This window comes from Vanellus vanellus (genome assembly GCF_965231255.1).
Source record: "Vanellus vanellus genome assembly, chromosome: 1".
NCBI lineage: Eukaryota > Metazoa > Chordata > Aves > Charadriiformes > Charadriidae > Vanellus > Vanellus vanellus.
This window is the reverse complement of record NC_138905.1, coordinates 33,852,250-33,923,815: the sequence shown is the minus strand read 5'-3', so window position 1 is coordinate 33,923,815 and position 71,566 is coordinate 33,852,250. Positions and strand designations below refer to the sequence as shown.

The 71,566-nt window shown below is 39.5% G+C and overlaps 3 protein-coding genes across 5 annotated transcripts; 2 read left to right on the top strand and 1 right to left on the bottom strand.

The window, feature by feature from the left end:
• The first annotated feature begins 16,943 nt into the window (after positions 1-16,943).
• On the top strand, positions 16,944-33,286 carry TWF1 (twinfilin actin binding protein 1). The gene is made up of 9 exons (XM_082479595.1): positions 16,944-17,003; positions 20,260-20,337; positions 22,820-22,998; positions 24,270-24,365; positions 26,432-26,536; positions 30,176-30,301; positions 30,494-30,644; positions 31,074-31,195; positions 32,899-33,286. Exons 1-9 carry the CDS (start codon positions 16,979-16,981, stop codon positions 33,067-33,069), a joined length of 1,053 nt encoding a protein of 350 aa, XP_082335721.1. The 5' UTR covers positions 16,944-16,978; the 3' UTR covers positions 33,070-33,286.
• A 6,716-nt stretch (positions 33,287-40,002) lies between these two features.
• Positions 40,003-53,541, bottom strand: IRAK4 (interleukin 1 receptor associated kinase 4). Of its 3 annotated transcripts, none has more exons than XM_082497327.1 (11): positions 53,527-53,541; positions 51,820-51,965; positions 51,322-51,510; positions 49,529-49,689; positions 48,768-48,832; positions 48,348-48,462; positions 46,182-46,291; positions 43,401-43,584; positions 42,504-42,566; positions 41,021-41,179; positions 40,003-40,929 (listed from the first exon to the last, which is right to left on the bottom strand). In XM_082497327.1, exons 2-11 carry the CDS (start codon positions 51,941-51,943, stop codon positions 40,897-40,899), a joined length of 1,203 nt encoding a protein of 400 aa, XP_082353453.1. In that variant the 5' UTR covers positions 51,944-51,965; positions 53,527-53,541; the 3' UTR covers positions 40,003-40,896. The 3 variants fall into 3 exon arrangements, with proteins under 3 accessions (XP_082353453.1, XP_082353451.1, XP_082353452.1); XM_082497325.1 differs by lacking the exon at positions 53,527-53,541 and adding an exon at positions 53,057-53,222; XM_082497326.1 differs by lacking the exons at positions 41,021-41,179; positions 53,527-53,541 and adding an exon at positions 53,057-53,222.
• A 601-nt stretch (positions 53,542-54,142) lies between these two features.
• On the top strand, positions 54,143-66,692 carry PUS7L (pseudouridine synthase 7 like). The gene is made up of 8 exons (XM_082498724.1): positions 54,143-55,075; positions 55,763-55,922; positions 57,968-58,163; positions 59,813-59,911; positions 61,438-61,519; positions 62,986-63,263; positions 64,986-65,039; positions 65,668-66,692. Exons 1-8 carry the CDS (start codon positions 54,181-54,183, stop codon positions 65,989-65,991), a joined length of 2,088 nt encoding a protein of 695 aa, XP_082354850.1. The 5' UTR covers positions 54,143-54,180; the 3' UTR covers positions 65,992-66,692.
• The last annotated feature ends 4,874 nt before the right edge of the window (positions 66,693-71,566 follow it).

The following is a 71,566-nucleotide window of genomic DNA, read 5'->3' as shown; positions in this document are numbered from 1 at the left end:
TCAGTTGTTTGCCATTTGATTTCTTTTTCTTTTATTCACAACAAATTAGTTGTTTCATCCTGTTGAACCACTTTGCATGCACAAAGATACAAGGCCTTTGTATTGTGGAACACCGCAATTATTCAAGGGACACAGAGTGTAGGAAGAAAAGAGAAAAAAAAAAAAAAAAGACTAATAATATTGCTTGTTTATTCCAGCACAATCCTTGAAGAATACAGTGTACTTAACTGAACAGTACAGATTTTTGCAAATGTCATATGCCCTGCAGGTAAAAAAAAAAAAAAAAAAAAAAAACCCCACACCAAAAAACCAAACCAAATTCACAGCAAAAGACCTAAAAATACCTATCAATTACTCATCCCTTCTTGGACTTCTGACTAAGTAGCACTTTGCAAACTTACAAACGCCTTGAATTACAATGTCTCTTTACGTAGTCTTTTCAAAATTAACTCTAAAATCCGATTTACTTTTGTAAAATTACAAGAAGTTCTGCACTCATTAAATCAAAATGATAAAAGAACTCTTAGCAGATTCAGACAACACATTCAGTAAATAATAAAAATGAATAATGTTCCATTATGCATAAATTACATACGAAAAAGCAAAAAAATACCCCAACAATCCACATTCGAGAGTTAAAAAGTTGGCACAAGGAAGTGTCAGCCCTTTGAAAACTTTATGAATAAAGTGATTTAAAGCAAGGATCATTGACCCAGCAGCCTAACAAGATACCACTTTAGGAAGATTAAACCGCCTTCAGAGCCAGAAGGATGCCCGAAGCGATTTTATGTTCTCCTTTCTTCCTGCTAACGGGCAGAAAAGTTTTGATATTTCCTAACGTGTATGAACCATCTTAAAGCCCGAATGTGGCTGGAGATGATAAACAACTCCGTGTCCTGACATTTTTGGCAGCAGTCGGGTACCCCAGCGTTATCAGGCACCCAACTGAAGTCGCGGCTTCCTAGGAAGCGTTTATAGCATAAGCAGCCAATATTTGCAATAGCAGAAGAGCTAAATCGCTAATAAAACGCCTGCTCTTGACTACCTCAACGCCAAAAAAACGAGGGTGCCGGCAAAGCCCCGCACCACGCGCCCATCGCAACCTGTTAAAGCCGCCCATTTCCCCCTGCTCCCCCCCCCCCATCCCCGCACCGGGGGCGCACACCTGGGGACCCGCGGACGCGTTACCCCGCGCAGCTGCGGCCGCCGCCGGGGCACGGGACCACGGGCCCCCGGGGCCGCTCGCCTCACTCACCGCCAACGGGGGATCCGGCGCCGCGGGCGCGGTGCTGTATGCGGCGCGGCTCCGCGCCTGCCGCGGTGCGGCTCTCGGCAGCGGGCGGCCCCGCTCCGCGCCGGCAGCCGCCGCCGCTCCCCCGCCTTCCTCCCCAACCCAACCCTCCCCCGCAGCTGCCCGCCGCCGGCAGGGCCCCCCCTCAGCCCCTCGGTCGCTGACAGCGGCGCTGGTGCTGCCGCGGCGTCCCGCCCCCCCCGGCGGCCGCGGGGAGGGAGCGGCGGCGGCGGTGCCCCTCCTCTCCTCTCTGCTCCGCTCCGCTCCCCGGGTGCGGGCGGGCGGCGGGGGAGGGAGCGCGGCCGCGCCGGCCCCCGGCAGTGCCGCAGCCGCGGTGGCAAGCGGGCGGCGCCGCTGCGGCAGGGTCCCGCCGCCCGTGGCGGTCCCCCAGCCGGTCCCTGTCGTGTCGTGTCCCCCCTCCCCCCCGGAGCCTGCCAGCAAGGAGCCGAAACGTGCGCGTTATTCCCGCGGGTGTCTTTATTCCCGCTGGAAAATGGTGGCCTGGGAGCCACGGGGGCTTATCCAACCAAAGGAGGTGAGCGAAGCGGGAGCGACACTCAATTCCCACCGGTCAGACTTCAGTATTAAGTAAATCAGCTGTAGAAAATTGCAAGTATGGGAAATAACGGGGTCAAATCTGGAGACGTGTTATCCCGAAGCAAAAGCCCTGGGTTGGCAATAACAGCCAGCTCACTCGGGCAGATTTAGTAAAACCCTCATGTTTGGGAGGGGAGGGAGGTCTGTACCCATTTTGCTCAGAGGGGAGGGGGCTATCATGAGCCCACGGGGCCTGTCTCCAGGGGCGGACACAGCCGATATTGTCACTGCGTTGGGCAAAATGCCTCTGTGCAGCCTGACAGAGTTGTTGACATTGCACTTCAGCCGAATTGTCAACCAAAGGCTTTTTATGTGGGATGTGGTCCCTAGTGCCGGTGTGCTGGTATTGCTGACATCCCAGGAAAACGGTTACAGGATGCTCTCAGCATTGCATTATGACTGGGTCTTAGTGCAGACGTACTCGGTCTGCTCATTGCTGAAGATGGGTAAAACCAACTCGAAGTTGATAGACACAGCCTCAATGTATTGTCGTTGAAAGTCACGTAACTCCATTGGAACAGGAAACTGAAATATGGCATCAAACTTAAAATCTGTATATACATTGGGCTGCTTCAGGCCAAGGTAGGGAGGAATATGGCTGAGTTCCACTGAGGAATGTAGAAAGGTCTTTAGGTAAGGCGTGTTGTGAAAGACCAGCACAACCAGAACAAGCACCAGAGGCAAGACTTGTGAATCCCTTCTGTGCTTACAGCAATATAATTTTATGTATTTTTGTAAATAAACAGAAATGTATTGAAGGTATCTGACAGAATCACCGCATTACTTTCCTCAGTAGAATAAACTATGAGATTCACAACTTTAGGCAGAAAGATGCAACAATCAATATTTAACACTAACCCCCCTCAAGCTATAGTAAACAGAAATTTAAAATATTCAGAGACAAAAAATCTTCATGTGCAACGAGAGAATACAGCGTACAGCACTGTCTGTTCATGCAACAGTTCTGTGTGCACTGCCACACTGGCAGAACTCAGTCTCCTTCTGTTCAACAAATGAGAATCCACAGAGAAGGAGGCAGCACCCACCACAAAAGAGATCACACTATTCATGCACCTACACACTAAAAAAAAATTCTCTTTAGCTCAGACAGAAACTAACGCTGCAACTACAGAGAGTTCATGAACATTTTTTTCAGGTAATAAATCAGCAAGCAAGTTTTTAAGCCACTAAATCAAGTGAAAATCATCCCCTTTTCTATTAAAGCAACCAGAAGCTTCCCCAAAACTCATGTTGCAATTGCTTTCTTAGAGCAAGCCAATATTTTTCCAAAAAGTGTGATATATATAAAAAAAAGCTGGACTACTCCTATTCCTTTTTTTTTTAACCAAGCAATCAAGGTTTAGTTGATGGAATACATACCTGCATAGCAACAATTAGCAAATAATCTAAGCAGACAAGAGTAATCAGGCCCACTCACTAAAAAACCGGAATTGCCAACAACAGAAGAATATAAACAAACTCTTATCTACGAAATTGTCAGCAAGTGAACAGGCTAGCAGTAAAACCAGTAAGCTGAACCTAAAAGGCAGGTTGAATCGGGACAATGAGTCATCTTGATATGCTAGTTTCGATACTTGTGAAAGAAACTATTTTACCAGCACTCCTACTACAAAATAGCGCTTGTGTAAAGGCTATCATTACACTCAGTTTCCAGCAGAGAGCTGAGAGTATTGACCTAACTGTATATGTATCTTACTGCAGTATCAATTTCTGTAGAGTCATTTTACACTCAAATATGAGGCATCAGCCTTCTCCATATTGGTCTGTAACTGGAAAGTTCTCTTACAAGACTCTACTGTTTCAGACAACTCTGTCTGGTACAGGAACACGCGCTGAGCTACAGCATGTTCCAAAATAATGACGCTGTACTAAGAGACAGGTTTCTTTGCTTTTTTATGCCAAAGCAAAAGTGCTAGTTTTGTCAGTGCTGCAGATCCAAACTCAAAAGACTTGCAGAATCACTCTATTCAAAAACAAAATAAAAAGAAAATGCAATTCATTATGAAATCCTGTGTATCCAGGACTGAAAGGTAATTCTGGAGATGGAAAAAAATGCTACAGCTTCATCTGAGAAAGCTCTCTGATATCCCATGTTATCTATACAGGCTACGGGCTTGGCTGCCTCATCTATAAAACTGTGGGTCACTTAACACCCATGAAATGTCACAGTGTTACATCATAGCTGAGATTGGAAGGGACCTCTGGAGATCCTCTAGTCCAGCCCTCTGCTCAGAGCAGGCTTGGGTCCAGTTGGGTTTTGAGTATCTCCAAGGCTGGAGACTCCACAGCCTCTCTGGGCAACCTGTTCCAATGCTCAACCACCCTCACAGTAAAAAGTTCTTCTCGTAAGTTAAATAGAACTTCCTGTATTTCAGTTTGTGCCCATTGCCTCTCGTCCATTCACTGAACAGCACTGAGAAGAGTCTGGCTTCATCTTTACTCCTCCCATCAGGCTTTAAGATACTCTCCCTTGAGCCTCCTCAAGGTTAAACAGTCCTAGCTCACAGCCTGTCCTCCCACTCCTTTCATCTGTGGTTGCACAAATGCCTCTTCCCTGGCTTGCTGCTTGGAAAAAGTACTTCATTCCCTCAAAACTCCATTACTCAGGGATTGTGCTTCTAATGTATTTTTCTTCCATCCCACTGTTGTGTGTTGACCCTGGCCAGCAGGTAAGCACCCACGCAGCTGCTAGCTCACTCCTCCTGCCTCCTTCTCCAGCAGGACAGCAGGAGAATAGGAGAAAAAAGAGAGAAAACTCGTGGGTCAAGATAAAGATGGGTTAATAAGTGAAGAAAAAAAAAGTGAGAATTAATAAAATGTAGTAAGTGGGGATTAAAAAAAAAAAAAAGATGCTAATGCAATCACTCACCAAGGCCCACCAGCAGATCGATCAATGCCTGGCCAATCTCCCACAGCCAGCTTTGAAGCCCACCCCACGGTTTTCTTCTACCCGGTTTTATTGCTGAGCATGATGTTACATGGCATGGAGTGTCCCTTTGGTTAGTTTGGGTCAGCTGTCCCAGCTGTGTCTCCTCCCAACTTCTTGTCTACCCCCAGCCTACTTGCCCGCAGGAGTGTAGGCAGAGTGGGAAAGAGAGACAGCCTTGATCCTGTGGTGCAAGAACTGCTCAGCAATAGCCAAAACACTGCAGTGTTTTGCACGCTGTTTTAGCCACAAACCCAAAACACAGCACAATATCGCTTCTATGAAAAAAGTTAATCTCGGTCGAGATCCAGTGCACCTGCAGAAAACATCCTTGGAACAAAAGACTTCCCACTTTGAAAATTTGCAGTCACAGTTATGGCAATCTGTCTCTTAACACTTAACATCTATACCACTTAACATCTATTATCGGCATACCCAAATTGTTTCGGGAAGGGAAGGGAAGGGAAGGGAAGGGAAGGGAAGGGAAGGGAAGGGAAGGGAAGGGAAGGGAAGGGACTAAAACATGAAACCAAAGGGAAAAATAAAACAGAAACTGACAACAGTGTATAACTAAAGAGTTTAATTTAAGAACTTAGAAGAAAAAGGTAAAAATATATCCCATAGAAAGTAAGAACATTAAGTTAATTAAAGACAATGACATTGCAAATACTAGTACTGCTTTACTATTAGATGTAAATACCAGAATTGTCTAAAAGAATGTGGAACAGCAGAAATGTTTCTATTGCATAACTGGAAAACATAAACAGTGCTTTCACATTATGTAACAATGAAATACTTTCCATTAAATCAATAATATGAAAGGATAGTAAACAGCAGCAACTTAAATTAAAAGTTTATTTTTAAATGGCAGGTCCAGGAATTACTAGGAAAATAAATAAAAGATGTGATAGGCAGCAATGTTAATAATTATATTTGTTTCCCAACAACTTTGAAATGCTGAGGAAATTTCCTAGAACTAGAAGAAAGTTAATGTTGTAACAATATTTAAAGGGTAAGTAGGCTGACTTACTTAATTACAGGCTTCTCAGGCTGACAGCAAGCATGGGCAACAAGATGGGAAAGGCAGGTTCAGGTGTCAATTATTGAAAGAAGTGAAGGGGAGAAGAAGCGGAATAACCACATGGAAGATGGTAGTGCAGGCTGTGCAGCCATGCCATCCCTCCCCCCCCGCCCACACGTACTTTAAGTCAAAGTAGTCACCAGCAGTGGTGATTTTGGCCCAATTAGTGCCTCTGTTTCTGCAGGAGCCACCAACAATAATATGAGCTGACAGAACGCACTCTTTGAAAAACTGTTCTGATGTCACTTTAGGATATAATGCATTTGTTTGGTTAGGTCAGTACCGAGACATAGATATATATGTACCTGAACTCCTCAAGGTATTTATGTGATCACATACCTACTGACATTTCAATGAAAGAATGAGAATGACAAAATCAACATGATATGCAATACACAGGTGAACTAATAGGCTTCCAATTAATGAAAAAGGGCCTTATTTCTGGTTCTATTTAACATTTTTCATCAATGAAACAAGAAAGAGATTGCAAATTACCTAAAATGAGGGAAACTAAAAATAATGACAAAAGGACACATTTCTGACACTAAACCTTCTGACACTAAAGACTCTGACTTGTTGGGTACAACCTAAAACATTTCAAACCAAATGTAAATGTGAATATATACTATAAGGCAGAAAAAAAAAGAAAAAAAAAAGAGCTCGGATATAGATTTTAACAAACACAAATGATGCAATGATGCTCTAGCTAAAAATGTTAGTGGAATCTGGGGATCTAGGTGATTAATATGTACTTTTTGATCCTTGTTAAGCAAATTTTAGTTTTCCAAGATGAAGTGAAGGGATATTTTCATCATTGTTGATAGGTTAAATCAGAAAAATAAAATTTTGAGCAGAATTTAATATATATATACAATTTTGCGATACCAGCGGCACTTGAGACAAAAAGCAGTTGGAGAACCAGAACTTTAAGTCACCTTTTACATACTGTGAAACAGAACTTCAGTCCTGGAGTCAAATGTTATAGACCTTATAAAGGCTAAAGCTGAAGCTGTACTGGAAGTTTTGAAGATGATAGTCAGATGACAAAATTTACACTTGAACGAAGTGCTTACTTCTGTTCATCCACACCAAATTTACTCCAAGCAAGCATGATTCTACTTCAGATAATCTGTACTGCTTTCAGACAGACAGCACACACCTAGCCTAGATCACCAAAATCACCAAAGAACCATCTAGTGACATGAATTTACACCACTAATTAAATACCTTTTAAGTGCATCTGCTGGCCATATGGATGCTTTCAACTAATAGAGCAACTACATGTGTCTTCTGTACTAGGAAAAGAAAGGAATAATCAGCTTGCAGCTACTTTGATGGTTGCATATACAGAATTAGAGAAAACACAAATTAAGAAAAAGTGGAATCTGAGTTCAGCCTTCCACAGACACTGCTTAACCACACTGTCCAAGTTTATTGCAATGGTAAAAGAAGACTTCAGGAAGGTAGAATTACAGCTGGAAGACAAAATGTCATAAAAATGGTAAGTGGTAACACAACATCTCTGAGAAGAGAAAATATGCTGTAATGTTGCTGAACTCCAGTAAGAAAAATATAACATCACATTTTGTTTAGTATGGGCTTTATCTTCTTTTTATATAAGCAGACCTCAGATTACTATATGACAGGAAAATATTTTAAGCTTTGTTGGTTATTCAATACTAAAGAAATATGTGATTAAAAATAATAAGGGCTAATTTCTTAACCTCATGAAAAAACACAGGAAGAAAAAAGTTGTGTTTTCAACTATTGTATCTCATGATGTTCTTCCACAGTGCAATGAACAACTGTACTCTGTATAACTACAGTATAACAGCACATTGCCTCTGTAAAAAAAAAGTCTGAAGGCTTTACTGCATTGTAATATAAATTCTCTGTGTCTTGAGCCTATTTCTATTAGAACAAAAATAGGTGTAGCATGACATAAAAATTTTGCATCTTGACAAAACTACTGCTTATAAACTCAAGCACAGTGTGATAACTCAAACAACTAAATGACTTTATTTTCAAATCTCTGCATACCTAAAATTGGAGTACGTTACCTAATAAAATAAAAGGAGCCTGAGACCTGATCATGCACTCTCATATACAACTGACTGGATTGGGGGAACAGAAACACAGCCAGGGCAGGGAGTACTGTGAGGCACTGGCTGCTGTGTTGCGTGTCTTGATAGAGGCTATGGCAAACTGGACACTGCACTCGTATAATTGAGGAGCAAATCTGTCCCTGCTGAAGCAAACACACGCAGGTGTCTTGCGCAAAGCATGGCTTGTCCAAGCAGTGCATCAAACCCCAGGAATACAAGTGAGCTACGCTTGCTAACAGCTTCAATGTAGCACTTGGTGAATCAGAACTATAATATCACCAAAAATAATCAAATGTTCCAATATTAAACATGAGTGAGCTAATCATAGTCTGAAGATAATTAATAAGAGAAGCATATACACGCTGCTATGCCTAGACAGCGGGATTTATGCTGTCAGATTTTTAATTCTGGACAAGTAAAGAGAATAACAAGCTTTGTGACCTTTCTTTAAAGCTTCTTCTCATCGTATATAGGGATATGCAGTATCTATTATGCAAATGGACATTTTTCAATAGCCAAAGAATAGCCTGTGACAAATGCCTGTTATTTTTAGCTCACACTAGTGCACTGTGAAAAAGCATAGTTATGCAAAAAAAAATTACAGTGATAAATGTAATAATTTATTTAGCAGCTGAAAATCCATTGAAAATGGACAGGCACTTTGAGTAAGTGCCCAAGAGAACAAGTAAGAATGTACAGTGCGGTCAAAATGTCCTTTGTTTGTTTATTGAATTTCCTTTCATTTATAAGAACAGCAATGAGTGCACTGTAGAATCTTTTGGAACTAAAATGAAGTACTGGAGACCTTCAGCTTATGCTGAGACATAGCATACATAGGGGTTTGTGTGTGCCTGTGAGGGTCTTATTCTGATGGAAACTAAGTGCAAGGAGCTGAGCACTAAGAGAGCAGTCTTAAATGCTAGGAGGGAACAACACAACTACTTCAGGTTTCACTGCAAGTCTTTCTCGTACCTTTATTCCACATTTCTGTCTATTTAAACAGTAAGCATTGCAGAGTAAGGATCTATGGTAGAGACTGTCACATCTCAGAATGCTTTCTGCAAACAATTAGTAGTAAAATCCCTATTTGGCCTCATGGAACCTGTTTGGAATAGAACTTCCCATGTTTTCTTGCTACTATTTTTCAGTAGTAATTTATGGGCAGAAACTGGGTGTCACCAAGACACCCAGAGACAGAAAAGCTTGTCTGACTGAATTCCTTTCCCTCAAGTGGGACCCCACGAGTAGGAGGAATCCTTTGTCCCACGCCCTCCCATTCTTTCACCCCAGCCTCAACATCTCTCAGAAGGTCTTAGCTGTCCTCAGGATGCCTACATCAAGGGTGGAATTATCTAACAACAGTTTGAACCTTTTCTTAATTTCTTTGGAAATTTGAATAAGACTGTAAAACAGCAATGAGAAGCATACAAGGAACTATTAGAGGGAACCTTATATTTGGTGGATAAGGAATTGGTTGGATGGTCATATCCAGAGCGTAGTGGTCAATGGCTTAATGTCTGGAAGGAGATCAGTGACAAGTGGTGTCCCTCAGGGGTCCATATTGGGACCAGTACTGTTCAATATCTTAATCAATGACATAGTGGGATCAAGTGCACCCTCAACAAGTTCCATCCAGAGGGACCTGGACAAGCTCGAGAAGTGGGCCCACGTGAACCTCTCATGAGGTTCAACAAGGCCAAGTGCAGGGTCCTGCACCTGGGTCAGGGCAACCCTCGGTATCAATACAGGCTGGGGGATGAAGGGATTGAGAGCAGCCTTGCCAAGAAGGATTTGGGGGTACCACTGGATGAAAAGCTGGGCATGAATCTACAATGTGCACTTGCAGCCCAGAAAGCCAATCGTATCCTGGGCTGCATCAAGAGAAGCATGGTCAGCAGGTCGAGGGAGGTGATTCTGCATCTCTGCTCTGCTCTGGTGAGATCCCACCTGCAGTACTGTGTCCAGCTCTGGAGTCCCCAACATAGCTCTGGAGTCCCCAACATAAGAAGGACATGGACCTGTTGGAGCATGTCCAGGGGAGGGCCACAAAAATGATCAGAGGGGTGGAATACCTCTCCTGTGAGGACAGGCTGAGAGAGTTAGGGATGCTCAGCCTGGAGAAAAGGCGGCTTCTTGCAGCTTTTCAATACTTAAAGGGGCCTTGTAAGAAAAATGGGGACAGACTTTTTAGCAGGGCCTGTAGCAACAGGACAAGGAGTAATGGTTCTAAACTGAAAGAGGGCAGATTCAGACTAGATATAAGGAAGAAATTTTTTATGCTGAGGGTGGTGAAACACTGGCACAGGTTGTCCAGAAAGGTGGTAGATGCCGCATCCTTGGAAACATTCTAGATCTGGTTGGACGGGGCTCTGAGCAACCTGATCTAGTTGAAGATGCCCCTGCTCATTGCAGGGGTGTTGGGCTAGATGGCCTTTAAAGGTCCCTTCCAACCTAAACTATTTGATGATTCTATTACATCTAATATGTTCACAGCCATATGTGCCATGGAGAAACAGGCAGGAGCCTGGGATTTCAGGAAGGATAGGCAAAATGTCAAAGAAAATATAAGACAAAAGACTGAAATTTTCAAATATTGATACTCCAAGGCTCCAAGGTAAACAGTCTTAGCAAGTCCCAGAGGCTCCAATTAAGAGAGGAAGTGACTTAGGACTTTGTGTCATCAACACAGAATGGAAACAATGGCTTGGCCAGAGTTGCATTTGCTTCATCTGGCATTAGTTTGTACTAACTGTACTTAATCAAGAGAGGAACCGCCATCTCTGTAGTGATGGAAAACCAGATAAACAACTGCACATAATCAGCATAGTGCTGGTGTTTCAGCTGAGAGTATTTCGCAATGACTTAGGGCACTCATCGAAAGTAAGTATTAAAAGAAAGTGGAAATAGGTATGAAAGGAATGTTGCTCAGCATCTCTCTTTTGCATTCACCAGGAAAATTACTGGATCCATGCTAGTGCTGCACAAGTGTATCATCTGCCATTAAAAGCAGTTCACATGCTCCCTACTAGTAGAGTCTTGTCTGTACCAAAATCAGTAAGGGAATTCTTAATTATTTCAGTAGGGTCATGATATGCTCCATGTAATGTTAGGAAAAAAAGAAGTATAATCTCTAAATTTTGTAATATGCATTTACACCTAATCGTTGTATCAGCCTTGTTATTATTTTTTAAATTTTTGTATTAACAGAAATATTTGAGTGAGGAAATCTGTGAGAAAATGACTACTTTCCAGAGTACTCAAAACCACCTACCAGCTCATTAGATCATGCAAACTTTGAATACTGCTCTATGCTCAGACATGACTACTAGCCAGACAAGCCACCCATCTGCACGAGGTAATTACCAGTCTTGGCAGATAAGATCTACTCTAAATCTAGACAGCATTGTTTTTGGTGGCTCTCTGCCAGGACTGACTAGCTTTCTGAAAGGGGTCCTTCTACAGTCACCATGGGCTGGGCTGTCAGTATGATCATCCAAATGGGACTGAAACAGCCCCATGCACATTTTCTTTCTCACCAAGAAATAGCCAGCAAATCTAATGGAGTGGCAGACTGAGTAGCCCTAATTGACACAAAAACGTGAAAGGAGAGGCTGCTGAAAGACACCAAATGCACCCATTCTCTTAAAAAAGGATATTGGAACATTTTTTTCTAGATTGAGATCCAGAGGAAGGTTTTACATGAACAGAAACAGCAGGTCATGTTTGCCTTGTAGTTTTTTTCCAATACAGGATGTTCATTTTTGAATATAAACATTATTTAAGTGGAGCTTCTTAGTGGCAAGAAGACTCCATTCATGTTGAAATAATAACACGGCTTCAGTTACTGCTTTGTTATCATCTTTGATCTGGGCTACAGCAATGTAATACACCTTGCTATAAATAATTAGTACACCTCTTTAGCCGCTTACCCTACTGGAGCAGATCATGTCCTGCTTCTGTCATCTGTGCAGTCTGCCCCTAGAATCCAGCTAAATTTAAAAACTTGGTATTTATAGTCAGGCATATGATGGTCTGGGAAAGAGACACACATGCACTAACTTAGTCCTGATAACTTCAAATGGAAATTGTGACTTACAAATCTATTCCAAAGGCCTAAGGGAGCTGTTCAGGTCTTTACAAAGTTTTTCTTGCTTTGTTTGACCCGAGAATCTCTTTGAACATCATGCAAGATGATTCCTAAAAAGCTCTTGTGCACTCTACATACAAGTAAACTTCTTGGAACGTCATCAATAACTGACATAACAAACATTGGTTTTAAACAATTAAAATATTTTTTCCCACTGGAAAGAGATAAAATGCAAAATCGAGAACTGCGGAGATACCAGTCGTACTGTTTAACGCACTTCAGAAATGCATTCAACTAACACACCATGGAGGCAGAACAGAAAATCCGAAAAGAGTGGCCGAAAGGGTGACTGGATCACAAATCATTCTGCACAACAATTTTGCAGTGGTATTTACATGTTTGTTAACCGCTACTATTAGGGCAAGTATATGAAACAACAAAAAACATTTGAGAAACTTTGTAATTTAGAAATCACTGAGAGCATGAAACAATTTGACCATCATATTGTCTGTTATGCTGTGCATAGAGAATGTAGAGATGCCATCTCTAGTGTCTATCTACAGATTTACCAGATCAGAATAAGGGCTAGAAATGGACAAAAACATTAACAAACCATATTCAGAATCAACTCCTTAATAATGTCTGGAAGCACTTAACAAAACAGAAAGATGTAAGAAATATGGGAATTCCAACCAGATCTGCTTTGTTCAGTTTATTTCACAGGACATTTACTTTACTTTTTAGCATACTAAAACACGACAAGAATCAGTTGTCTACAACTTTTAGAATAGCAAAACCTATTGCTGCAAATTGGTTTTCATCTAGGGCAGTGGCTAGGAAAACCCCAGTACCTCAAACCTGGCTATCTACTACATTGTAATTCAGTTTAAAATACTTGTCTATCTAGCACGTTCCTGGCCACCCACAGATAATGCCTACTGTGTCAGCTGTTTAAGCAGCCAGAAAGAAAAGCCCCTCAGATTATGAATATTAAGAGACAGGAGTTAAATTGTTTATTTGCTCATTTATGACAAATGAACAGAAATACCTCAGAGCATAAAGAAATTAAGAGATGTATTCATAAAGCTATAAACACTTACTCATGAGCGTAAAGCGAGAGCTGTCCACGCTGTAACAAAAAACACTTGCTATAATGGCAAGAGAGCAACGAGTTCTTATAGCGATACTTCTTAGTAGCAGACTATCCATAAGCTCTAGCCATCACAAAGAAATACCTTTCTAGTTGACTTGAACACAGTGTGTTGGTTGATTAGAGCTACATATACGGAGGCTTACAAAGAGGTAATACTGGCATGCTCAGAAATCAAAGTCTATTTTTCTAGGAACACCTTTCACATATATCCTCAAAGTTATAAGCAAACCTGACTGTAGGAGTGGTCTTTGTTTAGCTACCTATAAGAATGGACGTTACTGGAATCAGAGAGATGAAGAAATGAAGTTTTCACATATTTCTGAAGGAAGTAGTTGATATTCATTCTTACTCTATATGGAGAGAAGTGCATCTTGCTGATGGACTAATTCTCTAATACTATAATTATCTTATGAAAATATAGTTATTTTTTAAGAACATGCTGATGGGGGAAAAGAATAATCTAAGCTGAAGCTGTGAAGAGTGTCAGGATAGAGATCTACAGGCAATGGAGCTCCATAGCAAGAAAAGGAAGTTGTAATATTGCCCAGTAAAAACGTTTTCATGCTTCAGCTGTTGGAAATGTGTTTAGTGTTTGAAGTGTCACCTCAAGATAGGTACGGACTGCAGTATAAAAACTGTTTGTAAAAAAAAATACGTGCATTTCCATTGTCAGGTAGACAAATATAGTCAATCCTGGAAGAGGCCTTCCAGGCAACATCACAACAGGAGAAAATGTTTGCACACCATTATGAAACTATGAACGCAGTTAACAGAGGATCCCATAGAGATTATAACCACAGCATTTAATAAAACAGCATAAGTGAATAGAGCATTGTTAAATCAATGAAGAAGTAAATGTATAGGGAAAGACAATAAAGACACTGAAAATTAAAAAAAGACCCATAAGTCACATAGAAAATGCTGTACCAAAGTCTATTAAAAATATTTCCTTTTTTAAAATGTCATTTATTATTCAGTTAAAAGAATCTTATTAAAATTTGGGAAACTGCAATATGCTGTGTCTACCAAAACAATCACAGCCTTAATTAGATACAAAACCTAATGTATACTGGAAAACAATAATTCAAGTACAGGGAAGAAAATATAACTAATAAAAAGAAAAAACTTAATGCATATGCTAACAAATAAACCTTCCTATTCTTATCCTGACACTCTTATGATTTGGCTAAGAGTTTAATAATCAAAAACATTTTATGAATACTAAAGCACACCAAAAAGTTTAGGCATCTTCAATAGACATAAAATCTGTACTTGCTTGTGCTTGTTTCTGTGCAACGTCTCTTTGTCAAACATCAGACACTGTAATATAGGAATGTATTTGTGATACTGAGATTTTTAAAAAATACTTTAGACTTTCAGCTTGTCTTTTTGCCAAAAAGGTGCTATGAAATGCCTATTTTGATATGAAGCGGATGTTAAGATCCCACTTCTGTACTTCAGAGCCCTCTGACAGATTGGTGGGAGTCGATGTGATGTGACATCAGATAGCCAAGGTGATCTCAATATGGTGACAGACTCTGATATTTCCAGCCTAAGTGTGGGTTTCCATTGAAAGCACAGTTCCACAGTCTTAGCTACGCATACTTGTTACCACATTGTACCAATAGTAGTGCTGCTGGGGACACATAACTGGATCAATGAACTGATCTGTCTTTTCAGGACATCTGTCTATGAAGGAAAACTTCCTTTTCCCTCATAAATTTTCAGGCAAATCCATCTTTTACAAAAACTAACACCGACGCAGTGCAGGAACCAAGAACATAGGACTCGTGGCAGGCTTCAGATCAAATGATATAAAGTAATTGTGATAGCACCACATCTTTGCTTGCCACTCTGGCTGGATCTCTAGTACTCCTTTCCTCTTGGAAAAGCTCTTCTCCAACAGTTGCTTTCTTTTTTTATAACCTCTGTGTTCCCAGAGGCTTACAATAGGGGAATTAGAAGTACCTGGGAGGCACCTCTGGTCTCTCATTTCTTGGTTTCACATGAAGTCTTTTCCCTGTCTCTCTCAGCCTCCTTGCTAGAAGACAAACTGCAGCTGCTCTGGTTCTCCGACCACTGCAATCCTCACAATTAGTCCCAGCTCACCAGCTGGTGATGTGTCTCCATAGTGACTTTGTGTTTGCCGGACTATCATTACACAGCACAGCTCACATACTACAGTTACAGTGCTATTTCACATTTCCCAAATAGGACACTAAATCCCTCACCCAATGTCTTTAAACTGGGGATCTGACAAAGCACAGACACCCACATCTATCAACACAGCTGACTCCAGAAATTCCTGAGCTGCAGCACTCTGGAGGCTAGGAAGGTGAGCCAGGGATGGATTACCACGTGCTTGCATTACTCTTCTATTCTAGCCTGGTCCACTGGGCTAGGTATTTGGTATGCCCTGTTACAGCACTTCTTATGTTCTCAGGTTGTATAGCGACCCATAAAACGCCTGCTAACTCCTGGGAATCTGAAGGAATCATCAGCATTGGGACATTACATTAAGTCCCTGCAGCCCTGTTACGTCTACAATTGCCTGTGCACATTTCACCTGTGGAGTCAAATCCAGACCACAGCACAGATTAAAACTGCTGACTACAGGACACAGAAGCCATTTTTAAAGAAGAGATAGTAGCTGTCTTTTTGTTATTAAGAGGACAGTGCTTCTCAACCTGTACACAGATATGCCTGTGAAAGACAGCTAGCAAAAGCAAACCTACCTTCACAGCATGGTTACATTCATGATGCAGGACTCCACTGGGAACTTTAAAAGTTTAGGGAAACTATCAACACATGTTGAAAAAGTGTAAAAGCCTTTGGCTGTGTTGTTAGGCCGCTTCACTGAGGAGCAGGTACAGCCTTTCTCTGCCTGGATCCATGCCTTGCCAACGCAGACGAGCGCCTGAACCGCCAGATCCAGGCTGAAAGAGAAGAAATTGTCACTATTTCTGCTCGTGCAGTGCCACCCAGTAGCAAATAACGCAAAATTAACAGAGAAAGACTGCCTTGTCAGGGGCAAGGGCTTTGAGCTGAAAGAGCCATGGTTCTGGGCTCTGTCCCCTGATTTCAGGTGGACTGTTTAAGGCAAAATTCACAGTACAGAGAAGCGGCCCAGTGTCCCACCTTGTGGGTCCTTCCCCGCTGTCCCCACGCGAGAGTGGGAGGTCTCCACGACGGACTCCTGGGGGTCGACTGAATTCACCTCAGTTATTTGTCAAGTACTTCGGCCAACAGGCAACCCCCGTGGGGCACTTGTGCCGGTCTGCCGGCGCGGGGGGGGGGAAGGCGGCGGCGGCGGCGGCGGCTGGCAGGCGCAGGGCCGGCGAGAGGCCCTGCCCCGCTACAGGTGGCACCACAGGCTCTGAGGCGGCAGGTGGTGGGGGCGACAGGACAGGGCAGGAACGGACAACGCTGCACCCCGGCCGCGTTTTAAAGCACCCGGAGGAGCCCTCCGGGGGCGCCGAGGCGGGGATCGGGCACAGGGTGAGGCGGTGGGGAGCTCTGCCGTAGGGGGCAGCACCGCGGCGGCTGCTGCCCGCCGCTGAGGGGGGGCCCGGGCCGGTGGGGCCCGGAAGGCGCCGCGCTCCCTCCCGGCCGCTGAGTGGCGGCGGCGCGTCACGTGTGCGCGGCCGGGCCGGGCCGGTGCGGGGCGGGAGGCGGCGGCAGAACTGCACTGCCCCGGGAGCGGCGCGGCGGTGCGACATGTCCCACCAGACCGGTATCCAAGGTACCCGCCCTCCCTTGCCTCCGCGGTGTCCACCTGCCCCCTCACGACAACCCCCTCCTCTCCCCCTGCCAGCCGGGCGGAGCGCCTTTCCCCGCGGGTCGTGTGGGGGCGCGAGGCGGGGGGGCGACCGTTGTGGCCGTTTAACGGGCCGGTCCCGGCGGGATTTTCTCCGCTGCCGGGCTCTTTGTTCGCTGCTGGAGGAGCCCGTCCTTTCCGCCGCGGGATGGCGGGGGGAGGCGAGCTGAGCGCGGGGGGGGGGGGGGAGGGGGTGAAAAGTGCTGCTGGCATTGGCCCCGGGGCGGCCGCTGCTCCTCTGGGTCCGGACCCAGCGCTTGATTCCCCCCGGTTAGGCGAAGGCGCTTGCAGGGTTTCTCCGCACGGCTGACCGAGCCTGAGAGGAGCGGCAGGCAGCCCGCCGGAGAAAACTGTTCCCTGCAGAAATGGAGAGGAGGGGCTTCCCCCCTTCCCCCTTGGCTCAGGTGGCTTCCCGGAGCGCAGGTTGTCCTGCGGCGGCGGGGGGAGCGGTGAGGTGGGAGCCGGGGCTGGAGGAGGAGGGGGGGGGGGCCTGGGCACCTCCCGCAGCTGTCGGCCCTCCCCTGGCTTTTTGGGGAAGCTGTGGCCTGGCCGCGGTTTGGGATGGCTCGGACAGCGCGGGGAATGCCGAGGGTGGCTGCCGGGCCCGTCGCGGCGGGAGCCCTCAGGAGAACCGGGAGCCCCGGAGGAGGAAGCCCACTAAAAAGCCCATCGCTGGAAGCCACAAAGGAGAAAAGTGTGGGGGAACCCTTCCCCCCCGCCATGTTTCCAGGCCTTGGGGGATGCGAGGAGCAACTCGAAAAAGACAACGTATTGTTTTTCAGTATTACCAGGCTTCCCCCCCCCCGAATCACGGAATGGCTAAGCAGGGATTATACTGCAGGATTAGGGGGGGGGGGGGGGGGGGCAGGTTTTACTGTCTCGATTTCTGCAATCTGCTTGTTCGATGACTAGTACCGTGTACTTTGCCTGCTCTCCCATATTTATTGTTGAAGGTGACTTTTGTCCCAGCCACAGCAGCTCTTAACTGCTCTTCTATTCCCTTTTTTGTCCATTGGCTGCATCTGGTCTGCACCCTTTGCCTTTCTTCTTTTCCTTCCCCTGCATGCCAATCTTTGCTCTGTTTTGCTGTTTCTGGTTTTAAGTTCTTCAACCCTTCTCAGGCTAGAGGTGCATCTGGGATAGTTTTTTTCCCAGGCTGGGGAAAATGTTGCAGTGGCTCTTCATTCTCTAGTTCTCTCTCCTGGCAATGCTGGAGGGAGGAGCAGAAGAATATCCTGTTGCTTACCTCAAGCAAAAAGAGTGGCTAAACCTCTTCTGCTGCTCTCCTTCATGTCTTTGAGAATCTTTTGTCCTCTGAGGAGAGCTGCAGACAACTCAGCAGCTTTTCTGCACGGTTCCTGCCTCAGCAGGCACTAATCAGGGGTCCTGTTTGCAGCAAAGCATCCCTTGTTGTGCCATTGCTGGCTTTAGCTACAAACAGGCTACTGTCACTCATAAACAATTGCAAGATTTGGCAGCATGGGCTGCTCTTTTCTGGAAACAGAAATGAAGTCATGGGGACAGTGATATGTACCAGGCAGTTGCTAAAAGGACTGGACTTTCAAACAGCCAGTGCAGATAAATAGTGTAGGAAGTCACAGAATGCATTGAGCTGCTGGAAAATACACTAGAATATGCTCACAGTCTTCTAAATAATTTAAAAATAATATTCCCTGTAAAATATTTGTGAAATAAACCCAAAGTTTAGTTCTGTAGGTCTCTGCTGGGTAAAGTTGAAGTAGATTTTTTCATATCACTCTGTGAATTTTAAAACCTTTATGAGGAAAAAAAGCATAGATCACTTGATGGTTATATGGTTTCTTAATGTCTCAAAATGTTACTTCAGCAGCTGTCACAGTTCTGGTAATAGTGCAGGGACTGCTGTATTTTGGTCTTGTTTTGGTGTGTAGGGTTGAAATGAGAAAATAAAGAACAAAAAGATAATAGACAAGAAGAGGTCCTGGGAGAACCGAAAGACCTAGAAAGTGGTGCAATGTTTGCATGCTGAATGGAATGGTGAGGACCAGCAGAGACAATGAGAAAAGCTGGCAGCAAACTACAGTGAGGATCTGCACTGGTTAGTGGGAAGATGCTAACCAGGATGAAGCTGGGGTTGGACTGGTACCCCAAGGCAGTTCAGTTTAACACCTCCTTTCCCTCCCACGCCGTTTTGGAATTTCAGAGTGGGCGTGGGCATCACTTCAATGGGCATAAACTTAAAATGTTTTGAGTATGGGCAGTAATGTTGCTGGATACCATCTGACCATCTGTTCAGTTGGCCTCAACCTGACTATAAATAATCCTTTTTATTTGTTTCCTGGTTTGATGTTTGTTTTGCTGGTGCTATGCTGTGGGATTACTTAAAGGCCCAGCTTGCAATAAATGTTCTTGAATGAACGCTCTACCACCCCCTGTCTACGGTATAATTAAACTGATTTGCACTCAGATTATTTAGCAGAGCAGTTGAGATAAGAATGATCACATCACTCAAGCACAGTTCTTCAGTGTGCTTAGGAAAGCGAGTCTGTCATGTTTGCGGTGTAATACCAGTGTGAATTATGGACGTTTTAAAATATTTTTTATTACTTCTTTGTAAATTCATTGTAAAGCTATCTTGTTGTGATAGGTTGGGGTTTGAACAGGCAGGAGCTGCCACAGGATACATATAAGGAGATAAGGGGATACGAAAGATGAGCTAATGAGTGGCAGCTTTCACTGGTACTCTTCAGAGAGGTGTCCTCAGGAAAGACTGGCACTTTTGCCAGACAAGCTCTAACATTTTCCTGGCAGGTGTAAAGTTTCTGTCTGAAAGTTTGTACTAAGCCTGCAGACTTCATGAAGCTATTGTAATTTGAGATGCGTCATATTTTTATTGTGTTGCTGTGTTAACTCTGAAACCTGAGAGCGATGATGTGGTCTCCTTTAATTTTCACAATGTTGAAAATGATACAGTATGCTGGAAAGCAGGGCTGTTTTGTAGTGTTTCCTGTCATATTTTCATGGTATGCTGGTGGCTGGAACAGTATGCAGCATAGAGCGAACATCACTCCTGTGTTCCTTTTTCAGTCCAACTTTGAAAAGCCAGTTGTACGCTTTTCCAGTGTTCTTGCCTTCGTCAATATTCTTCGTCCTAGTTAAGTGAAATGTGTTGATTTGGTTACTTTTGTTTTCTCTTTTTCAGCTAGTGGAAGCCTTAAAGATACCTTTGTTGGAGCAAGAAATGGACAATACAGGCTTTTAAAAATAGTCATTGATAATGGTTAGTCAAATTTTTCTTTTTCTCTGATGCTTTTAGATATTTTCCTAGCTGTTTTAGTGAACTACATGTACAATTGTTTGAAAAAAACCAAAACTCTGCAAAACTTAATATTACTAAGGTCTTTCATATATAGAAGGTAAGATTTAAGTCTTGGTGATGCTAAGCTTTTCAGTATGATGCTACTGTGGTTTTGGATTTGAATTTTTCTTCCAAATGTCATTTCATATTTTAACCAAGAACTGCTGTGTACTTCATATGGGTAATATAAATAAGCTTACTCTTACCTTCTTACTAAAGAAAGAGTAGAGAAAAAAAAAATTCCACACCTGTGTAGTGTTTTGGCACTGTGGTTACTTTCATTAGATAGATTCTTATACAGCAGCTAGTAACTTTAGATGAAGTATAAATGTTATCTGCCTTTTCTACTGAGATCAGCTGCATGTAGAAAGTCCTATTAAAGCAGATGTTTAAGTAGTAATCTGGCTACTTGGTACAAATTTTCAAAGCTAAACCTGTTCCTTAAATCTCACCTATATGTATAAATATAAAATTACATAATTTCTTGTAGAACTTGAGTTTGATCTTTGAACTTATTGGCAAGTAATCAAGGCTGCAAACATTCCAAGATAGAACGCATAATTACTTTTTTTTTTTTTTTAATAGCAATGCTGGTTCACTGTATAAGACGCTTCATGATTTAGTCCATCTTTTCAAGTATGTCAGGTGCCCGCTTTGCCACTTTGGGTTTTTTGCTCTTTCTAGAGTTCATTTACAGTACACTGAAATACCTATTAGCTGGAGGAAGGTACATTTATGTACATGTACATACAAATACATACTTTTTTTTGTTATGTAAATAACCCACTGTTACTTTGTTTGTGTTTGCTTAGGAATTCTTCTGACACTGTAATATTGCTTTCCTTAAGGAAGTAGCAACATTAATATAGGCAGGTCACTGTGGTAAAGTCTCACTTGCACAAGGTCACAAATGCTGTTGAATTTTTTTTCTTTTCCTATTAGGCAAGGTAAAACAATATGCTTTTGTGTGTATGCTACTTTTTAATATGAAATGAAGTCTAGAAATAAGATGCAAAGCGAAGACATTCCCTATTTTTTTTTTTCTTTCTGTGTGTGTGTGTGTGGATATACATTTTGACTCTATGTAGAAGCAGAATCCAGTCTTTGATACTATTTCCCACAGTTCAAAAAGAAACCTCTAAAAATCCCAGAATACTGGAAGAGGGACAGTTGCCTCATCTGTCTGTGGGACCTTTCAGCAACTGCCCCTAGTCAACAGATAGTAGTCGAGTTCTGCTAATGTGAGTTAATAAGAGGTTTGCTGCTGGGCAATAGAGTTCCTCTGATTTTATTTTTCTGTCCTAAATCCAGGTGAGTGTAAAGCCACCTAGAGTTCAGAATTGGCAAGTACATTCTGAATACTGTGCTCTAGGTGAACAATTTCAGCTATTTAGCATCTAATTCAGAGAAGGGCCAAACACCCTCTCCCTAATCTGTTCATGTTCTGTGACTTACTGTGATAGAGTGCCTTGCTCTGAAACTTTTGCTGTAGAGGCATTTGTATACTGTTGTACTTTTGCCTGGAGTTTTAGAAAGTAGGTCCTAGACTCTCAAAAGATATTTTGTATACTAGCTACTGTGATGGTCCTCAAACTGTTGGAGGATCCCATTTAAACAAGGTATTTCTGTTTTGATTGTGGGGGCTAGTATTTATTGGGGAGCTGATAAGCATTTTGAGAGACACTACACTAATATTTTCCTTTGGAATCTGAGATGTGATTTATAAATAAGAGAAAAATCTTGCTGCTACAGCTGTTCACATAATTAAATCTCATCTGAAGTATTCTATGCAGAGTTAAGCCAATTATATGTAATAAACAACTTCAGTCATTTAAAGAGACCATAGTTATGAAGCTGTATTAGAAAGAGGTTTATCTACTTACATAGTCGAGTTAAAGTGATTAGTGCAAGCATATTCATTCCAAAGTATTTTCACTGTATAACTGAGTTATTGACCCTTTACAATGACTACAAACACTAATATGTTATAGCAAGAGCATCAATAATTCTAAAATTTCAAAGCTTACTCTCATCTTGTTTCTACTTAAGTATTCCAATTTAAAAATAAACTAACTGGCAGAAAACAGTTTTTTATTTCCCTTCTATGTACATTATGCTAAAACCACTAGCATCAGTCTTATCCCTTCAGATCAAAGAACTTGATGACAACCAACACATTACTTCTCAACTTCTCTGTATTTGGGTTAAAGCAAGTTAGAGTTTGAACATACATAGCTTTTGTAGGAATTCATCTGCTTTCACAATGATTGTTCTTGACTTCCATTCTTGTGGACATACTTACGAAAGATGAAGTGTCTGATTAACTGTTTATTGTAATTGCTAATTATGAAAAATGGTATTAACTGTATAGTTGCTAACCCATAGCTTTGGTTCTTGGTTATAGAGCAGCTTATTGTGGGATCCTCTAGGCGGCCGGTTGGATCATGGGAAAAGGATTATGATGCATTTGTCCTTCCCCTTCTCGAAGACAAGCAACCGTGTTATATATTATACAGATTAGATTCTCAGAATGCTCAAGGATATGAATGGATCTTCATTGCATGGTCACCTGATCACTCTCCTGTAAGTAACATTCATTAGAGGCTTCATGCTGTTAATTATTTTTTGACAGTGCCATTTGATATGAATCCTAGATATGAAGGAAACTGATTTGAGGAATGAAGCATTCCTCAACCTTCCCCTCACTTTCCCTCAAGAAAACTGGGAAAATATATTTCTTGAAGCTGATTGAGAAGCAATATCAGTGGGTGCAGATGGAATGCAGCTGATCCAATTTATTTCTAGCCTGATGAGGAGACAAGACAATGTTTTTGCCCTGTTTGCTTGTCTGTCTTTCTATCAGTGTTTCATGAAAATTCATGGAAGGACATAGGACAGAAATCTCAATATCATAGAGAGAAGGATTATAGTGTGAGCTCAAGCTGTTTATTCTGTTTGGCTTGCTGGCTGCCCAGCTGGCACTCGTGGATCTATGACCTGCCACAGAATATACTGTTTCTCCGTCAGTAACATGGGAGGGAACTGAGTTTAGAGTTAAGGATTTCTAGGAAAAACTAGGATGCTGTATACAGGTTCTGGGAATGTGAGATAACGGAAGACTGAAAGTAAAGCTGTTCCCGTAGTCCTACTAATTCCACTAGCAGTTAGGAAATAGTAAGAGACCAAGACTTGGAGTGCATAGAAGAGATTAGGTGGAAAAGGTGAGGTATTGTGGTGAGGATGGCATGATGGTGAAATAAGGTGGGAAGATGGGACTGTTGAGAGAGAAATAAGTGACTCTGCTAGACACCTGTAATAGGGAGCCAACATCATTAGATCTTCTGCCCCCAGAAAATTTCATTTTTCCACTGTAGTTGAACCAAAACTATCTGGAGTCACTATCAAATGGAAAATAGTAATGAGTTATTTGCAGTCTGCTCTTTCTTTATCTGTTGTATCCATTAGTACACAGACCAGTGACAAAAGATCTAAACAATTGTGTTTTTTTCCCATTTAAAATTAGTGAAGATTATGTTGACTTTTTTTTTATTTAAAAAAAGCTCATACGCTTACTAAAGCAGCAATTTAGTTTTGGAATTACTTTGATAATAATGCATACTATCATCCCCTTGAGAATTTAATACTGTGTGTTAGTATCGTGATCCAGAACTCATTCCATGGAGTTTATTCTTTATTAAGAATTACAATTTCAAAATGCAGTTTTAACACTTAAAATATATTTTCAAGAAAGATGTTTGTTAATGGACTTGGTACACCAATATGCTAGATTCTCTGTGTACAAACAAACAAAAAAAGAACCCAGACCAAATCAACACTGTTTTATGATATGCTAGGTTCGTCAAAAAATGTTGTATGCAGCAACCCGAGCAACACTGAAGAAAGAATTTGGAGGTGGTCATATTAAGGATGAAGTATTTGGAACTGTACAGGTAAGTTTTTCTTTTTAAAGTCAGAGCACTGACCTTAAATACTAAAAATAGTAGCTAATGTTACTGGTATGAATTTGTGGTGTTTCTGCTCTTTTTTGGTTAAGGAAAAAAGAGTTAAAAGCTATGTGTAGTATCCCAATATTAAAATGTAATTGCTTTCATTTGAACAAGTAACTAAGTGTATTTAACTATTTCAAGCTAAGAAGTCCTTGCTTCAAATGGCTGTGAAAACTAAATAATCTAGGAATAATAGGAGCATCTTTTAATCTCATTGCGTGCATGTGAATCCTCAAAAAGCTATAACACTGTAACTTTCAGGCCAGTTGTATACACAAGCCATTTTGGATGTATGGTTCTGAATCAGAAGTGGGCTAGAACAGTTATCTGCAAGCCATTAACATCTGAAAACAGATGTTTTTATCTTAAACCAAAGATATTAAGATGTCAGTTCTTTAGAATTTGACCATAAAATGTAACTCAAGTTCCATGGCTGCCATCTTAACTTATGGAAACAGAATTTTAGTAGCTTATAATTTATTCAGTGAAAATACTGATAGTTGACTCTTCAGTTATGGTAAGATAATTGACGGTGCATGTATGAAATCTTGCAAGTTTCTAAGGGATGTTGAAAAGCCTGTAAGTGCTGGACATGCAAGGAAATATGAGGCTATTGTGTTACCTTGGTTTCCTTGGGAAATGTCTTATACAGTTGTGATGTCAGCCTGTTTGTCAGGCAGACATCAGACTTCTGACTTTTTAATCCATTGCCAGTTTTAAAGAAACACAATTTAGAGTTCTCAAAGATACAGAATTCCTATATCTGTCATGAAAACTGATGATTACGTAGAGATCCAAATTGTCATTCCCCTTTTCCTCCTTCAGCAAAGACAGAGGAAGTGCAGCAGTTATCTTCTGTCTGACCGGTTAATTAGTTCATCATATGCACAAATCCAAACCAAAGCACCACCACTACTGACCCAGGGAGATGGTGCTGAAGGAAGGGAAGGAGTTGGAGATATGGGGAAGGATAGAGGATATTGTAGTGGGGAAAAAACTGTGGAAGAGACATGGGCTGTTTTGGTGGACAGGAAGTCTATAAGGACATGAGGCTAATAATTCTGCTGCTCACTGAGTAAATAATTTATGTTCAGCATCCAGTCCATTACTCTGTCTTTATTTTGTTAGACACAAGGATGGTTTAGTTGCAACCAGCTCTGTTATCCTGGTAGAACCTGGTTATGGTCCCACCTGCTACTTCACATCTATTAACCTCAATACCTCTGAGCTCCTGAAACAAGACATAATGGGATATTGGCACTGGAAATTGTATTTGGGAAGGTCTGTCTCCTTCAGAAAGGGAAGAGCTAAGAAGGATCTTTCTCTTTCTTCTCAAAACTTGAGTATAAAATCGCATTCATGTGATTGCATAAAGTCCCGCCCTTTTTGAGTGACCACGATGCAACAGTATTTGCCTCTGGTATCAACCTCTTTGGAGAGGGCCAGAACTGACACTGAATATTAATGAATTCCCCAGGGTGGTTATCAGTATTAATGGCTTCTGTGACATTGCATCCTAAACTATTTGTAGTATTATGTGCTTACTCCCTGTCCTAAGGCAGCATTTCTGTCTTCCATTTTTTGGTTAGAAAACTACCAAAAAGCTACTAGTCTGAGCATGCAAATTTTATAAGAAATTATAATAATATATTTTTTATAAGATTTTTTTTTTTTTATTAGAATTGTGGCAATTCTGTGAGGTTTTGTCCAAGAAGACTGAATAACTTCACGCACACAGTCTTCATTAATGCTCACTTTTGAATTAGCAAGGTAATTAGAGAGTGATTGCGGAAATGCTGTTTGTGGTCCAATTGGGTCCAAGAGCAGCTCAGTGGACCCTGCTGTACAGGAAGATGAACTGAATTTGCAAATGAGCCTACACTTTTAATCCATTCAAATAAAATTACCATAACTGTATGGGAAGTAACTGCTTTTTTAATACTGCATAGAGCATCTTTGAAGAAAACTTTTATTATCAAAAATGAGCAATATTGATATTGTGCTTTCAGGATGATGTTTCACTGAATGGATATAAAAAATATTTGATATCACAGTCCTCCCCTGCGCCTCTGACTGCAGCAGAAGAGGAACTTCGACAAATTAAGATTAACGAGGTACCTACAAGGTCTTTGAGCATGGTGTGAAACTGGGTGTAGAATTCCAAATGTATTGTAGGAAAAAAGTCTTTCTAGGGTAAAAAAGGGCAGAACAGAAAATGAAAAGCTTCAGAAAGTTTGAGTGGTTGAAAATATAAATTTATCTCTCAGTGAGTTGAGATTGCAGGGTGATGATGTTGAAGTGACGTGATCTTGCTGAGTTTGCAAGGCCTACTGAGTCAGACGCCTCACAACTGCACAGCTTAATTGATGCAGCTTTGGCCCTTAACATGCTTTCAGTATCACTGGATGCCCTTCATTGTGAAGGGTGACTGAGCACTGGCACAGGTTGCCCAGAGAGGTTGTGGAGTCTCCGTCTTTGAGATATTCAAAAGACCTGGGCAACAGCCTTGTAGGTGGCTCTGATTGAACAAGGTGGTTGCACAAGATGAACTCCAAAGGTGCCTTCAAACCTTAACCATTCTGTGATTCCCCACATGCACTTCCCATGGGGGCAGAAATTGTAGAGCAGACACAAAATAGTGACTGTTGTAGTGAATTATTGCCAGGAGTATTTCAGCAGCCTTATCCCCAGAGGAAATATACTTAGCTTCCAGCACCAGTGCACTTGTCTTTAAGACTGAGGAAGTGAATGGAATTCCAATAAAAATAAAATAAAAATCCAAAATAAGTAGCTAGTCCTTTTAAGAGACTGATTTGCTTTTGCTACAAGCACTTTATAGAAAAATCTCTAACAAATGCCTTTGAGCAAATAGTTTGATTGCTAGCTAGCTATTGACTGAAAAGTTTGAGAATTCTTTTCTCGCATTTTTCCTTTACTTGATCACTTGTTCAGACAAGTATTAAAATAGGTAATGTGCTGATCTTACTATTTCTTTGGGTTTGTATTTTATAGCCATGCTACATGCGTTTGAAATATGGTTTGTTTCTGCAGCTGGATGCCAGCAAACCATTGTGTTCAATGCAGCTCAGTATCTTCTCTAATGTTGTCACTCTACCGTGCTGTTGCTGCAACTTTGTTGTTCATTGACTTTTTTTTTTCAGTAGTGTTTTTTGTTATTTTCCATGTCTAATTTTGATTAATCCAATGTAGGAATGCTCTCATCATCATCAAACACTGCATTTTACTTGATCAACTTTAAAAGAAAACCCACTAACGAATGTAAAACCTCTGTGGTATTGATGATCACTACTGCTATTAGTATTATCTCTTACGCGCTACATATGTTGTGTTTAACAGCTGATTCATGCAGACTAAAACCTTATGTGCTATTACGAAACTTTAGCAGCAATAGCTGTGCTTATTAGACATATATAAACCGTAGATTGCTGCCATTTTGGCTTTGTTTGAAGCATCTTGCAATACGTTAACTTATATCATTTCTCTCTGTTGTTTCCACAATTACGAAGCCTGTTATTAGCCTTAGAAAACTAAAAGCTTTCTGATTTAAAAAAGAAATAAATAGTTTTCCATATGTATGTTCTTTCATAATCACCCTAAGAAATATTTTACTGGATCAGATCAAAGGATCACCTAGTCTGCCATGAAGTCCCTGAGTGAACAACAGCAGAAATTTAGGAAGAGTGTAAGAGTGGGACAAGGTGGCCATGATAATTCCCTTGAATACCCTTCTGTTACCTCAGTGCTTGCAGGTGTAGGGGTCTTCCTGAGTAAGAGATGATGTTGTACTATATAGTTGTTATTAATGGGGTTTTCATCCATCGTCTAGTCTTGTCGTTTTTCTAAATCTGCATAAAGTTTTTGTTATCTGCAGATCTTATGGCAGTGTATTCCACAGCTTGACAAAGTACTATGTAAAGAACCACTGCCTGCTGTCTATTAGTTTATTATGATATCCCTACGGATTGTGTGGGGAAGGCAGACAAAAGTCATTAAGTCATTCCTCATTTTCCCTCTTCCCTTTGATAAAGCTAACTGTACCCAGCAAGCCAACCATATCCTGGGCTGCATTGAAAGAAACATGGCCAGCAGGTTGAGGGAGGTGATTCTGTCCCTCTACTTGGCTCTCGTGGTCCCACCTGCAGTACTGTGTCCAGCTCTGGAGCCTCTGGCACAGGAAGGACGTGGACCTGTTGGAGCATGTCCAGGGGAGGGCCACAGAAACACCTCTCATATGATGAAAGGCTGAGAGAGCTGGGGTGGTTCAGCCTGGAGAAGAGAAGGCTCCTTGCAGCCTTTCAATACTTAAAGGGGCCTTGTAAGAAAAATGGGGACAGACTTTTTAGCAGGGCCTGTAGCAACAGGACAAGGGGTAATGGTTCTAAACTGAAAGAGGGCAGATTCAGACTAGATAATAAGGAGGAAATTTTTTATGCTGAGGGTGGTGAAACACTGGCACAGGTTGTCCAGAGAGGTGGTAGATGCCGCATCCTTGGAAACATTCTAGGTCAGATTGGACAGGGCTCTGAGCAACCTGATCTAGTTGAAGATGCCCCTGCTCATTGCAGGGGTGTTGGGTTAGATGACCTTTAAAGGTCCCTTCCAACCCAAACTATTCTATGATTCTGTATCCATGGACCTCTGTTGTTTTCCTTATCAGTTATCTCTTCTGGGCTGAAGATTCCTCATCTAGGTAGTTCTTCCTTCTAAAGAACTCCATACTTCTGATCCTTTTGCTTTTTTCTGCAGTTTTTCCAGTTCTGCTATATAATTTATGAGTTGGAGAGATGGGGAAGTCAGAACTGCATGTGGTATTCAAGATGCAGGCATGTTACTGATATCTACAGCTGCTTCATCACCAACGTGAAATGTATTTGTGAAATTATAAAAGGAAGCTAATATATTCAAAAGCTAATACTTGGACAATAAGTTCAGACCTGGGAAAACTGGAGGGAAGAGCTCATTTTGAGAGAAACTTCATGAATGTTAAGATAAACATAAATTCTTTAAAAAGGCTTCAAAATAACTGTTCTTTTCTCTCAAATAATTTGTGACTAATGTAACTGAATTACAAACAGTTGTCTAGGTTGCAGTGACCCTGGATGTGTTTTACTTTGTGTTATACCTTCTAGAAGTCAAAATTAAGATTTTGTTTGTTTTGTTTGCTTTCTTTTTGGTATAGGCTTTTGGGGGGATGGTGTTGAAGCAGGAGGGAGGGAAGTCGCTTTGCTTTACCTTCAAGAAGATCAGTTTGTCTTACAATTTCTCTCGTCCTCCAAAAATTTTTACTCCCTATAAATGGCATTTGTATGTTTTAGTGTAAAATTTTTCAAGATACAACAAAGTTTATAGGCAATATTGTCAGTTCAAAAGTGTAACACAACATATGAAAATCAAGCTCTTTCCTCCTGGCTCGTTGCATCTTTATACCAGAATTTAACTTAGAGCTTCGCTGACACTTGGACCAGTTTTCCCTCTGATGATTCTGTTGGCTCTGCAAAGCTAGCTGTTTCAGAGATACAAAACTGTTTTCAGGTAATCAAGCAAACACTACCTGTAAATTTAAAAAAGTGAATCTGTTGTATATGGGGATGATACTTTAGGGTAGTTAATTCTCAGAATAGCTACTGCTACCTCTGCGTGTAACTGTATGCAATGTGTTGTCAGTTAATGTATGGAACCGAATGGGTGCTTGCAAAGGTTTCTGTTTACATTTCTATTGACTTGGGTTCCAGGTACAGACGGACGTTGGTGTAGATACCAAGCATCAAACGTTGCAAGGAGTAGCATTCCCCATTGCTAAAGAAGCTATTCAGGCTTTGGAGAAATTGAAAAATAAGAAACTGAATTATGTACAACTGGCAAGTATAAAATACTTTAACTATTTTTCAGTAGTGAGTATAAAATAGATCACCTGCGCATTAACACCTGTTGATAACGTACACTGATAAATTACCATTCTTTATTAGATCAATTAAATTTTTTTTCATCCTGTTATGTTCACCAGTTTGCTTTCTGTGTATTAACTATATTCACGTTTGCTTCGTTAACAGCAAATTGATATGAAAAATGAAACTATTATTTTGGCCAACACACTTCATACTGAACTTCAGGACTTGCCAAAAAGAATTCCAAAGGATGCTGCACGTTACCATTTTTTCCTGTATAAGCATGCCCATGAAGGAGACTATTTGGAATCCATAGGTATGAGAAAATTTCCCAATGTGACATTTCATTGGCTTGTTTTGAGTACTTGAGTAATTCTGAGGCGGAGAGAAAGATGTGTCATAAAAGTAATGTGTCTGTCGTCATGATCATAAATTTCATTTGGTTGTGAAACTGATTTCTGAAGAGTCCTTATGTTTAGAAAGTAGTGAGCCATCCCTTTTCATTATGAAAACCCGTAAATCAGTCATCATGTGAAAATGTAAAGATAGTGGCCGTTCTCTCATCTCCCATTTGAATTGAAATACTTGCTAAAACAAACCAGATCAAGAATGGTGTTACACTTTTTCCCTTTTAGACTGCATAGTTGATTTGCAATGTCTCTCTGCTGTAAATGATTTTATGGTACAGGTTTTGATGGAATGTAGTTATGATCTGATTTGTGGTTTGGGGTTTGTTTTTCTGCAGTTTTCATCTACTCTATGCCAGGGTATACCTGTAGTATACGGGAACGAATGCTCTACTCTAGTTGCAAAAGTCCACTGTTAGAAATTGTAGAAAGACAGCTGTGGATGCAGATAATTAGAAAGGTAAGTACACTGGGTATACTGGTGTTTTCTCCATCCCTCTGTTCCCTTCTTAATATCTAACTATAACTGTCTCTGTGCCCACCTTCTCTAAACAATGAAAAGTGTTGTGTAACTATTACATTTTGTCCCAAAAAAGAAATACTTGTTGATAAAGCTCCAGATACAAAGTTAAGTCATGGAAGCTTTTCTCTGGTTCATAATTTCTACACTTTCACATCTTTAACAAACCTATCCTTGTGCATCGAGGGAGTGTTTGAGAGTACTTCAAAGGACTATTTAGAAGTAATGTGATTTCTTACTAAAAAGCCTGTCATATTTTGGACCACAACTCATTGCAGTTGTTGAACACTAAATTCTTTTAAAGCCAAGGTTATTTAAGGATTTTCAAAATAATTCCAAGATGCAGTTCTGGAACTTAAAACTGGTATTTTAGGAGTCCTTGATGGGGCAAACAAGGATTTGCAAGTAAGCTGATCTTTTCATATTGTATAGATTTTACTGCTATGCAGTAAGTTACTTCTCACCTCCAGAGCAGAGACCGTAGGAATGGTCCATTTATGGAATATGTGACCTATGGTTACATTCTTAACACTTGTGCTGTAAATTTAGAAAAATTTTGAGGCTTGGTTTCTGTGGGGATTATGTCTACCTGAAAAATAGCAGAGTTAATACTAACCATTTTTACTGAGGTGACATGAATTAAGTAGATTATCACTACGTGTTTTTATATGTAATTATTTCTCATAAATTTCCTTTCTATGACAAAATAAATGCACCATGTGACTCCTGAAGTCACTGTAGACGTATTTCTGAAAGATGTACTTGTAACAGCAATACCATGGCTGGTAAGTCTGTCAAGTGCTATGGTTTGGCAGGCCATGAAGTGCTGAATGCTCAGCAGAGCAGGGCCAAGGCATTTCTCTGAATTGTAAATTCCTGCTATTCAAAACAGTGGGGTTTGGCTTGAGAACACTATTTTCTTTCCATTCAGGTTTTTATGCTGAAATTTTAAAAACCAAAACAAACCCCACTTTTGTTCATTCAACTTATTTTAGCTTTTCCCTGGCTTGAATACTTGCTGAGTTGCAGTAGCTGCTAATCATATAAGCTGTTTGTACTCCTCCCCTTCTGTCTCAAGAGACAACAATACGTATGCACGTTGCTCTTAAAGGTAGTGTTTAAAGCATGTTTTAGTGAAAAATTTTAGTTCTTAAAATGTGGAGATTACATTGGGACAATGAAAAGTTTTATTTTAGAGGGGAAAACAAAGGACGGACATTGTAGTTCTGAAGATCTGCATGCTGCTTTCTTATCTCTTGTTAAGGAAGTTACTTTACGGATGAGTAAATAAGCACTTGTTTCCACATGGAATCCATACTCCTAGTTAGTATTAATATGTACGTTGTGCTAAAGCTTGGGACAGAGGAAGTTTCTTGGCATACATACTGTGTGGTTGTACTTGTATTTCAGGAAAAATAATTAAGTCAAATCACACTCAATACTGGTAAGAGTATAGTGGATTCTCAGAAAAACTATGCAAGATTGCTCAGGGCATTAGGCACAAGTTAGAGAACATTTCATGCTAGACTCTAAACGTTATTGCACATATGGTTTTAATATGTATGTAGAGCTTCAGCAAAATTTTGAAATGCTTTTAAATGTCTTTAAGATGAATATGATAAATGTTGGCTTTTTTCCCCCAGATTGAAATAGATAATGGTGATGAGTTAACTGCTGACTTTCTTTATGAAGAGGTTCATCCAAAACAACATGCTCACAAACAAAGTTTTGCTAAACCAAAAGGTCCTGCGGGGAAGAGGGGAATACGAAGACTGATTAGAGGACCAGCAGAGACTGAAACACCTAGTGATTAGAAACTGTTGTTTGCATTTGTTATGAAGTATTACAGTAAGAAACTAAATTCTGGCTTTTGGTAACGAACTCAAATCATTCCATTCATAGATGCTAGGAAAAAAAAAAGGCTCTTTCTACTCTTGTATCTTCTGACCTCAACACTTTTTATATTGTTACATGATTATATTTGTTGACCGTGTTTTATAACTTGTGGAAGAGCTAATAATTTAAAAGCTAGAAGAGGAAAACTAAGCTAGTACCCCTTTATTTTAAATTAGAATCCCTAATTTAATAGCTCTACATGAGATCATGAACTTTGCAGACATAAGACTATTAAGCCCATGTATTCTGTGGGTAAGTTGCAGCTGTATGCAGAGATGACAGACCTGTGTTCATGAGAGTAGTTTATTGAAACCTGTAAAACTTTCCATGTGAGAAGAGCCGAAGGACTATATAGCATTGTCCCAGATAAATCTTTATTTTTCCTTGTAGTCCTTATGGACAATAGTACAATAGAAGGTTTTCTTCTAGTTTTGACATGATGGGTTTTGTTGTTGTTTTGGTTTGGGTTTTTGTTGGTGTTTTTTTTTTTTTTGTAATAGAAAAGATGAACTAAAATCAGTTATTCATCAATTAATGTAAGTGTTCAGGAATAGCTGGATATTTTTCCCATGCAAAAGTATGGTCATTTCAAATTTGTAACTAATTTTGTGGAATTGTTTTTTAAAGAAATCTGACATAAAAACCACTATAGCTTTTCCAGACTTCTGTACCACTCGTAAGCCTTACATATGAAATACTGAATGACCAACTAAAAGGTGATTAGAAGTGCATGAGTTGGTATACTCTGTAGATTATGGAGCTACTTTCAAAGCAATATGCAAATATACAAACTGTGTAAGTTCAGTAAAAATTGAAATAGACTTGCTTCATAATGGTGAATTGTTATTGAGATCCTAGTGTGTTTGCAATATCAACTCCAATTTTACCTTTCAAAGTATTCTGAAAATGCCTTTTCCTGAATGTTTGAACTTTAACAGTAACTTAAATCTGTAACAAAATCCAGCTAGGTCTTGAATAACTGCTAGCAGCACCTGGCTAGGATTTTGTCTTTTTTCTTTTTTTCCCCCAAAATACAGCCAGAATGACTAAACATGATTGAACCATGAGTAATATGTTTAATAGGAAGAGGAAAAATAGATTATTTTAATATGTGGATTAAAGAAGATTTAGATGTGGAAATCAAGTATTGGATGACCTTAAATATTTAAAATTGTGTAATGAGGCGCATGCTAATGGACAGATTATATTCCCCAGTGGGGACTTGGTTTTTAGTGTCTTGTATGTGACCTTTGTGGGTTTTTTTTAATTTTTTTTTTTTTTTTAAAGCTACATGGGAGTTGCAAGTCTTGGTTCACTGCGTATTATTATAGGTGCTGGCTGTACACATCATATAGCTGACTGAATCACATGTTTACCTGGTGGAAGATAGGTTTTTAACCTAGTTTTGTAGGGAAATAATGCTTTGACACTACTAGTTCCTGATAAAATAAATTTTATCTTTTGTATTATTTTGTTTGGAGATACTAGCTTGCTATCGACATCTGAGATTGCACTATATAATGTGAAGATTGGAATAGTTGTTGGTTTTACTGTGATTTTTTTATATGCAGTAAAAATTTGACTCCTCAGCTTTTTTCATTTAATCTTATACACTACATCAATCCAATTCAATAGCTCTTGATCCTCAGCTAATCTCCTGCTTGCCTTTAGCTACTGTGTTCTTTTTCTGCCTCTTGCCTTCTCCCTCCAGGGCAAGGAACTGGCCTTTGGAGTGTTTCTTCTATGTACTACCTGTCAGGCAAGTGTCATTGTTTTTTAAACATGGTTAATGTGCGTGCAGCTCATCGTACACTGTTATTAAATGTATATTTGGTTGAACTCTGAATTTTTTCAGCACACCTAATTCACTGTTTGTTTGTTTTAAGGAAAACCTTTGAGTGTAACAGTAAAAAATTACTGCTAGAGGGTTTTTTGTTTGAATTTAGTATTCCTGCCCATGTGTCAGCCATACCAAGAGCGCACATACATTTTTACACTAATTTGAGCCAGTAAAGAAGTTCAGCTTTTTAATATCAGGTCAAACTATTCATTATTTAAAACATTTGTTATGGTTATGTGCATGTTGTGTTTTGGGTTTTTTTTTCCCCTAATCCTGCCCTAGGTAGGTGAGGATAGGAGGTAGAAAGCATAATCTGGAGGATGCTGAGAGCTTGTTAAGTGATTATGCGAGGGTGTTTATAATGAGCTGCTTTAGAGTTCGGCCCAAACCAGACATTGTAAGTTACCTTACTTGAAAATATTCTATGTGGGTGTACAAACCCCTGACCAACCAGCAGAGTCACGTCCTGAGCATATTTCCCCCTCACCTTTCCCCTAAAAGATAATTTTATGAAGTTTCACGCTGCCGACTGCAGCCTCTCAAGGCCTCTTGTAGCTGTTGTCCTTACAAAGCAATAAGCATCATCTGGTTTTGTAAGATCTATCACGTTTACATCTGTGTAGTTGTGTCACATAACACTATTACTGCTAATGAATGTTCACAGCCAGTACAAAATGAGGGCATTAATTAAAGTTATTCCTTAACTGTCTCTGCTCATTTAATAATTGAGAGTGTCCATTCAAATTGTTGTTGGCCTTCATAAAGCCCGAAAGCAATGCAGCTGCTTGCAGTTAACTCACAAGCTATTAAATAGTTAATTAACATGACAGGTAATTATTTTTGAAATGTTTATGTTGCAAGGTAGGAAGAATTCGATCTTTTAAAACACTCCTATCAGAGGTTTGTAAAACTAATCAAGGTAATAATAGCTCTATTGCTTGGATAAACACATTGATAAAGGAAACTTGATTTACGGTGTCTATATATTCAATGAAAACCACCTTCAGATGCTACTATTAAGTAAGTTTACCTTATCTATTTTGTAATTTACTTTATAAATAAAAATTGATGCTTTAGTTTGTTGTCGTCTGAATCATTTCATAATCTCTTTAACAAAGATCTCTATTCTGACATCCCGGTATGTAAGTAACAGACCATTCCCATGGGACTAGAAAGCAGTACAGAAGAAGTGATCGTAGGGTTTAAGAAGGGAAGGGGCAGAAACAGAATTCCTAGCTTTTGCGATTGGAGAAAAATCAGTATGTTAGAAACAGCTACTTTCCTGCTGCGTTGTGGAAGCAGCACAGAGGCCTCCATAGCAGATCCAAGTGTGTTTATCTCTTGAGGTTTTTGTGCTTTCAATAATAAGCCCCTTCAAAAAGTTCTGTCCTTTTAACATGCTGAAGTAGTTGATTAGTAATTTAACAGTTCTATCTGTTGTTATTTGCTCAGCATGAGCCAGGTAGTATAATTAAAATACTCAAATTATGTTTTTCCATTACCATTTTGTTGGTTTTTTTTGTCTAAACTGAAAGTCTTCCTATTGCCCTCAAAGTCAAGCTGGAAAGAACATTTAGTGGTTTGGCTTTTCTTTTAACTGCCCTGCCAATGCATCCCCATGGGGAAATCAGTGATACAGCAATTTTGCAGTTGAAAGAGGGAAGTTTGAAGATGTGTTGAATGACAATTTAAGAGAGTAACTTTAATGCAAAATGCTATACAGGAAGAAAGGTATTCCTGTAAGAGGAGGAGCAAGGTAAGAGGAGGGAATGTGACCATGAGTAGCAGAACCAGTTTTATTTGCCTTTTGGTCAGGGGGTGTTTGTCCTGGTTTGACTGACACAGGATTAATTTATCTTCTAATGCTTAGGAGGCCTGCACTTTTAGAAGACTCCAGTGTCTGAATTTGTGAAAATATTTACTTTGTAGCCAGCTATGGTGTGTGGGTTTCAAGGTCTCAGAGTTTGTGAGCTTGCCAGGTGCAGGGATGAGGCCCAGGCACTTGACTGCACCTGGCCAACAGGATTATTTCATGCCATGAATGTTCTATTCAATATAGATTGGAAAGGTTGCTGAGGAGTTTCTCCTCTTCTATGATGGGTGCCATCTTAAGAACTTCATGCCCTGGTGCTGGACCCCCGATGCATTCCCATCCTCCTGAAGCCGTAGCTCTTGCAGTGTCCCATGTTTGCTGTCTACTGCTGGGAGTGCACAGCTTCCTACAGATAGAATGGGCTGAGTATAATCTTTGCATATTCTACTGGTTCCTTAGTGCTATTAATGTAAATTATCTAATCTTACTCTATTAAATCTGTTTATACTTCAACCCTCGGTTTCCTTGTTTTTTCCTCAGTTCCCTTTCCCGAGTGGGGAGGGGTCATCGGGTGATAGAAAGATTGTCTAAACAACAATAAATTGTTATGGATTTCTCAAACCCTAATAGTGTTAAATAAAACTCTCAGCTGGCCAGCCATAAAGATGAGGAAATTCTTCCCATTTCAATAATATGAAGTACTATGGCTGGTAAAAGGTGTGCTGGCTCAGAAGGCAACTTTACAAACTGATTAAAGAAAATTTGATAGATGTTCAATAACTAATTAAGAATCTACATCCTTTCCAAAGTTAATGAGCTGCAAACTGTACAAAGCCATCATATTCCAAAACAGTACCTCTACATATGTGTCCTGTTCTTGCGTTCTGTCCTCAGCAGCCACTGATGGCTCATGTCCTGGCCCTGGGGTGGCAGACACCTCTGGTCTGGCTCAGATCAGCCATTCCGTTACCTCCTGCTGCATCCAAGGGGAGAACTGTTGCCCTTTGTAAAAGGTTTCCTTAATAACAATTTTCTTTGGCTCATTAGCATTTGCTTTGATCCTGCTGCTTCTTCCTAGAGTCTTAGTTAGAATTCTGATAAATCAATCTTGCTATTTTTCACAGTATCACGTAGTATGCTAGGGATTGGAAGGGACCTCAAAAGATCATCTAGTCCAATCCCCCTGTCGGAGCAGGAACACCTAGATGAGGTTGCACAGGAAGGCGTCCAGGCGAGTTTTGAATGTCTCCAGAGAAGGAGACTCCACAACCTCCCTGGGCAGCCTGTGCCAGTGCTCTGTCACCCTCACTGAGAAGAAGTTTCTTCTCAGATTTAAGTGGAACCTCTTGTGTTCCAGCTTGAATCCATTACCCCTTGTCCTATCGTTGGTTGCTACTGAGAAGAGCCTGGCTCCATCCTCATGACATTCCCCCTTTATATATTTATAAACGCTAATAAGATCCCCCCTCAGTCTCCTCTTCTCCATTTTCATTTATACTTCCTTCTGGGGGTGACTCAATTGCTTTATGTTGCAGTTCTCTAGATCCTTAACATGCAAAAGGTTGGCTCTGTTACTGAGGATAATGATTTTTTGGATGCCCTCCATGGCACTTTCTCCACCGGGACAGGATACAGGCTAGTGACCTTAGCCCCCGTCTATCCCAAGAACATCTCCCAAGTGGAGTTCTCCTCACCCACCATGAGGAACCATACCAAGTTTTCTCTGACCTCCAGTTCTATGGAACAAGATCATCCCTTTACTCTCAGAGAACTGGAATGACTCAAGTTACCAGTTTGTGACCTGGAAAACTTTACTGTAGTAATACTACAAAGAAGTAAGGACCCTAGGATAGTTTAATGTTTTTGCAGGAAATAAATGAAACAGAATTCAGCTACTCTTAGTGGCTTTCAGTGTCTATAGGTGCTGACTTTACTGTTAAGACCTTCAAAAAAACCTTGGGGAAGGGGCAAAAGTGGATGTTCCTTCTCCTTGTACCCTGTGTAAGTTGTTGTTGGTTTGTTTCTTTTTTTTTGTTTGTTTTTTTAAAGTTAGCTTCACACAAGCTAGCTTGCTTTAGGTAATTACCAAACACCTCACATTTTCATTCCTCACTAGAATAATATTAAATGAGGGTTTTTTTTTCTTGTATGAAACAGTAACTAATATGCTTACATTTTCAGTGATTGAGGGAAATCTACTGCCAAAACTTAGGTGCTGACAGCAGCACTGCAACTAGTCAGTCTACAATGACAGAGGAATGGGAACTTGCATGCTTATAGCTAACATTCGAGTCTCCTAATGCTCAGAACACCAGGGCTGGTGCATAAACAAAATTGTTCTACTGCACCAGAGGTGGACAGTGCTGATTGGGGAGTTACTACAGCAAACACACTTCAGATGAACGTACCCGTCCGTCAGTGGATGTATTCCAGCTCCAGGGAATAGTAAAAAGCAAACATGATCTAATAAGAAACCTTCACTTCACAGCTGGAGATGTTTTAAAACAGAAGAATAGCTTCAGCAGATTTTTTATAGCAGCTTTGTCTACACAAGCCCAGGTTAAGAGCTGTGCAGCTTTATTCCACGCAGTGAGGTCAGCTTAATGTCAGTATCAGAAACACAAGTGATGTAAAATGACTGTTGTTTCCAAGCCTCAAAGTTTTAATAGCAGAAATAATAATCTGCAATGATAACGCAGAGTTTCTATTTATGTTAACAGCCATTTACAATTTAGGCTCAATAAAACTAGAAACTGTTTAGGTTGATATTTTTTTCAAAATTAATCTAACAGTTTTAAAAGGCAATACAGAATGAGTTAATAGCCAGAATTCTACTGATATAAATACAAGTGTTAGAAATCACATGCTTTCTACAAAGATATATATATCCCTGAATGCAGTCAGATTATTTCTCATTGTTTCCTTTTTCTGTTATAATCATGGATTTCAAATTTAGCTGTAAGCCAGACTATTTTCCTACCCCTAAACTATCAAGAAAAAGTTCATGAGGTGCAAAAAAGGTTTATATGAAAATAAACTCTTTCATTTACAACGGTAGTATTTTCATACCTACTTGGTCCAAAGTATTTGGAATCTCATTAGTCACTTTCATTCCATTTTTAGTCTGCTTTGATCTGTCAATGTTTCAATGTTGTTTTTTAAAGTATATTTTAATATTTATTCATATACATACATATATAAAAATATATGAAAGAGCTTTATTATTTGACTAAGGAAAATGCAGAATTGCTCTTCATAGAATTATTACTCTGTCCCCTCCAACAAAATAAACCATCTGTATTTATAATTGGTACAGAATCCTCTCCTAAAGTATAAAATACTCAAAGTAGCTAAGAGCCTTTCTTGGAACAGAAATTAAATAGTTTGTAATCATACGTACAGCTTTCTTTCAGTGAACTCTGTATTTTTGCATTTGCAGTGCAAGAACCTTGAAACCAAAAAACAACATAGAATACATCTTGCAGCACTGATTTGACTCAAACTAATCCTGAAAAGACTTTTTGAAAAATAGTCACATTCATAAGCACTACCTGTCCATTCACACTCATAAACTCTCAAGTTAAAATGCTAAAGTTTGTTTTAAATAGGTATTACTGTCTTTTCCTCAAAAGACAACGTAAGTGCCATTTATATCTATTAACTGTTGTCTTCAATACAAAAGTATCTAGTATACCTGATCAAGAAAGCAATTCACAGAAAAAACATTCTACACTGTTACTGCAATATGCCTTTGCAGCAGACATACTTGATACTTGGAAATCAAAAGAATCAAATAGATTCTAATATGGAAATGCTTTTAAAAAGCTGGGGAGAAGATGCACCAGCACTGCAATTTCTTAATGCAAACAAAGTTTTCTCACGTTGAGGGCCCAATGGCTAAGGGTATGTGAAAAGGCTGCTCAGTTAACAAAAATAGCGCAGTGGTGACAGGCCAACAGCACACCTTATATGCAGACCAGAAAGTTCTGGAAAGCAGAAAAATCTAATAGCGTCGCACTAAATACTCATAAAATGTTTGCTACTTGTGTCTACTCCATTCCAAAGACATTTGTGTATCAGAAGAAACACGAATCAAGTTTTTATCTCTTGTAGATGCTGTTGGACCTGCGAGAGAAGAGACAGATATATAAATAACTGGTACTGTAACCACACACACACACTTTCAAAAGAAGCCTTTATCTGAAAGACTGCATACCATCTTAATGTCTGGCCTTCTGTTTTTTTTCTCATGCAGACACTGCTCAGCAATTGAATACATTTTATGAAGTGAAGGTGCATCCCAGTCATTCATCTTTCCATCAACATAATCCTCAATAGTTGCTTCATCATCCTCAATTTCATCTTTGATACTTAACTACAAGAGAGTTTGAACCAATGAGCAGATAACATTGTAAGCGTCTGAACATTCTATATTCCACACTAACACTTTGAAAACTTGCTTTTTGACTCAACCACAAAGAACGATGACCATGTTTCAGCAGCATAATTATTCACCAATATCTGCAGAAACAGCCTAGGAGACTATAAATGGACTATACATTTTTATTATACATTATTTTTAATTGAGTTAACACGAAATTGTAAAGCAATTTTCTTTATGCTGCATCATACAGCTTTAATCTTCTCCCAGTTCAAGGCTCAGTTTCTTAGTATTGTCTCTTTTTTAAGAGAAACAGCATAAAGTATTTATGTTTACCAATAACCCACAAATATGCAAGCTTAACTGTGAATAATTTCTTTGCTTGTCAACCTTGTAATGCCTCTTTCTGTAAATTAGTATCTTCTGTCAGCAGCCTCGGTGGCTGCTCTATCTATTCTAAGGGAAAATTCTAGTCTGAAATAAATTTTTAAATCTGTTTTAGTCCAAAGCACTCCAGCTCCAACACACTTGAAATGTGTTATCTATAACCACAAATACCGTTTGAGGAATACCTCAGACAAGGTAAACGAAGCAAGAAATGAAAAGTCAGTGAGTAGAGGCAGGTCTTCTGCCTTCCTCTATGGGTCAGTCTGAAATTGCTGACTAACATTCAACTACCCCAAAATTTTCAGTTTCATACCACATTATCTCACACTGATCATTCTCTTGATGCTCCCAAAAGTACATTACAAACATAAACTGTACTAGTCAAACCACAGTTTATATTCTTTTTTAGATCCTATCTCCAAAAAAGCCTACTTCAAAAAAAACCCCCTAAAACATCAAAATTCAGTTTGACAGGGACTGAGTTATCCAAGGTCTTTACAGAGCTCATCAGAATAACTATTATGACACTCCAGACGACACAGCTTAGAGGGGGGGGGGGGGAAATCTATTAGTAGTACACAGGTTTTCCTAAAGCTGTGAAGAAAGCGATCAGCTATCAAACAGTATGTAACAAAACCAATCCAAACCTCAGTGCTATTTCATACTTAGTAAATAAGAAGCAGTACCAGAAGAAAAAGAATTATAATCAGATCAGAAGGAAATGACCTCGGGGACTCTGAACAGTCTTCTACCAGCCATGAGATAAAAGTTTAAGCCTCACCTCCAAGACAAACACTGACACAAGAGCTGTTTTCATAACTACGTATTTTGATGACTAATTTGATTGTCTCAGAACCTGTTAACTGACTATGATTTCATATAAAGTGATCCTGGAGCAGAGGGAGGGGAGGAGAAAGCAAAAGGAACATACCAGTAACTGTGGCTCCCGGTTTTCATCCACTGGAGGAAGACCTGTTATTATTTCTAGTAAGACCTAGGAGAAAAAAATTCAGAAGAGAAAACAAAGCACAGATTAATCCTTAGCATATATACCATTTGCAAAACGGAGCATTACCTCCAAGCTTTCATACAAATGCTCACAGGATCTGTATTTGTCCAAAGACAGCTCTCCATACAATTGACTGCTGTTGCTCCTACCTTGATTTTCATTAACTATCATTAGCAGTGTGGTTTATGAGTTTCAACACAAGTTTTTCTCACCCTACATTGTGTTGCTTCAAAGCAAGATGGAAGGATTTCCAAAGTATTCGGAAACAGTACCTGGCCTACAGCCCCATGAAACTAAATGCCATGAAGGAAGTGGCAATAGCAATCAAGGTCTTGGATCTATTCAGACCGGATTCTCCCAAATATTAAGCTCGTGTCTTTTTTGTACTCAGCTTTAAGGGAAATTCCACATGGACAGCACACTTTTAGTGCTTAAAACCAGTAAACCACGCTTAATTTTGGAACATTTTCTTCATTTTTTTTTTCCCCAGCCTGAGTTACAGTTTTGCGCAATACTATGCAAGAAGAAACAATGTCCCACATTACTTCAAACTACATTTAGCTAGAACTTGGAATGTTATTTTACGCTGGTCTTTCACATGAAAATTTACATTTTAACATAATTATTGTAATCATTAGCAAACTCAATGTTTTAATCAGCATATTCAAATTATTTTAAACCAATCAAAGTTTAGAAATACTATCTATTGGGAAAAGGAGAAATGATAGATCAGAGTAGATTCTTTTAATTTCAGATATTCTTGATTTTGTATGCTTTTATAATTTACAAAAAAGTCATATACTCCCACATTCTACTTACTACTCCAAAACTGAAGATATCAGATTTAGGTGTTATCTCTCCTCGCAGAGCTTCAGGAGCCATATAGGCTGCTGTTCCAACAATTCTTTCAGTCATGATTGTTTGTGTGAATGTTACAGATGCTCTTGCAAGTCCAAAGTCAGAAATTTTGGGCATATAAGTATCAGTTAATAAGATATTTGCACTGGGGGAGAGTGGAGGGAAAAAAAAAAAAAAAGAAAAGATAATTTTCCAAACCAATAAAGTAATTGCGTTTTATAACAGACTAATAACTCTTTAATAATGCAAACTGCTATTTTGACTGTTTATTGAAATCTAATATATTTATTTGTAATTCATGTTAAAAAAAAAGGTAATTTTGTTGGAAATTGCTCTATTCAAAATTAATTGCTCTAAATAAATCAAGAATTGGCTGCCAGTATTCATACATGTTTTTCTTATGCATGCATAAAATTTTAAAAAAAGGCAAAAAAACCCAAGGAAAACACCCCAAACATTCCCCCCCCCCCCCAAATCCTACAGATACAAAAATTTCTTATAAGAGACCAATTACGTTACACCCATGTTTTTGATCTGAATAATCTTTCTTTAAGAAGGATACTAGACAATAGTTAGCCCTGATCAACTGATACTGGATAACAGTATAACTCTTAACTGTCTAAATTTTTACTCAGAACTAACAAAAGCAGGTTTTTTATACTTATTATCTAATACTATGTCAACTGTTACAAGTTCACAGGTGAAATGATACTCCAACTCTATTCTAACTGTTATTCCACTAATACTCTTCTTCTCCTTGAAGGTAAACAGAAAACTTATTAATGCTGGAATAATGTATGTGCTATGCTCCACTTGATCAGCTTTTACTTCCCTTAGAAAAACCCCCGAAGAACGAAGCTGATCTAAAAGACTAATGTTTTCATAAAATACGCAGTGGGATGAATTACAGCATAAATCTTCTACTGTTTTTTAAACTTGTAGCACTTGGAACCACTTTAAAATACTTGATTTAACATTTCTGTAAACCGTAAGAAAACCACAAAGCCAGATACAACATGTAACACTTACTAGAAACTTTTCTAACTAATTTCTAACTTTTCCTCCTTGTTCACCAAACCCTCTCAAAAAAATTAACTCAGCTGTAAGTTACAACAGATCACTTGGTATTAGAACTGCTGTAAATACCGTTAAATATAAGACCACTGCAAAAGGCCAAAAACTAGTCAAGGCACCATCCACCAACTGGTTTCGTATTTAAAGCTCAACTTCTACAAGAAGGAAGAACAGGATCACAATTTCATAAATTTGAGCTTCTTAACAATTTGAGTCAAGCCCAAAGAGTTGGATTCTGATACTTTTTTGATACACCACAAAGGACACACCAGAAGCAAGTTTTACTGCAACTATCAAGCTTCAAGAGATAAACGAACTATATCCTGGGCATAACCAAGCCAAAAAACCTATGGACAACTCTGAGAACACCCATTCAATCATGTCCCCTCTGGCCTACAAAGAAGCTGTTCTTAGTGCCTGTGTGGTTATGAATTGTCTCCACATGTCATAGCAAAATGAATACTGAAGCAAACCTTCTTAGATGTCTCTTCATCTACATTCTACCCGGAAGTGGCAGCACTATTAATAACACCAAACGAATTTATTGAACTATTCACAGTGCAAGTGTAAGAGGCTGCAAAATGGAATCCAAACAAATGAAAAAACAAAACCAAACCCAATCCTTTAATATGATAACTCACAGCAGTTAGAAGGGTAGAGTAGCATAAGGTAAAAAATGCGTCCCTTCCAGTCATTACACTTGTCCAGAGGCTTAAGCAGGGAAGAAAGAAGAAACATAAGTTGTCAAAGCAGCAAGCACATTTTATGAGGCAGCTGAAGCAAAAACTTGTTCCTTACAAGCTGGAAGGTTGCAAACCCAAAGTGGCCTACACTTAGCAGAGTTGTAAGAAGCCAAAAAGCTACTGAAACATTCATCCAAGACACCCAATCAATCAGTTGCTCCTTTTTAACCCACAGAAGGAATAAGGCATCTGGGGCTTTTCTTCAAGATTTGGACTGCTTTAGTATTAAAAAAAAAATACAAAACAAACAACACAACAAACAAAAATACTCAAACACAACAAAGTGTAGCAAGGCGGGAGTGGGGGGACAACAACATGCGGGACCCATCAGAAAAAAAAAACTCCAAACCCTACAACAAAACCTCCACCTTTTCTGAGCTCTAATATTCCTGGAAAAGTTTCTGGTATAACAAACAAGTGAACATACATTATCACTGAAGAACCCCGAACTTCATAAACCTGACTGAAGTTATTTTACTGTCTTCATAATAAATAGCAGTAATCAAAGAGGACACTGTGAAGAAATGTTCTAGGAAAAAGCAAAAAAAAAAAAAAAAAAAAAAAAGTGGGTTTTCATCTGAAAAATTCCCCATTTAAAAGTCATTATGTTCTCCAACAGTAGCTTTTTGATTAGCAGCAGTTGTGAAAGAACAGAACTTCTGGGTGTCCTTGCAGCACTCAAATAACTATTTGATAGTAACAGATTACAACAGCCTCATAATTAACTTCAGAAGTCTGTACTGGTCACGTCCTTGTGGCACAGACAAGATTATGGTGATGGATGTCACTTGCAGAAGAGATTGTGCCCTTGACTGAGGCAATGCTTCTTGCAGTTTGTTCTCTCTAAAATTATGACTTTAACAGGGGGAAGAAGAAGAAAAAAAAAAAAAAGAAAACGCAGCCAGCAATAGTCAGCAGCTTTTACCTTTTAATATCTCTATGGATATGATTATTTTCATGCAAAAAGTTGATGCCGTTTGCTGTACCTTGAACAATTTTACATCTTGTATTCCAAGAAATTGGTGGAGTGTCATCCTTGAATAAGGAGGCAAAAAGGCAAGTAGAAAGGTGAAAATCTAATATATATATGTGCTTGTAAAACAAAACAAAACAAACCACAGTCCAAAACCAACTTCTTGCTATGTTTTGTGGTTTTCAAGTAAATAATTAAAAAGACTAATAGCATGCAATTCTTAATTTACTTGAGCAGACATACATGCACTTGTCACATTCAGTTCTTTCCTCTGCATTTTGCCTTACATTAATTCACTCATTTGCAAAAAGGAGTCTTGATATTATACAAGGCCAGCTGCACTGCAAAGACCTACCTGTATCTACCGCATCTTCCATTTTGTACCGGCATCGATACCAGAGCCTTTTAACCCAAAGCAAATCATTCAAAGCAAGCACCAGTTTTTACTGTCAGTAAGAAGTCAATCTTCCAGTAGTTTTGGATTTACCACTTCTCAAGAGTTTAGTTCAATTCAGTTACTAACTAGACCCTAGAAGTGAGGACATCTCATTTCAAAACCACTTCTTAATCTTGTCAGTGGCCAAAGGAAGAGGATTAGAGTATCTCATCATTCTACTACATCCCTTGCCTGCTCCTCAGAGCCAAAACAAGAGAACGATGACATAAGCAAGTCTGTGCCTCAAACACATCCCATGAAATCACAAAATGAAGTTATCAGCAAGAACACACATTCAGTATGCACATTCCTCACCTATTTGACTTTATCAGAAGATTCTGATTTATAGATGCTGATACAGATTCTTTATTATTTATATCATGTTTGTCTCTTCCTTGTAAAGACCTCAGTTATTTCTACTTTATAGTTTTCAATTACCACCAAGCTTTTAAGCTCACTTGATGATAATAGCCAGAGTTACACGGATGAACATTTTCATATATATCCTTGACAAGCACTGCTCATTTCTACAGATAAACTTGCACTGCCTTAAGTAAAACTTAGTCTCTCTTCTGCACTGCTACAGTTCTCAAAAAATAAAAAAAATGCAAATGTATAAGTGTGTGCAAGCAAACCAACCAAACCAACCTGAGACAGCACTACTACTGAACATATCCAGTTCTTTCCCCAACCACTGCTACTCATTCTCATCCTAACACCACTTCTTTCCTGTTGGGGCAGAAGTATTTGTGCAGCCCTGCAGAAGAAACTTCCCCAGGTGAAAATTAAAGATTTTTTTTCACCAAGTATTTTTTCAACTTGATCAGTTCCCTAAGCCAGCTCTTTCTCCAACTACTAAATGCTGAAGCCAATACAACAGAAAGACCAGTGCAGAAAAAAAGCAAACCAACATTTTTTAGGTCTGGGGGCATGGGGGGATTGAAGTAGCACCAGTTTAAAACGTTCACCAAATTACAACCTCAGAAGCTGCACTTGCTTAGTATAAAGCAGACTCCTGAATTCCTTCAACAAGCTAACATGGACACTCATCTACTAGGTTAAGTCTGGCTTACTGTTGGTATCACTCTAATGAGCCACTGTTTGTCTTTCATATACAGAGTTGCCTCATCAAAACCAAAGCAATTTATTTTATTTATTGAAGGCCAAGGCTAGAAGATACGTCATTTGATTAAATCATAATAAAGCATTGCATTTACACAAAATACTAATAAAAAAATAAAATACATATTTCCCATTTATTTAGGCACTTCAGAAAGAGACAGGCAGTCTACGCACTACCACAAGGGCAATAAATAAAGGGCAATTTCACAATGCAGAATGTCAAGAACTAGCAAAGAACATGCCAATGGCAGAACAGGGAAAAACACTGCGGCACCCTCTGCTCTGCTCCACACCAGCATAGCAAGTCCAAGCTCCTGTGCCACTTCAGGCACTAGTACATGACATTGTATTGTCAGCCTGCTTTGACTTTAATGGGTCCAAAGCATTTGTATAAAATGTTATCGGAAGAATACTTGTTATCATATTTGTTTTCTAGAACACAGAATTAAGTAGTAAAACATTGTTTGGCTATTACAATTCAGTACTGTTTCAAGGAGATTTCATAGATATCTATATTTCAGCAAAGTAAGACAATTGAAGCTAGAAAAGATTTTACTTACCAGACAAGCAAGTCTGTCAAGCAATGAACCATTGGGCATATATTCGTACACCAGACATGGCTGAGCCCCATCACTTGAGAAACCAAGTAATTCTACTAGATTCTCATGTTGACACCTATAGCAAAAAACTTTTATTCACATATGCTCTGAAAGACTCCCAACCTTTGAGGAAAATACAAGGCAAAGAGAATTTGAGCCTCAATTACTTGTTTCAGCCCTACTGCACATAGCAGGGGTTCTGCAGTGGTGCTTTAAAACAAACAAAATATAGGCATGTTGTACATGAAACATTCTCACTTAGCATGAAAATCATTGTTATGCTAGAAAGAGAAAAACAAGGGATCACACTAGCTAAAGTGTTATCCGCCAACTTAGATTCCCATAAAAGGCTATAAAGACATTGTATAACACTATACTCACTTTGCCATCATTTTTATTTCTTGATCAAACTGCTGTTTCAAGTCCTGAACACTAACATTAACCATCTACAAAAGGAAGTATTTGATGTTAATATTGCTGGCGATATTAAAATGCACAGTTGTTCCTTAAAAAAATCTGAATTGCAAGCCTTTCTTTATATTAGTTACATGTAACAACTACTTAACTGTTTACAATTTTTTTTACTCAACTCAAAAATAAAGTATCAGAACGCAATTTTTAGTACGTTGAAGCACAATACTATTGGACAAATCAATCAAGTTTCAGCACAGTCACCAATTTAGCCATTTTAATTCAATGCAGTTACCCACTAATAGCAGTTACTCATTCCAAAACTAATTATTCACACAAACCATTGGTTATGAAGATTAAAATTCTGTGGCAATATCTGTTTAGCTTATGAGTCGTTCACCTGATTCTGAAAGGGAAACCTCCCTAGCACCCCTTCCCTTCTGCCACTTCTTGCGCGCAAGGGAGGGAGGGTAACTGTGAGGGCACTCTTCTCTTCCAGACAACTTGCCTGAGCCATGCAAAGAAGAGCTACAGAAAGGGCAGGACTTCGTCTCTGGTGACTGTGCCAAGTCACACCACTCATGGGACTACAGGATAAGGTTCTCAACCCACCTAACATTTAACACAGTGACACTTCTTTGAAGTGTACCATTCAGCACTTTCCACAGATAAACAAGTCTATAGTATAAAGTACACAGTCATTAAAAAGAGAAAAGCCCAGGACAACTCACAGCAACGAGCTTCTTGACAGCCACATTTCTGCCATTGATGTAGCCTTTGAACACAACACCAAAGCCACCTTCTCCCAGTTTATTACCGCCAGCTGATTCTGGTCGCACATCAAAATTATTTGTAATACTTTCCAAGTCATGAAACAAAAAATTATGGAAATCTGAAAGACATATTTGCCATTTAGCACAACTATGTTTTCACTTAAGAACAAGCACATTGAATAGATTCTCTGCTTCGGTTCTATTAAACCAAAAATTTGCTATCGTGCAAATCCTGACATAGTAAAGCCCTATTTCAAGCTTTGTGATGAAGATAGCAAGAAAAACAAGTGAAATGCAGATAAATATATATAATTAGCTATGCATAATTTTCTTCACAACTAGCACTGTAGCAGTCTTCTGATTGTATTTTTTGTTAATGTTGGTAATAGAAATTAAATGTGCAGCAGATCACAAAGAGAACCACACTGTATCAGAAGTAAAAAAACATCTAGATCACATCATGTTTCTGGCCAGAGATTTTCCCTTAGGTTAAGCAAGTAGGTGTCACTGTATGTTTCTGTCTTGTAAAACTCATTCTGTAACTGGAGGTCTGGCTTGTTCCCCAGTATCATCTGGGAACATTTTGCTTGTCTAAACACCCACAAATACATTTTAATAGATCAAGAACCTCGCTCCCCCTATAACTTCTTTCTCCTCTCATCTGCTCCCGCTTGAGAGTTTGTGAAATGGTCTTGCAAGAAGAAATCTTTTATTCCAGTTTAACAGTTTTTAAGACTATCACTAACGTGGCAAACATAATTACATCCAAACATCAAACATCCTGAAATGCTCTGAGAGGTGACAGGAAAAGAAAAACGGGTCAGATAGATAGAAAAGAAGTTACGTTTCATACAGCTTAAGTTAGGACAACCATCTAATAGATCACAACCTCTACTCTAAGCACTTAAATGTTAATCAAGGAAGTAAAGTTTCCAATTTTTTGGAGTCAGAAGGCTTTGGGAAACATCAGTGCTTATAGTGATTTCCGTTCACAATTATTTCTGTAGGATATTTTGCTGATCCCAAGATGAACTGGAAACCATGTTCAAATATTCAAGGACCTAGCTCTAGAGAAACCAGGTGCTGGGAAGAACTGATTTATAAAAGAACTTTGCTGAAAATTTTAATGATGGGCTACAACATAGAATCACAGAACCACAGAATCATTTAGGTTGGAAAAGACGTTTAAGGTCATCGAGTCCAACCATTAACCTAACACTGCGAAGTCCACCACTAAACCATGCCCCTAAGCACCTCGTCTACAAGTCTTTGAAATACTTCATGTTTCTGGCAGCAGCTCCAAAGCGGACCTTTAGGAAGGAACAGACTAACCATATACTTTCCTAGAATGCTTTCTTTAGTCATCTTTTCTCCAAAATTCTTAGTAATTTCTGACATGTATTTCAAAGCTGGATTCTACAAGGTGCTAAACAGTGTACAAAATCAGTATTGAAAAGGGGCAACAGGATTACGGGTAGCACAAAATAAATTGCACTTTAATTAACAGTCAAGTTTTCCATCACAGTAGCTGCCTTATTGTCAAGGTGCATTTCATATTCACATATTTTATTCCCCAAGCTAAGTTCACAGCCACACGGAATGAGAGTAAAAGCAAGATGCCATTTCCCATAGATGCATGATGATAGGAATATAGTCATTACTCTAATACATTGCTACGATTTATTTCATGTGGGGTGAAGGACCGATCAGCAAAAAAGACTGTACTTAATTCTACCAAACTAAGTGCCTACCTGTGTTACTGGACTGCGAGCTGCTATTTTCTTGACTTAAGTAGGAAGGAGATGAATGTTGCTTTTCAGTAGTCTGAACTAAAACAGGCTTTGCTTCTTTTTCCTGTATAGCCAGTTGTTTCTCATGTATAGGCAAGGTTTCCTGTGAAGAAAGAGGTAATGTAACTTCTTGTGCCATCCTTGCAGCTTCTGAAAATGGAATTTAGACAAAGTGTAACTACATTAGGAATCAGAAAAAACAAGTAACATTAATGCGAGCATTTACTAAGATCAGGAGACATGAGAAGGTTATATTCTGCCACCCTGTGTAAGCTGCAGGACTCTTATTTAAACTTGAAACTCTTATTTAAACTGTTATTACAAATAATGGAAAATGGAAAATATATCCACTTTTGGTTATTTTGACCTAATCCTTTCTGACTTTCAAGTTACTGTGAAGCTGTTTAGCATCTTAGAAAACTGAGAACACAGTACAAAACGTACAAGAGTAATAGTTACCTGGAAGCAAAAGGCTTGCTGGTGCTAGGAACTGATTCCTAATCAGCAGATCCACAAGATCACCAACTGTACAGTTTGTTGTTCCCCAGTCATAAAGTAATTCGCAGGTGGGACTTTTTCCCATTTGTACAAATGCCTCAAATCTCCTTAAAAGATAAATTAAGACCAACATTAAAAAAAAAAGGTGACCTCAAGAGCCACAAAGGAGGGAAAGAGATTAAAAGTTAATTAACCAAAAAAAAAAAAACATTTAAAAAAAAATTCTGGATGTACTGAACTGTATTGTACAATTATTCACAACTCTTCTGAAAACACAGCCAAAAAGTCTAAAGAAATTAAAACTCAGGAGAAAAATATGCAAAACATGGGCAAAGCTAAGGGAAAAATATGCACACATGGCTTCAACATTTTGTCCAGGACCCATAATATATCGGCACATGGGACTAACAGAGAAGAGGATGTCAGCAATAGAGAGAGGGCAAGTCAGAGCCAGATCAAATGGAAATAAAAATGTGTTTTCCATCCATTTGGCATTCACACTTAATTTTGAGTAATTTGAGATGGACATTAAGCAGAAATTGAGATTCATTACGTTGACTGATTTATTATTATAGAAAGATAAACAAAGATTGAACACTAACATCACTAGAAGGACTAGAAACCCAAGATGATATGTAGGGTATTTAAGTATCTCATAACTTTTGAAATAGCTTAAGGATTCAACAAGCCCTTCAAGCAGCAAGGTGTTCATAAAATACCGCTGACATTACTTCTTCTAAATTAAACTTCTTAGTTTTAGGCCTCGGGCTCCCCACATTTGTTGAACATTTTCTTGGGAACAGCAAGTGAGGAGTTACAGTTCAGTTGTCTCTTGTGCTGCTCTTGTCCAAAGATGCACAATAAAGTCAACACTTACTAGTCTCCAGCGTACAGAAAATTACGCAGCCAATGCTGTATTGCTAAAAATGCGTATGTCCATGGCTCTAATTAATTCCAATTTCCTTACTCAATTTCCTTTGGCTGCAGCTTGTCGGAAAACTGAACTACAGAACAATTAAGAGTAATTACCTTGAGTTCCCCAAGGAAATGGTACTGTGAGATGAGTGCTTAAGCACCTGTCGGCACACAAACTGCACCAAGTTACAGTAATGGGATGGGCAACAGTATGGGATGGACAACAGTGTTTATATTAAACGGTTAATAAATAAAATTATGTTACATGACTTCTATATAGGACCTTATATGCATTTGGTTGTATCTGCTTTCACCGGAGGGATCGGTTATATCAACTGCTAGTTTCTTCCACCCTTCTTGCGGATCGATGAAATCCGCCAGCCGCCTCATGAGCCCGTAGCCAATGCAGCGAACGTACGTCGAAGTCGTTACGGGTTTGCTCATCTTCGGCTCCTGAGGGACCGCAAACGGCGCCGTTACCCACGAGGGCCGCCGGGGCTGCGCCCAGCCGGTAACGCCTCAGGCCCGACATCACGCCCTGCCCGACAGCAGCCGCCCCCGCCCCCCTCACGGCTCCCCGCGCACGCGCCGCGCCCCCCCCCCCCCCCCAGCTCCGACAGCTGCTTCCCGGCTGCCCAGTGAGGCCCGCCCCGCTCGGGGCCGCCCACCGCGACGCAGCGGCCGCAGTCCCCTGTGGGCGACCACCCCCCCCACCGCTCCCCCAGGCCCAACCGGCGGCGGAAGCCATCTCACCTCACCTCACCGCCGACCCCCGTCGCTTCCTGGCGGCGCCCACAACCCGCCCCGCCCCGCCCCGCCCGCCTTGCTTCACCTCAGGCGTTCCCCCTGCATCACTTCCCCTTTAAGATGGAGAGAGTCAACCTCTGGCAACGTTGGCGTCACCAGGACGGAGACGGCGGCTCGCGACGCAGAAAGCGGAAGCGCTCTCTGCCCACGCCGCCTTCCCATAGGCTGCCCGGGAGGTACCCCGCCCCCTCCGGCACGCCCCACGTCTGGCCGCGTGGGGGGGTAGACGGGAGGGAGGGGTGTCCATTGCTCTCTTTCCCCGCGCGCCTGGAGAAGTTGGTACCGTCCTCGGGCCCCCTCCCTCGTGGGTGGGTGGGTGGGTGGGTGGTGGCGCCCCCTGGCGGCCCTGCCGGGGCACCTGGCGGCGGCGCGAGGAGGCTGAGGGGCGCGCGGCCGTCCCGCCCCGCGCGGCCGTGCCGTTGGGGCGGCCCGTAACGGCCGTTCGGGTCGGGAGCGGAGGCGGCCCTCCCTGCCTGGCTGCCTTTCAGCAGCCTTTTCTTTCACATTTGATATTTTTCCTTCTCCTCTCCGTGTTGTTTATTTTCCCCTCTTGCAGGTTGTGGCGGTGTCTGGCTGGGAGCGGGGCGAGGCGGGGGAGCCATGCTTCCTTCCTTCAGCTACCTGACGGATCACACTGGCTTCTGTGGTACTATCAAAAACTCGCCCAGTGACTTCGTAGTGACAGAAATCGAGGTGCCCGAACACTCGCTTAGGGATACCCAGACTGAACCGCTTCAGAAAACCGGCGAAGCGCCGCTAGAACAAAGCAGCCCGTGCCTGTGGCAACCCAAAAAGCTGAGAACGGAGCCTCCCGGCCTGTGCGCCAAGGGCTGTGGCGGTGGTGCGCCCAGTCCTTTGGAGTATGACCCAAACCGGGCAGGAGGCGACTGTTCCGCATCCCCTAACAAAAACCAGCATGAGGGTGAACCCGAACTGAAATCCGGCCTTGAGGAAGTCAGTATATTGGATTCCTTGCTCGGCAGACCCATGAGTGACCTGCTTAGTAAATTCGCTTCTGATCTGAAGGACGCGTGGGATTTGGAAAATAGTTCTGATATTAGCACTGGGGAGTTCTCGCTGGGACCTATACTGGACAAGAAAAATCGAGCTGATTTACACAGTGCTGTTAGGCAGAAATTCCCCTTTCTAGTCACTGTTACAAAAGACAATGAAATGATTGTAAGAGGAAATGCTGATTACAGAGAACTTTGTCAGTTAGTGACTGAAAAGGAAACAAGTGATTTCTTTAAATTTTTAGATGCAAAGCTAGAACATTCTACATTTTCTTTTGAGCCTGATGGAGACAAAGAGCACAGAAAAGTAGTTCACCACTTTATCAATAGAAAATTTGGAAAACTTTTAGAAACAAAGTCTTTTGCTGTGACAGGTGTAAATGATCAGCCACATATGTCAATAATGGTACGATTTCGAGAAAAAAGTTGGTCCAGAAAAAGGTCTGCTGGTGGTTTCCAGGAAAAACAAGACCTTTATACAGGTAAGTATTACATTTTTAGAGAAAGTGTCAGGTATTATGATGCTCTTTAGTAAGACTGAGACTGAGAAAATTTTTTATATGATATATAGGCCTGATTGACCCATTGTTTATGCTGAAATAAATCATTATTAATGCAGTGTGGTTACATCACTGGAGAATGAGATGGATGAATCAAGTTACTGCAGTGATTTTACAGTTTAGTTCAGTGATAATCATTACAGTTTTTTTGGCTGTAGCACAAACTCTGTGTTATTCCCTGTGTGCTAGCTTTCCCTTGAAAGTAATTGGGGGATTTTAGAAGATGCATCTAGATGTTGGACAAGTTAATAAGGTCAAATGTGATTTGTGATCACATTCCTTAAAGCAGTTTTTTTCTGATATAGAGAATGTTTCTAGCAATAAGTCAATACATGTTTGTTGAATTTTGTTGCATTTTATCAAGTACTGTTCTTAAAGGGAACAGGGGTTTCTGGTTGTTCTAAATAGTTTTGTGTACTGTCTCTTTATTTTTCTCTTTCAGTACTGAAAAAATCCCGTTTTCTTTAGTTTTGTGGGGTGGGAGAACTGTTTCTCTTCAGTTTCCATGCTGTTATGGTTTGAAGGGAAGAACCTGCGCATCTGTCATGGCAGAACGCCTTTGTGATTTAGAAGTGCAAATTCCTAATAATTCTGAAATGATTGTTTCAGCTTTCACCCTTCAGAAAGAAAATCTAGAAACACTAGAAGCAATTGGCTTCTTGGCTGCTGAACTTGGTGTTCTTCCTTCAGACTTCAGTTACACTGGCATCAAAGATAAGAAGGCTATCACTTACCAACCGATGGTGGTGAAGAAGGTGACTCCAGAGAGGTACGTACAATCTGGGAGCATTCAGTGTAGTGCGTCTTTTCGTATCTTAATAAGTATCAATGTGGTACAATCTTCTGAAATGTTCTTATTGATGTGTCTTCCCTTCTCCTGTATTAGAGCAGAGTGGAAATGGCTTTAATATTTTGTGGCTTTAGGGAATATACAGCTTATCAGTGAAGTCCCCCAGTGTTGGAATTTAAAGAAAAGTCTTGCCTTTCTCTGTATTTTTCATAATACAAATGTAATATATCCTATGGGATATATTGGGGCATCCAGCTCTGGAGTCCCCAACATAAGAAAGACATGGCCCTGTTGGAGCGGGTCCCGAGGAGGGCCACAAGGATGATCTGAGGGCTGGAGCACCTCTCCTATAAGGAAAGGCTGAGAGAGTTGGGGCTGTTCAGCCTGGAGAAGAGAAGGCTCTGGGGAGATCTGATAGCGTCTTTCCAGTATCTGAAGGCGGCCTACAGGAGAGCTGGAGAAGGACTCTTTACTAGGGCATGTAGCGATGAGATGAGGGGGAATGGCTTTAAACTGGGAGAGGGTAAGTTCAGATTAAACATTAGGAAGAAGTTTTTCACGTTGAGGGTGGTAAGGCACTGGAACAGGTTGCCCAGAGAGGTTGTTGAGGCCTCATCCCTGGAGGTGTTCAAGGCCAGGCTGGACGTGGCCTTGGGCAACCTGGTCTAGTGGGAGGTGTCCCTGCCTATGGCAGGGGGGTTGGAACTCGATGATCTTCAAGGTCCCTTCCAACCTAAACCATTCTATGATTCTATGATATCCTTCCAATTCATGCTCATGGGATCCACTTTACAATTTCTTAAATACCATCCGCTAGCTGGAACCATGAAGAAGCCTATACTACTTGATGCAATGGGTTTCCGCATACTATTAGAGTATTGGCTTGTGGTCCACAGGCAACAACTTAAAAGTTTTATACAGCTACAAAACTAAAGGAAATAATTACAAATATACTTTGGACAGATGCTGTCTGAAAATACATTTTGAATAACGTGTCAATAATACAAGATGTGCCTTTCCATTCCTTGTTTTTGTTACTTTCTGTAGCCAGTTCAGTGGATAAAAAAATATATATTAAGTTCTGCCATAGTAACAGTAAAAAATTGCTGGGGTCAAAATCATAATTTATTTCTTCTTCAGCTTTAACTTTCTAGTGGGTTTTGGTCTTAGCACAAAGTACACTTTAAAAATAAAGGAAAACAGAATTTATGGTTTTAGGCTTTATTACTAACATAAATATGTATCAGCAGTAAAATTCTACTGCAAACTGGGCTGTAAGGCCAGTTGTTCAAGAGATAATTAGAAAAACTTTGCATTAATGTTTGAATCATTAAGCAAAATGGTTAAATGCTTCCAAGCCACTAGCATAACAGGGAAAATAAATAATTTTTATAAATAAATAATTTCTGAAGTTATTAAAATATTGCTTAGAATGTAAACTCTTGTGCTGACGGTTTCCTTTGATTTGAATGACTATTACTTACACATAAGAACAAAGAGATTGAGTGGATACTTTAAAGGGCAAATACTTGAACTGTCAGCTGTGTTTTCAATTACAAGCATGTGCAAGCATACCCAGAGAATCAGTGTGCTGAGTTTGTTTTTGTTAAGGCTGATGAAGAAAGAGCAATTGTGTTTTGGAGTCTGCTAGAGCACATTACTTTTTCTTTTTAATGAAAAGCAGGTTTTTAGGACTGAAGAGTAAATTACTTGTTTTTCAATAAAAAATGCAAAATTCAGTTCAGTTGCCTTGAGAAAGTTCAATGAATGGCTTCATTCCAATATCTGTTGACCTATAAAATGTAAGTGCAAATGAAGCAAACATTTAGAAAGTATTTCTGGACTATAACTGTATTTTAAGACTATCTCTGCATTTCATTTGGTTTTCTCATAATAATTTGTTTTAATCCCGTTATTGTTTTTAAGTGTTGTTAATTCTAGTGCAAAGGTGGAGAAGATATTTATTGGAAGTTGAACAGCTTTAGTAGAGGATGGTTCATAATTTCTCCCAATTATTTATCCAGGTTGAAAGAAATTGGAAGCAAAATGGAAAAAAAGGGCATGAGAATACACGACATACATTCAGCATGCCAGCACCTTAGACTTGGTCAGCTGAAGGGCAATCACTTTGATATAGTTGTGAGAGATCTCAAACAGCATAGTCATGATTCTTCTGCAGATTTGAAAGAGAGAATATCTGAAGCAATGGAAAACGTTGAGGTAAAAAAGCCTCATGGTTGCCGATAATTAAGAGTTTTAATTTTGTGCTGTAAAAAAAAAAAATACTGTTAAAGACAATGCTTGTAATAGCACAATAACAGCTCTATTTCCCAGTTTTGATGCTTTTTGCTAGTCTTTCCCGCATTATTTAAGGAATCACAGGAGTAAAGCTGCCTTCCACAGAGGGACCATAAATGAATTCATTTTTTGTTACAGAGTTGCAGATGGGAAATTTGGTAGCAAATGAGTATGGATATATGAGCTATTGCTTCATGGACCTAAGGCCAACTGAAATGATGTGTTTCACTGTGGCAGTTGACAGTGTGAAAGAATATAGTTACGCATATCAACTGTTTGCCTGTTTTGGTCATGTGAGGAACGTGCATGGTTGCCTCAGGTGAAAAACTTTCATGGCATAAAGACATGTGAAATGTCTGTAGCAGAGAAAGAATATCTGAAATTCGGTGGATTTTGATTGTTGTTATCCTTAGTCCCTGAAGAAAACCCCATCATCAGACATTCTTAAACTACTGAGAAAAGTAAAAGACAATCATGGAAAAGAAAAACTTTAAGTGTTTTGTACAGCAATAATTTTCTTGCCCTATCTTTCTAACTAATAACTGTAATACAAACTACTGTAAGAAGATTAATCCAGGAATAAAGACTTGAATGAAAACTACCCAGTGTGCAAAAGCAAAATACATTCCATGTATTATAGAAAATTTTGGAAACTAATTTTATGATTGGCAAAAGCATTCAACTGGTACCTCAATGCTTCTCTCTCTGCTTCATCTGACTTTTTTTTTGGTTTGCTATTTGGAAAATGAACACAATTCCTGTGATGTGTGTCTTGCTTTATTAGATTTAGCTTACTGGTCAGATGATGAATGACAAAAACAGCATGTGTGTTTATCCAAAATACAGATTTTTCATCTTCTGTGAAAACAAAATCGCATTATGGGACCTAAAGATGTCCAGAGCAAGGTTATATAATTTGAACTGAATAACCATTTCCAAAACAAATAGCGTATGTTTTTTGCTTGTCTGCTCCATGCATACTTACTGTTTTCCAGAAAAGGACATTCTCATTGGGTCACATGGCTGTGATTTTACTCCTCACATGTGACCTAGAACTCATCAGGAGGCTTAAAATCCCAATTAGCAGACGTGCTCACTCGTGGTCTTTACTACTGTAATAATAATACAAATGATCTCATGTGAAAAAGGATTAGTATTTTTAAGAAAGAATGTCCAACAGTGGTTACTGTTCATTACCTGTGCTATGCCATGTTTGCTTGAGTAGAGATTTCATAATTTGGTGCATATAAAAAGCTCGATTACTTTGATTTGACCTGTGTTGTTTTTATAATAATTAACTATATAGAAATAATTTTGTTTCATTTACCTACTTTTTATGAAAATGAGGCAATGATAGAACTTGGTTGTCCCTTTAAGTGTTTCTAAATGAGGTACTAAAATATTGTAGTGAATCATAAGTTACGATTTTGTTGCGTATTACTTCTGATTAAAAAAAAAAGTTTGTGTGCATTTTGGGTGTAAATGTAGGTGTATGTGTATTGTATGCTTAGTCTTACTAATTGTACCTGGTACTTTCATGCTTTTAACATATTTATTCTTTATCATTCTAGGCAAAAGGTTTTGTAAATTACTATGGACCTCAGCGATTTGGACAAGGACAAAACGTTCAGACAGATCAAATAGGATTGGCTTTACTGAATGAAAAAATGGTATTTTAATTTTGTAATTTAAGTAGTTACTGTCAAGTTAATTTCACATTCCTGCTGCAATGTCTAGCACTGGAGTTGACCTTCCCAGTAAACAATTTCATTTGTGAGATAAACCCATATATGTGCTGGAAGTAATTGCCGGATCAGTTTTGACAGCAATGTAAGCATGCATGAAGATCTTCATACTGAAACAAAAAGTCCTTTTTAAACAGCAGGTGCAGCTTTAAATAGTTCAGGAAGTGATTTTTTTTGTCTATGATTGGTATGTGATTGTGATGGTCATCATGCCACTTGGCAGGAAAGTGGCTGCATTCCATACAAGGTTTGAACACTAAAATGAAGCAATCTTTATACAATGTTTATTCATGGTCCTGATTGCCTCCTAACTTGTAGCCTCTTTATCCTGCTGGGGGTCTATATACTTCTTAAAATTGTCAAAAGATATTACATAGGATCATATGAAAAGATTTGCTTTTTCAATACCACAGCTATATAGAAGAGATTGCTGCTTTCTATTATTCTTTGGCTACTTTCCCAAACTCTTAGTTCTGAGTGATTGCTCCCATGTAAGCTAAGGAGAGCTTATTTCTTAAGTAATAATTCATAAGATGTCATATACTTTTCAATGGGTATGGTATCATACCTGGCAGAGGTCTGAAACAAAATCAGACACTACAAAGGCAAATGAATACTTGAGAATCCTTTTCTTCTAGTCTTGTTTGGTTTCTGAGAAAAGTCAGGTAAACTTATCCTCCAAATCTAAGAAGAATCAAGATTTGAGGGCAGTCCATAAAAGTTAGTGTAGATGTATTTGACATTTTGAATTCTGGTATGCTAGCAGTTGGTACCAGGTGCCTGTCCCTGAAGAGTAATGATTTACATATCTAGTCTTAACTCGGGTACTTTTTAATTTAAAACATGTAGGAACTACTATTTATATTAAAAATGTGCCAGTATGTGCTTGCATAGTCCAATACAGAGGAGGAAAAGAACCAGATGTCACAGGTTGGTATAAGTGCTAGTCGATTGTGGGGCTCCTCTGGTGTTGCAAGCAGCAGAGGTTAGTGCAGTGTTTTCCCTGTCACAGTGTCATCTAACATAATACAAATCAGTATAAAATCTCTGTGTGAGACTGTGTAAAGTGTTCAGTCTAAATTTTACATGGAACGTGTAAAAGGGAAAGAAGGAACCTTCCTGTTCAAGATAGAATGATGGCATTACAAAGTGGAGGAGTTCTAACTGGATGTTCAGGGAGACTGACTGATTTCTCACAGAGCTTTGAAAGCTGTCTTGTGTCTTCTGTGTGACAAAAACCTTTCTATAATCTAAGAAGGAACACAACCACATTGATTTGCTGTTTATGACATCTTCTGTGAAAGTGAGAATTCGACCTTAAAGAACTAATACAATTTTGAGACGTTGCAGAATATGTTAACACAGAATTGGATGCATGATTATCTGTTTAGTTGACAAATAGTTATATTTAAATGCAAACAAATATAAATTGTTAATATTGTTCTTTAAAGGTGAAAGCTGTGAAGTTATTCTTCACACCTGAAGATACTGATGACCCTGTAAACAATGCAAAAAGATACTTTCTTCAAACTGGTATGTCCAGTTAAATTGTCTGTGTATTTATTCAGGGTCAGTATTGTGAGGCCGTAAGGTGTTGCGGCACAGAGAGATACTTTTTATTTTGCTGCTGCTTTATACCACTTAATAGCTTATTCTGAAGGACTCGCTAGAATTGCACAGTTAAAAATTAGATGAGGATGAGGCCCTAAATGTGCAAAATAGTTGAAAACTAAGGTACTTTAAGTGCAAGTCAGTATAGAAACAAACACTAGCATAATGCTGGAAAAGACTAAGATAATTTTATCAAAGCAGTTTTAGCCTCCTTCCATCTGTCTGCTTTTGGAATATAAACTTCTCCCTAATAAAGGAGGCGTACAAGAATGAGACACCCAACTCATAGTCAGCATTTACCACATGTGGGCATCTAATTTTCTGAGATTTCTATATCAATCTTAGCTCGTTTTTTGCACCTTTGGGCTTTGCTTTTACACCTCTTAAATTATGTCTCTCTTCCATGCTTTTCTGTGATCTACCTTTCTGTTGTCTTGAATTAAAATCAACAAAATAAAAAATAAAAAAAGGCAGAAGTGTGCTGAGTAAAATGCTCTGCTTGACATATATGTATTTTTTTTATCATTCAACTTAACTTTCTCTCCAAAACTAAAAATTTGGAGTTGCTCTCGACTTCAAATATATTTGTTATTTTCGAATATTCCACATCTATTAGCCTGCGTGTCACTGTAGATTGACAGAACAACTATGATATATAGCTTCAAGATACATAGATATGGTTCATTTCACAAAAAAGGTATGATGAATCATTCTGTGCCGTACATGGCTGTATGATGCATGGACAGACATTGATGTGGACTCTGAAAACAGCTGCTTGCCTTTTCCTGAAAGCAAAAAGTAAAAGGCTATGCAAAAAACTTCATCAGATAATCACTTGTAATGAGAAAATATATAAACCATAAAATTTTAAATATACAACATTTATATCATGTAGTACAAATCTGATTAAATGTATTTTCTTCTTGCTTGAGGCTCAGACTTCCCAGTGGCCAATGCAAATTGTACCTTGAAGAAAAAGGACATGTTTTTTATGCCCTATGAAATACATGTTCTCAAGTGATGTAAAGTAGAGGTTTAATGTTCTTTTATAGCTTGGGTTTTACTTTCAGTTATCTGATCTAAAGAAAACTTTGAAGGGATGAAAATAATAATGCAAATTAAGCTGAATGACTGACAGCTAGTTTAGTTTATGCTGCGTGAAATAGAGTGGAATTCATGGGACTGTGTTGATAGGCATCTAAGATGAAATTTGTCTTACATGACACATGGAAGGAAAGGGAACAGTAACCTAAAAGTCAGCATAAAGAGGTTAGACTGACACCGTTTTTCCCTACCTGATTATTTCATCTTCTTAAGTGTATTTTTTCCTAACAGGTAATATTTGAAAAATCAGGGATTACTTATATGGTTATTTTTGTTTATACCAGAAGATGCAAAGGGTGCACTTGTGATGCTGCCAGAATTTAAAGTGAGAGAGAAGATGTTGCTACGAGCTTTAAATCGCTATGGTGTAAATCATGAAGGTTGTACCAAAGGATGGCTCAATATTCCTCATTCCATGCGCATATTCTATGTCCATGCTTATTGCAGTAAAATTTGGAATGAAGCAGCGTCATATAGACTCAAGATCTATGGTTCAAAAGTTGTTGAGGGTGATCTTGTCTTCTCAGAAGAAAGTGATGAAAGCATTTCCCTGAATGACAAGGTGAGTCTTCACAAAAAAAAAAAAAAAAAAAACAAAAAAAAAACAACAAACCCAGCTTAATGCACTTGAATACATACTCAGACATACTCTAATGCTTTTATTTTGGTTGATTCATTAAAATTAATATTAGTTTCAAAGATGAAAACAGTGATGTAGCTTTTTTTGATTTACCATAAATAGGCATATAAGCTAGATGTATATTCTCTGTTCTAAGTGTTCATTTCATTCAAGTGAGAAGAAGGAACAGAATGTCAGAATTGATATATGTAAGAATTTAGCCTGCATCGTATATAAGGCTCTTAGGATCTGACTGGGGAAAACCTTCAGAGTGGACTCTGGGTGTGCCTCTGTTATCAGTCAATGCAGATATGAGTCTTGCTCTCTAGGTCAGACCTTCCCATTATCTATATTAATGAATGTAAGCCTGTGGTGAAAGGTGGCCTCAGACTGAACTGGTAATCTTGTTGCAGCTACACAGTCAAAGCATGCGTAGCACAATTTTACTTACTGAGGCAATTAAAACAGATTGACAGTGGGTCTAAACTGTTAGCAGCTGTTCAAAAAATGCAGCAGTCTTCTTGGGAAAGTAGCAAAGGGCAAGAGAGTGCTTCTGCTTGCCCACAGCACAGCCTGGGTACTGTGCGTGGAGCCACAGGTGAGCCAATGAGCAGAAGCCACAGTGGAACGTATGCTGGTCCCTGGTCTTAGCATGCTTGGCATATCTGTTCCAAAGTCATCTCTTCTTTTGGGGTTTGCATACCTTTTTCTTATTGTGGAAGCAGTTTGGTCTCTTCTCCCAAGCAGCAAGTGATAGGAAAAGAGGAAATGGCCTCTAGTTGCACCAGGGCAGGTTCAGATTGGATATTAGGAAAAATTTCTTCACTGAAAGGGTTGTCAACACTGGAACAGGCTGCCCAGGGAAGTAGTTGAGTCACAGTCCCTGGAGGTGTTTAAAAGATGCGTAGATGTGGCGCTTAGGGACATGGTTTAGTGGTAGACTTGGCAGTTTTAGGTTTATGGCTAGATTCAATCATCTTAAGTGTCTTTGCCAACCTAAATGATTCTATGATTCTGTCTTTCTCCTGGTCATCCGATAAAGCACACAATTTTCAGTGGTTTACTGGCTAATAAACAGCTGTGTGCATAGGTAGAATGTATTTAATTTCTTTTGTGTGAACACCATACAAATTTAAAAGTAAGAGCACTGGTCAGGTTACTGAATGACCTCCAGTCCCTGTATAGTGCCTTCTGTTTCCATTGTGATTTTTCTTTGACAACACTCTTGACAGTGAATGTTAATAAAACAAGTAGATCAAATAAAATGAAAAGCAGAGGTATCAAATTCAGTATTGAGTTAGTGAGTTTAATATAGATATATTCCTATTTAATATAAACCGTTTTTCTTAGTATTTTTCTTTTGCTGGTGTAGCACAAGATTGCATTGGCACAGTGAACTTCAAACTCAAAGAACATGAGTTTGTAGTGATAGTTGGCTAATTAGTGGTAGCTAGCATCAGTAAATATTTAATGCAATGACATTTACCAGGAAACACATTACTTTATATTAAGCATCTCTACTGTCATACCTAAAAAAGATTATTGTCCTTGTAGTAGTCAAATAACCTTAGAATCCTGTACGAGTTTGGGAGTGCATAATTCCTAAAATAGTGTGTTTTATTTTTAAAAAAGTTATTTCTCTTAACTTCTTGAATGTCTTGTCAGGTTCATGTAGTCACTGCTCCGGAAGAGTCAGCTAAAAAATACTCTATAAACCAAGTAAGTCTGTGTGAAAAAATCTGAGTTGTTGATCTCTTTATTTGATTAAAATGTTTTGTTTTAAAAATAATGTGATTAAGTTAACTGGTGCAGTCTTCTTCCTTGCCAGAATGCACATTAAAGAAAACACATGCAAACTAATCTCCACTCTCATAAAAAACAGGAGGAAAGAATATTTACTTTGTAATGGAAATAAGTACAGTGTCATTTGCAGTATGGCAATATTTATCTTGAAGCTGAATGTAAATACTTTGAAATTTTTTTCAGTCTACTGGGAAAAACAGTCAAGAGCAGTTGATGTTCTAATTTTTGACAGTTCAGAGTGTGTAGTTGTGAAGTCTTACATAGGCAACTTAATGTCTTTATGTCTGTATCTTTCCCAACAAGCAAGGAAATTCATGTTAGTACATTTCTAGTTTGGTCCTGATACATTCATTATTTTTTCTGCTTTAATTACATCCACGATACCTGCCTTGCACAGCTTTACTTCACAAGAGAAGTTGCTGTTTTACTATTTCAGGCCCCAAACCACAAGATTTAGACACATTTAAAATTGTAATCACGTTTATTTAAAGGGGAGTTGCTGGGCTTTATTTCAAACATGTTTGTTCTTTTTTTTTCTTTGAAGGTGGTTCTTCCAATGGTGGGACATAGCATCAAGTATCCTAGTAATAAAGTTGGGCAGTGGTACTATGAAAGGCTTTCTAAGGATGAGCTGCAGATGTGCAAATTCAGAGTGTCTCCATTACAGCTGAATATACCTGGATGCTACAGACCCATTTTGAAAAATGTTCAGAATCTGTCGTATTTTTTAGAAGGTAGTGAAAAAGGAATTGAAATTGAAGACAACGGTCTGAATGAATCAAAAGTCTCTCTTCATATATCTTTCGACCTTGATCCGTCGTGTTATGCAACAGTCTGTCTGAGAGAAATAATGAAATGTAACTTTTAAGATTCCAGTTAATGAAAGATTGTGGAAATGTTATACAATGGTGATATTTTATATATAATGCCAAGAAAATATGGGAGAATAACAGCTTCGAGCCAGAAACAGGAAACATTTGTAGATTGAGATTCATAGTGATTAGGAAAAAAACTCACCAAAACCCTTTGGAATGTTCCAAAAACATTCCAAACCCTAAATGCAAACCCATGGATGCATTGGAATAAAGCTATGTGTTATGCCAGGCAGGTTTAACAGAACTCAAAGAAACTATGGACTACAAGCATGAATTTCATGTTTGCATAGACATCTGACTTGCAAAGTTAAATCCTGGAAAAATGTTTGTAGCAAACAAATGTATCTTTTATTTCATAATCATTTTTTTAAAATGGTTTATACTAAATGCTGTTCACGCAATAATGTTATTTGGTGCCTTGTGTTCAGGCACTAAATGTTAAAAGGTAAAAGTCCTGAGTCAACAGTGACACATCATCTGGTACTTTATCAGACATTTGATGAACCCCCAACTTAAGTTCATGCTGTGCATAGCTGTTAGTGCCTATTCAAGTAAGCTCATCAAGATGAGGTGAGTAATTAACATAACTGCAAACCTATTTATAATAAAACCAAACCCCTGTTTTATTGTTTACAGGATGCCAACTTTAGCCCTGTTACTGTAAAGCCTTATGGTGGCAAAAAAAAAGTTAATGGAACCATCACTGGAAAAGCTTTTATATTTTTTTCTTAATTAAAAAAAAAACCAAACAGTTAACTGTGGTAAAATGAGTGGATTTATGGGAAAAGGGAAGAGCAGAAAATTTAATTTACCTTGACTTTAGCAAGGCTTTTGACACTGTCCCACAATATTCTTGTTACCAAGTTAGGACATCATGGTCTGGATGGGTGGACAACCAGATGGGTAAAAAAGTGACTGGATGAGGCTCAGAGAATAGTGGTTAGTGGGTCATATCCTACCTGGAGTGAGTACCACTGGAGTCTCTTCTGGCCCCCATCCTGTTTCATGTCTTTGTCATTGACCTGGAGGAGGGGATGGAGTTCGCCCTTATCAAATTTGCAGATGATGACACCAAATTAAGGGAATAAATGGATACTCCGGAAGATCAGGCTGCCATTCAGGGCAACCTAGATATGCTGGAGGAACCTTATGACATTCAGCAAGGACAAACACAAAGTGCTGTCCCTGAAAAGGAAGCACCCCTGCAGCAGCCCAGGCTGGGGAGGGACAAGTTGGGGAGCAGCTCTGCAGCAAAGGCTCTGGGGTCCCAGTGGGCAGCTGAACATGGCCCAGCCGTGTGCCTTGGCAGCAAGGATGACCAGCAGCCTCCTGGGATGTGTTAGCAAGGACACAGCCAGTAGATCAAGGGAAGGGATTACATTTCATTTTTCAGCATTTGTTAGACCATGTCGAACTTCTATGTCCAGTTTTTATCCTCAGCACAAGAAAGACATCAAAAAAGTGAAGCAAGTTCATCGAAGGACCTCCAGGCTATTTGGGTACTGGAGCACTTGCCATTTGAGGAGAAGCTGAAGGAACTGGGCTTGTTCAACTTGGAGAAGAGACTGCTTCAAGGGGAACCAACAGCAGCTGCCCAGTACCTTTGGGGAGGTTAGCAAGAAGATGGAGCCAGGCTCTTCATAGTGGTCCACAGCAGGAGAACAAAAGACAATAAGCATAAATTGAAATGTGAGATTCAGATTGGTTAAAAGGAAATACTTTTACCCTATGAGGACAGTCAGGCAGTGGAACAGGCTGCCCAGAGGCTGTGCATTCTCCACCTGAGGAGGTTTCCAAAACCCATTGGGATAAAGCTCTGAGCAACCTGCTCTGAGCTCAGAGGCAGCCCTGTTTTGTGGAGGCAGTTGGACTAGAGACCAGAGACCTCTTCCAACCTGGATGACCCTGTTATCCTAAACAGAGTATTGCAAGTGTTTATTCAATCTGTAGATGGCGGTATGACTTAAAACTAAAATGGAAAACGCTACTCATTTTTACTAAGAATTATAACATAAATCTAGTTCTGCTTATGGCATCAGCCTTTCAGTTGTCGCTAACAGCTGAGTAAGATAAATCTCCCAAGGCTGATAAATAGACCTAGAATTATAGGAGTAGGAAAAATAGAAATAAAGAAATATAATTCACGTGATTTCAATGCTTGTATAAATCTGTGTAGCAATGAAGGATCCAGATAATTCACTGCCTCAAATAAGAGGATTACTCTGTAAGTCTGTATAAGTAATTCAAAATTTGACCCTTTATATGGGAAAATAGACTGTCATGCAAACAATAGCTACAGAGCCACTATATGTGACTTACAGTGTTTGCTCTATTACAGTGCTTACTCTGCAACTCAAGTTTATGGTATACAGCCAAACTGATTGAAAAAATCCATTTCCCTGCCTCGACCCATCCGAGACAGCTTTGTTCCTGTCTTTGCTTTTCAGTATCACCTCTTCTGTCTTTCACCTGCCCTTAAAAATACCCCTCTTCTGCAAAATTATTTTTAACTCAAGTTGTTTCGGTACAGCACACAAAAAAGTTGTCCTGTCACCAGTGACATGGTAAAGTGCTCCAGTGCAGACAGGAAGCTGCATGCAGTTACAATGACCAGAAGAAATAAAGTAGCACTGAAGTTCCATTTAAAGAGACTATTGTGGTAGTTTTCGATGTGGCTCAAAACAGCCTTGAAAACCATCTAATCACATACAAAATTTGAATACATAAAGTATTAAAAGTTGAGCCTTGATTTGGAAAAACACAAAAGGTCAGATTAAAAGGTTTTTGACTGAAAGGCGTGCTATTTTAAAATAAAAGATCAGAAGATGGTGTTAAAAGAGTTCCCCTATAATCATTTTAGGCTCATTTGTCAGCACTCCTATTGAACACTAAAAGCACTAATCTTCTTAAGCAAATCATTCTTTCAGCAACTTTAAGGTGAAAGAGCTAATTATGTGTGTCCATGGGTTAAATTCCTATAGTAGAAATGTTCTACTAGGGAAAAGTCAGATTAGCTATTAAGAGTGTTTATATGGTAAACATCCTTCTTATTTCAGTAGGCATTTATTTGTAATTCATTCTCTTAATCTTAGCAGCTATTTTGCAGGATTATGTACATGAACAGTTGAATTCAGAGCGTTTTGTATGAGTGCAACACTCAGCTCTGTAAGTATCATCTATATAAGCAAAACATCTGTGCCCCTGCATTTAGAAAAGAAGACAATCATTGTGCACTGATCTGAGTTTAAGGAAAAGATTGATGTGTTAGTCATCTCTCATCTCACTAAATACTTCTGTTGCTGCCATCCTTTTCTGATAAGCCTTAAAGCACTTTGCTAATACTAATGAAGACAGATCTCTGATTCTGTTTCTAACAAAAGGGGTTTTAAGTTCAATGGCCAGTTGATTTTTTCAACAGAGAGGATAGATAATCGGGCATTTGAATGGGAAAATGCAAATGTTCTTAATCTGTGAAATCCTGTTACTTTTAATTCATTACAAATTTGACAACTAGTGTTCTTCTCAATGAGAATGTACAAATGTTCACATCTTTCAGAATGAGATGGCTTAAAATTGCATTCCTGTCATAAAGGCAGTTCAGAAGCCAGGTATATGTGTGATTATTGGCCCAGCTCACTCATTAAAACTCCATTAACTCCTCTCTTACTGTCAGTGGCTGTCAGCTGGTGATTTGACCTTTTACACCTAGCTGATGAGCACAAACCCCTTTTCCTTTCTCTTGTAGAACTTCTACCCATAATAAAAGCTCAAGGGAACAAGCTGAAAAACTATTAACACTTTCCCTCCTTTCAGTCTGCAGCCAAGCGTTGCAGCCTGTGGGGTCAGCTCTAGATTCCTTTTGGAGGAAATGAAACCAGAAAGTGACCTTCAGCTGCATGCCAAGCACGCTCTGCATCCAAACAGAGAAACAAGAATCCAAATGAGTGGTTGGACATTTGGACAGCTTCAAACCCTGTACATGGATGCGTTCTGCTGTGGAGCCTAGACAACATTTAGCCCAATGTAAAACCGCTGAACCGCACGTTGTGTAAGTACAGGGGCTTCAGTGCTCCAGGATGTTCATCTCTTTCTGTCACACCAAAAAGCTTGCTCATGTAGATGTTGTCAGAGAATGTTGTGTTTGCAAGGAAGGCAGAATCAATGAAGTCAGATGTTTGCACTATCTGAAGTTTCTTCATTCTGCTTAGCAGAAGTCAGAATGTTATCTTACAGCAGTTTAAATGCATTTTCAGTCCATACACAAATTCTCCTACTTGCTTAGAATAGTAAGGGTTTTAATTAGGTTTAGAAATGACTGATTAAAAAAATTGATTCTGGCTTTCAGAATGTTCCTACACTTAACCCAGGACACCCTCTCCCACCCCTAGCAAAAGGCACTTTGTCTTTTTCTCTTCACATCTCTATTCACAACTGCTGAAATCATTAATATCTGTGTTGAGCTCATAAGCCAAATTTCAGAACTCTGCATAAAAAGAACTGTAATAATACATGGCCAGACCATTCACTTGTGAAAGCACAATAGGAACCATTTGGTGATTTTTTTATTTTTTTTTTTGCATTGATATTACATAGAAACAAATACACAGGATTAAACTGGATTTAGATTTAACACTCGATGACTGTGATGGTTTGGATCAAGACTCAGTCTTGTACCTTATCCTGTCTGCAACAGTTCCTGTAAATGGATGTGTAGGAAAGAGTAAAGCAAGGGAAGCATATGTGGTATTTTTCATCGAACTATTTTCAGTGTTTTCCTGAGCCTGAGAATCCTTGCTATTTAATAACTCTCAATGGATTTCTTTCCCAGGTATTTCTCATCTTCCCTTGAATATGTTCAACCTCTTCCCAGACTTCCATGTTTTCTACCTGTGGTATGAAGAACTGCCTTTTGGGTTTTTTTTTAAGCTGCCTGCTTATGACTTCATTTTATGGTCCTTGGCTCTTGTATTACAATACAATTCATCCCTATCCATCCTCTTGGTACCCAGCTGTTTGTATGCTTCCCCCTAAATCAGTTGCTTACCACAACTGGGCAGCTATGCAGTCTCTGCTCCTATGGAAGCTATTCCATACTTATCATACTTTTTGTCCTTCTGTAAGATTTTCCTGGTTTTTAATATACCCTTTTGGAGTTGAGGGATCTAGAACTGCAAACAGTTCTATATTTATACCATGGATTTCTCCACTGACATAGTGATGTTTGTTTTCTTCTGTACCACTCCTAATATGTGATTTCCTTTTTGACACACTCTTCTTCTTCAAGCATTGAAGCAATTTATTCCACCCCAGAGTGGTGTTTTCACCCTGGAGTCAGGTGAAAGCTCATTTTTTTTATGTATGGAATTGGGATTTGTTTTGTCTGTGAGTCAGTCTGTATGTGTCTACACTCCAAATTTTATCTGCCGTTGTACTCCCCTGTCATTAGCGTCATAAGGATTTTCTGCAGTTCTTCACACCCTACCCTTATCTTTGTTACGCTGAGTCAGTATCATCATCAGTCTCAGTCACCTCTGTGCTCCACCCCTTAATGCACACACTGAACTGCAT

Coding starts and splice junctions, on each gene's coding strand:
- TWF1 (XM_082479595.1), top strand. CDS start 16,979: ATGTCCCACCAGACCGGTATCCAAG. Junction 26,537..30,175: donor GACAAATTAAGATTAACGAG/GTACCTACAAGG, acceptor CTTGGGTTCCAG/GTACAGACGGACGTTGGTGT. Junction 30,645..31,073: donor AGACTATTTGGAATCCATAG/GTATGAGAAAAT, acceptor GTTTTTCTGCAG/TTTTCATCTACTCTATGCCA.
- IRAK4 (XM_082497325.1), bottom strand. CDS start 53,217: ATGAGCAAACCCGTAACGACTTCGACGTACGTTCGCTGCATTGGCTAC. Junction 42,567..43,400: donor ATATCTTCAGTTTTGGAGTA/GTAAGTAGAATG, acceptor TTTTTCTCCTAG/GTCTTACTAGAAATAATAAC. Junction 41,180..42,503: donor ACCGGGAGCCACAGTTACTG/GTATGTTCCTTT, acceptor ACTCTCTTGTAG/TTAAGTATCAAAGATGAAAT.
- PUS7L (XM_082498724.1), top strand. CDS start 54,181: ATGCTTCCTTCCTTCAGCTACCTGACGGATCACACTGGCTTCTGTGGT. Junction 55,923..57,967: donor AAGAAGGTGACTCCAGAGAG/GTACGTACAATC, acceptor TTATTTATCCAG/GTTGAAAGAAATTGGAAGCA. Junction 63,264..64,985: donor GCATTTCCCTGAATGACAAG/GTGAGTCTTCAC, acceptor ATGTCTTGTCAG/GTTCATGTAGTCACTGCTCC.